Below are 72,089 nucleotides of genomic sequence, written 5' to 3' on the forward strand. Positions count from 1 at the left end.
TAGTGGATGGAACCCTAAAATTATTACCTTATTATTATTATTATTTATTAAAAAATAACATATAAAAAACCCACCAATCAAAGCCACCCCCCCTCCCGGCGCTGTGTGGGAGCGCCCCCCTCTCCATGGTGCCCATAACGTCCTGAAGGGCGGTGTTCCTGGTGCTATGAGGCACTATAGCCTATGGGGATGGAATGCGTCCCACTACATATGGTCTAAACGGTGTGTATGATACCGTACTTCATACACATTAAAGCAAATCACTAAAAAGTTATTATATTATTAAATTAAATAAAATATTAAATAATTATTTTACATGATTCTTGTAAAAATATATTTCTTCTTAAATGATTGGTTAGAAGTTCTAGTTATATGATGAAAATAGTACATAGACATAGATATGTGCTTAAAAATGCTTGATTTACTATAGTGATATTTTAAAATTCGTTTTATAAATTGTGACTTTATATTATTATCTTTATAAAATTAATAGTTTCATGACTACTTTACCAAGTGTTCATACTATATATCAAGACATGTGTCTTAACAAGTTAATTCCAACATCATATAAACATGTGGTTTAAAGTAACATTAAATTAGGATAGGAATGTTGACTATGATACCGGTTACCACCCTACAAGGCTATAACTTAAATAAGGCTAAACTAACAAATTTCTTCACTTTTAATAAATTGATTGGTTTTGTTGTGTGTGTGTGTTTTTTTTCTCTCTTTTATGAGCTTGGTTTGATTAATAACAGTGTTTGATTTTACATTCGGGCTTTAAATGTTGTCTTAAAATTAGACAACAAAAAAGAAAAGCGAGTTTGTATCTAATCCGACCCATAAGTCACCATACTACAAAGTGTAATGTTACCATGTTAACACACAACCTCAACTCTGTTATTTATTTTTACCAATTTATAGATTATAAAAACCAATAGAAACTGATAAATGAGAAGGTTAGAATGAGATAATGAGAAGGGTAGAAAGTAAGGTGTGCAAACCGAGTTGAAAACGAGCTCGTTAAGGCTCAAGAACAACTCATTCTAACTTAAATAGGGTTGGAGCTCGATATCAACTAGTTTAAAGATTTATCTCTAATGCTTGAACTTGGCTCATAAGTATTTTTCCAAGCTTTGCTCGTTTATTATTTCTTAATTGTTTAGTTTATATATATATACATATATATATATATATATATATATATATATATATATTTACACACATATTTACAATTATATTTTATTTATATCTAAAACTTCAGTTAATAGTAATACCATTAATTTCTAACTATTCAGACGATTACAATAAAGTGTCAGATAATCAAGCAAAAGATCAATCGCAATCCCCTTTTGAACAACAAAACAAATCCTACTAAACTTTTTATATATAATATAATGCAGCTTACTTTTTTTTACCATGAATTTATACATGATAATAATCGTTATTGTAAAAATATATTAAATAAAAAAATATATGTAAAAAATCCATTTAGCCTAGCGAGCCAGCTCAAGATCGATATATGACACTTGGTCTCAGACTCGCTTAATAATATTCGACCTCATTTAATCTCAGCTTAGTTTGAGTTTTTTTTACGAGTCGATATCGAATAGATCACGATCCGCTTGGCTCTTTCTGAGGTTATACATAAACAAGTAGGCCTGTAAACAAACCAAACAAGGGCATGTTCATGTTTGCATAAGTTCTAAACGAACAGCTAACGAACCTAAACGAACATATATGAGCAAATGTAAATGGACACAAAGAAATATAAATGAACACACTTACATAAACAAATACAAACAATTGAGTAGATAACTCTTTAAGATAACATTTAATTATTTTCTATTAATACATAAACAAACGTTCACGAACAAAAATGAACGAACTTCTCTCCAAACAGTTCACCAAACGTTCTATTCATTTACATACCAGTACACGAGAATAATATATGTCCTGACCCATAAACAAAACTATGCCCGTAATCCCAAACCCAATTAAAAACCCTCTGCCATTCGCAAAACCCGAATTATTCTCGTCTTAGATTTAACGCTAACATATGCGACTCTTTACTCAGCGTTTGATTCCGGTAATAATTTAATTAAGTTCTAATTCATATAATTTATAGTTTAATTTTGCTTATAATTTGTTAGTAGTATAACTGTTAATATATATTCAGTTCAAATGTAAAAACTTATTTAGATTTAGGTTTAATATTATAGCCGATTAAACTTCAATTTAATCAGTTAATTACTCAATTGAAATATTATTATGATATTTTTAAAGGCGCTGATGACGTCATCTCATATCTTAGGTTGTTAACCGCTCGTTTAACTTACACAGAGCTCGTCATCTCAATTTTTTCTGATTCCGCTTTCAACGCAACCTTTTTAACAACAAACCCGGTATCCCAAGCCCAACACGGGATACTCCATTAAGGCCCATATGCAAAACGATGTCCGTAGCCCACAGAATCCCAAATTACCCAATAAAAAACCCTCAGCCACTCACAAAACCCGAATTATTATTATTCTCAATGTATCGTCTCAGATTTAACGCTAACACCGGCGACTCAGCGTTTGATTCCAAATGTTGTCCAAACCCATATGAAACCCGAGAATCTTGTCAGAAGCAAGGAACCGGATATTATTCTTTACCTTGATTTCAGCCTCGTGGAAGGCCTTGGGCAAGTTTATAACGCCCTTTTTTATTGTTCACACATAGGTGTTGGTTTGACGAACAACCCATGACCGAACTCCACTCTGCGGATTCGAATCAGAACATTAAGATGGAAAACTCAAAAGGAGGAGGGTTAGCTTTTTCTATGTAGGGGCAACACTTTAAAGTCGCTTGTCTCAGACTCAAATCCAACACTGATAAGAAACTTTTCTTCACCAAGAAAATCCCGATGGCATCGGGATTTCGGCCAAGAATTTTGTAGTCATGTTGAAGACGAAAATTCGATCACCACCACCCCCACCATCGCCAATGACGCCTATGGAAACCAAACGATGGCAAGATCCACCAAGAGAAATTCTTCTTGGGGTGACCGTTACTGAGTCGAATGTAATGGAACATTTTATAATATTTGAAATTAAACACATTACATTGCATTTTATGATTGGTCCTTGTGGTTTTACACGATTGCTTCTCAATATTTGGTAATTACATACATACATTATTGATCCTGATAGTTGCATTTTCATAACATGGGTTGTCCTTAATTAGCATTCAGTTAGTTTGTTAAATCAAAATGAAATTACAGTCGGATGCCTATCTCATCTCCGGTAACCTCTCAAGCAGCGGCGACAGACGATTGTGAAGTTACAATTAGGGTCGTGGCTAGGGTTAGTGGTAAGGACCACTCTAGTTACAAAACTCATATATCAGGACCGCTTTAGTATTAAGTTTATAATAATTAGGATCAAGTTTGTAATAAATTAAATTTGAGGATCAAATGCGCAATATCTGCAAACCACAGAACCAACCATGTAGTTAACTCGAACAATAAAATCAACAAAGAAACAAATTTACCAATTAACATAAAAGTCAGTGAATGCCATGAAATTGGGTGATATGGGGCTACAAAACACCGCCCCCGTTCTACAAAGATGAACGAAGCCACCCCTCGATCTTGTTTTCATGTTCACTCCGGAACTGCCATGAAACAAAGGAAAAGTGGGGGGGGGGGGGGTTATCGCATTAGTTTTCCCCTGTTCATAGGCACCAAAAATATAGTGGAGGCTCATTACGAGAACATGCCTTAAATGAGAGGTGAATACCCCTTATATAGGGAGTTCATTGGCCACCGTCATGAAACCTTAACCTTAGTGGGCCAAGCCCGGTTACCGTCACCTCCACAAAACCCCACAGCCCAATAAACGTTAGATTACTTTGGGCCTTGATATTAAGTTAGTAGACAATAATAATATAATAAATATAACTCGTAATATAATAAATAAAAGTCGTAATCGAGGTCTAGTACCCTACCTTTCATTAAACTTTATAAAATTTAAACAGTTCTTTGTTGTAGATATAAAATTTTATAATATTGTATTGTCAATACATTTTTTGTCCGTATTATTTTAGTTAAATGATATATTTTTTTGCTAATTTATTGCATTTACCCTTCTAAGTATTGCATAGTAGTCTGTTTTTAGTTCAGTAACCATTACTTCTTAACTATATACATAGTAGTGTATAGAAAGTTCTTTCTTTACTAATGCAATGTAACTAAAGCTGTTATTTACTCAAAAGTAAACGAAGAAGACGTGAGGCAGACTTTAATCCCATGTGGCGAGGTTTTATCGATCAAAATACCCGTATGAAAAGGGTGCGGTTTTGTCAGAGTCGCAAACAGGTAATTATACATTATAGTATAGACTATAACTAAAATTATACAAAAAAAAATGATATTATATATATATATATATATATATTGTTTTAAAATTTTTTGTCATATAGAAGGTGTGTCGAGGATGCAATTTAAAACATGCAGGGTATGGTAATAGGCAAACAAACCGTTCGTATATCGTGGGGTAAAACGCCAGCCAACAGATAGGTATGTATTCTATGTTGTTACATAGTTTGTTATGTATAAGAGCATTATTGTCCTTTGTATTTAGTTTGTTAGAAATGTTGTTACAGATGTATACTATTTTTTTACATACCTCATCTCATTTAGTTTGTTATGTCTAAGGACATTATTGTCCTTTTGTATCTAGTTTGTTAGAAATGTTGTTAAAGATCTACACTATTTTTTTACATACCTTATTTCATTCTCTCAACATATGTTTTCCTTGTTTACTTTTTATATTTGTTTTTAAGAGAAAATGCACAATTAGTCCATGTGGTTCGATTAAACTCCTTACGTCGATTTCAACACCTTTGGTTTTTAAATTAAAAATTTGATGTCGTCTTTGCGGTTTAATCATTTTGCAAGGTTTGGTCCCCAATTCTTTCGTAATCAAATTACAATTTTTAAAAGCTTGGGGACCAAACTTTAAATATTGTCAATTATAGGGACCGCTTGTGTAATATTCTCTATTTTTAATATAAAACAAGACAAACTATAATTTCTTTTTAAACTTTTTTAATGTATGGCAATGAATGGATTCCAATTGAAACTATCATAGGAAGCAAGGGTACGGGGACGTAGGGTACGTTGTACATGTATGGATACGCGTATGGTATAGGGCAGTATCAGGATTCAGGCGTTTACAGTGATGAAGTTGGATCAAGGGGTCAACAGGTATGGAAATCATCAGTAACCCATAAACTAATACTGTTTTCTTTTAGACTATTAGGTGTGGATATCATTTTGCTTCCTAATTTATAGTGACATGTCAGCGCAACATCATACCACACTCCACTTCAATATCTTTCACAATTCAATGGAAATGGTCACCATTTCACCACTTCCCATACTTTTCAAATAAAATATAATATTTATATTACAATAATTCAATATAACTATAATTAAAACATAAATAAAAATAAAGTTATATCCATTGAGAAAATTTGCAAGAAGTAAAAATTACTTAATTTAAAACTTAAAATAAGAAAAAGAAAAAAACAACTAAACATATTTGTTGGCGATTTGAGTTGGCGAACACATCTAACTTGTTTGACAACGATTCCAATCTATCCGCCGTGAAATTTGATGACGAGCTTCCGGCCGCTCGTTTGCTTTTGTCCCACCTGAGAGGGCGGATAGGCTTGACTTATCGTGTGAATAAAAAACGGAACGACCGAACTCGGCTCATCATCGGATGAAAAATCCATCTTAGTTTAAAGAGATTTGTAAGTTTTTGATATGTAAAAAGAGAGAAAGAAAAGGTTTATTTATATGGTTTAGTAAATTTTGTAATTATACTTATTAAATAAACAAAAAAAAAAACTAAAAAAAATTAACCTTTTAACGGTTATATTATGACATAAAAAAACATATTTTCCTTTTGGAAATGGTCAACAGCTGTGATATGGAATAAATTATTAATATTTGCTTTGGAATTTCTCAAATATAAACAACAATTTCAGCGACAATTTCAACTCCAAAACTTCACCGCCATCGGTGCTTATTTGAGTGGTGTGGTGCTCACCGCCGGCACCACTTGACACATCATCATTCTCAAAAGCATAATGGCTTCCATACCTTACAACCTTAAAGTTTTGAGATAGTTTGTGATTTTGTTTTTGCATTATTATTCGTTGCTTGTTTGTTTACATGTATGTTTGTGGTAATTACTAATTCTCATGTGGAGGACTAGACTTTATACCGTCTTATAACTGTTTTGATCCAAAACTATATAATTAACCAAAGTCGAACGTCTAGCTCCTGCTAGTCGAGATCATGAAGTGTTTTTTTTATTCGACGCCTCTTTATCTTATTTTTGAATTGTAACTTGATTTATATGGTATTGTTTTGATTTTGTGATATCTACTACTCTAATAAAAGAATACTACTTGGTGCCACTTGTCACTCTCTCAGTCATCCTCACACCTTTTAAACCCATTTTGTTATTTGGATCTAGTGTAGGTTAACCCAATCCAAAATAACCTTATTCTTATGTATATATTAAGTAAATGTGTTAATGTTTATTTATTTCTTCTTTATTTTCTTTATATATTGTAACGTCATGTTTATCCTTAAGTAATAAAATAAAACTCATGTGATCGAAGGCCCACTGGTGGAAAAACTCGGACACCCTCATGATCGAACTGGAGACCACAAAGATCACAGTCTTTCTTTATTGAGCCACCCATTTCCCTCAAAGTATTGTAAGTGGGGATTGAACTTGGATATCAATTAAAAAAACCCACGTTTTCTATTTTGTGTTTTTTTTTTCTTTTCTTTCATTTCTTTTTATGAGTCTGGTTTGATTATAAATAGTGTTCAATTTTACATTCGGGCTTTATATGTTTTTGCTTAAAATTAAACTAACATAAAAAAAACGAGTTTGTACCGAATCTGAGCCCATATGTCACCACTCTACAAAGTGAAATGTTACCATGTTATAATAACTTAATACATCACCTCAACTTTGTTATTTATTTTAAACAATTCATAAAAACTAATAGAAAATGAGAAATTAGAAGGTCGAATGCATAGAATGATAAAATGAGATGGGTAGAAAGTAAGGTGTAAACAAGCCGAGTCGATAACGAGCTTGTCAAGAACAACTCATTCTATTTAAAGCTCGAGATCAAATAGTTTAAAGCTTTATCTCTAATGCTTGAGTTTGGCACATGAGTATTTTTTCAAGCTTGGCTTGTTTATTATTTTTTAATTATTTAGTTTATATATTTACACACATATTTACAATTATAATTTTTATTTATATACCTCAGTTAATAGCCATATTATTAATTTATAACTATTCAAACGATTACAATAAAGTGTCATATAATCAAGCAAAAGATCCATCAATATCCTCTTTTGAACAGCAAAATAAATCCTACCAAACCTTTTCATATATGGTATAATATAGCTTACTTTTTTTATAATAGTTATTGCAAAAATACATTAAATAAAAACATACAAGTAAAAAGCTCGTTTAGCCTATTGAGCCAGCTTAAGATCGATATATGACGCTCGGTCTCGGGCTCGCTTAATAAACGAGCCTCAATAAAATTTTGACCTCATCTACTCTCAGCTTAGTTTGTGTTTTTTACGAGCCAAGCTGGAATAGCTCACAATCCGCTCGGCTCTTTCTCAGGTTATAAATAAACAAGCAGGCCTTTAAATGAACCAAACATAAACGAACATATGTAAATGAACACACACAAACATAAATTGACATATTTAAAATGAACAAATACAAACCATTGAGTAGATAACTTTTAAGATAACATTTAATTATATTCTATTAATACATAAACGAAAATAAATGAGCGAACATAGACAAACGTTCACGAACATTAATGAACGAACTTATCTCCGAGCAGTTCATGAAACTTCTGTTCATTTACAGACATGTAAACTAGAGGTGCACAAATCGGGTTTTCTAAATATCCGATTTCGGGTATGACCGAGTATTGGAAAATCGGGTATTGACAATACCCTGGTCGGGTTCGGGTCTGGGTATTGTCTCTAAAAAACCATACCCTATGCATTGGGTTCGGGTCAGGTATAGAAACGAATATTCTAAAACAGAGTATTTGAATACCCCATTTATAGGTATTGAAAAAACCCTATTTTCGGGTTTTTTTCAGGCTATTTTACATGTATTTTCGAGTATAGATTTGATTTTTTAAGGGGTTGCACTTTTTAGGGGGATTTCGGGTATAAACTAGGTATTTGAAAAACCCGGTTCCAGGTATGAAACCAATTCCGGTTTTCGGGTATTACTTGGTATAAATCGGCTCCGGTTCCGGATACTAGTTTTGGTACTAAAATATATGCCATATCCGTATCGTACTGGTAGGGTCAGGCATGGGTTCTGGTAGGCATGTTCAAAACGGTTTGGGACTAGGAACCGGAACCGGTTCCTAACCGGTTCCTATATTCAAAACCCCCTTTTAAACCGGTTCAAGGCTCGAACCGGTTAGGGAACCGAACCGGTTCTCCCACCCTCGGACCCCTAACCTATCTAACCGGTTCTTACCGGTTCCTAACCCGGTTCCTGTACCGTAACCGGTTCCAACCGGTTACAGTGTAAAATTTTTTTTTTTTCGTTTTTCGTTTGCGATTTGGATTCTAAACTACGATTCGTATTTGTATAACATGAAAAATAAAAAAAACAATTAACATAAAAATAAACAATTAACTGATGAAGAAAAGACAACTACTGAAGATGTTTGCCACTGAAGACAACTACTGAAGGTTGCCACTGATGACAAGTTGACAACTACTGAAGGTTGCCACTGATGATAACTACTGAAGGTTGCCACTGATGACAACTACTGAATGTTGCCACTGATCACAACTACTGAAGACTGCCACTGATGAGGAATACTCATCAGTGGGAAAGCTGCCACTGATGAGGAATACTCATCAGTGGGAACAGTCATCAGTTGAATCAGTGGGAAAGCTGCCACTGATGACAACTACTGAAGGTTGCCACTGATGAGAAATATTCATCAGTGGGAACATTCATCAGTTGCAGAGTTTGTTGTCACTGATGCAAAATATGAATCAGTGACATATCAGTTGCAGAGTTTCATCAGTTGGAACATCATCAGTTAAATATGTAACCATTGTACAATGTAAACTTGTTCATTGGATTTGCAATACAAGTGCATTTAGTTTTTTTTTTCGTTTGCGATTTGGATTCTAAACTACGATTCGTATTTGTATAGCATGAAAAATAAACAAAACAATTAACATAAAATTCATTCTATTTACTTTAAGAAGTTCAAAAAATAAAAGGTTACATGTTTTAAAATATTCAAAAACAAACTAACAAAACATTAAACTTATAAATATAAAGTTGTGACATATTATTTCTAGAAAAGCCTTCTTGTTCGTCGTAATTATTGAGCGGCGACTTCTTCCTCGGAATTACTTGTAGAAATGTCTTCTTGTTCGTCGTGCACTCGAACATCAAGTGGTGTTTCATCTTCGAGAGTGGTTACGTGTTGAATACGATCGATTGAGTCCAAGTGATCCTTTAAGCAAATGCACATCTCCACCGACTCCGAATTTAGTCTTGTTCTTCTCACCGATATTACCCTGCCACTAAGAGAAAAAGCGGATTCCGAAGCTACCGTAGAAGCTTGGACGGTTAGTAAATCACGGGCCATGGTGGCAAGAATCGGAAACTCGGTTTCCTTTACCTTCCACCAAGCCAAAACATCAAAAGTGCCATATTCCTCTTCGGATAAACCGGTAGAGTAATCATGTGACAATCGTCAATTTCAGGTTAACTCCGTTAACTCAACTCCGTCAATTCAAACTTAAGATCATTGAATCTATAACGCACACTTCATTACATTTAAACTAGGGTTTAAATGACGCTTAACACTTACTACATGTGTAGTCTTTCGGGATTTGCACCGAAACGCAAACGAGTTGACGCAAACGGTTGATGAATAAACGAAAAACGTCAACATAATAATTATGTGATAATTATGTGTTAACATATGTGTTACTTGATTATATTGTGTGTAATGCTAGACAAGAAACAAGAACTAAGTTAGTTAAGTTAGAAAAACAACAATTGAAAGTGGAGGGACTTGAGTGTAACTTGTTATGTTTATAAATATATCCTTAATAACTTAACCCTAACTATTATTATTATTCTCCCAAGTCCCGATCGGAACCTCTAACCCCAAACCCTTTGCTGCCGTCGATCTTACACACACATACAAGCAAGAAATCAAGTGTTTGATTGAAGAATTAGGTGCTAGGAAGGTATAATTGATTATCCTATACATTCTTATTACTTGATTTTGATGTTTGTTGGGTTAATTGTAAACCCTAAGCTGCCGATTTCATGTATACATGTAATCAATATGGTGGTTGTTGATTGAGTAATGATTTGATAAGTAGAATTGATATTGTAACATGTTGATTGTTGTGTCTTTGATTTGAGTTCAAACAAAAACCCTAATCTTGTATGTAATGTGTAATTGATGTGCATGGATGGTGTTTATGGAGTCTAGAGGGTTATATGAATGCATGATAGTTCATAGTTTGTTATTATGTTGAGTTTGGATGCAAACAGTTTCTGGACAGAATGTATTATTTATGTTTAAGTGACTGTAACGAAGTGTAAAGATGAAAATTGGTTGAGATTATTGGTACTACAGTAAACTAGGTTGAGTCTAGTTTCTAAAGAATATAAACTTGTAATTTTTGGACAAGTAGAAGTTAACTTTTATGATTTTACGAAAACGTTGTGCAAAGCTGAGCTGTTAGACCTGCTGTTAGGTTGTGTTGTAAATGTTATATCTCATGAACTACGAGACCAATTGGGTTGGTTCCACTTCTGGAAGTTGACTTATTGAGTTAGGAACCTAACCCAAGTGGTCTTGCATTTATTGGATTTTTCGTTTAACGGGAATTGCAAATAACATTCTGTTGCGCATGAATTTGACTGTTATGAGTTTGCTGTAATGATTTGATGATTGTGAGAAAACTATGTGGAATAAAAATATAATAAAATATGTTCTGGAAACCTAAGACATATATTCTTCTGTGATGATTTTTGGTAAATTAATTGAGATGCTATGATCGGTGGAATAGTACAATCTTTTAAGTAGAATTTCTGTCTCGGTGAAACTAGCTGCTGAGTTTTGTGAAAATGCATGAAATATGATACTTGCTAATTTATTATCGTGTTTTGACCAAATTGCCCTTATGGGGAATAATGGCTAGTTAATTGTCATGATTTGACCAAAATGCCCTTACGGGGAATAATTGCTAGTAATGTACGTTATGAATACATGACACGTATATGATTGCTTACACATGTAATGTGTCACAAAAACACTTGTTAAAGTCACACACGATTCACAAACGAAACACGAAACATGTTATGTGCATAGGTATTATGTGCCGGGTCTAGAGACTCGATAATATTCCGACACTTAGAAAAATCTCTTTATTGTTTTAGAACGCTAGAGAGAGTTTTTCGGTGACGCGCATCTTGGTGATTTAATTTGGGAAATTCTTCGCAAACAGTGAGTTTCACTTTCCCCTCTTTTAAACTGTTTTAAACGCTTTTCACTTGGGGGAGATAACATACTCCGATAAACGCATTTAAGATTTTGTTAGTAAATTATATATCACTTGTAAATGCTAAGTGGCAAACGAAACAATTGAAGTCCTACACATCGAACAGGTTAATATTTGGAATAGCGAGTCACTGTTGAGTAGTACTACTGGGTTTGACAAACCCCACCCAACGCAAAACTCGACTGGAGGTCGAGCGGGTGTAATTTTGGCTAACACGTACCATGGTCTGGATGACCTGGTGACAAGGCACTTAATAAACGAGTCAGCTTCGGTGTCGAACACTTAGTAATACTTGTTTTATAGGCTAGCTACCTATAGATATATAATTGACATAACACTATCTGGTAACGCAAAACGCTGTAACGCAAAACGCTGTAACGCAACACGCTGAACGCAAACGCTAATCACTTTGTTTTTATATAACTTGTGAACTCACCAACCTTGTGTTGACACTTTTAGTATGTTATTCTCAGGTAGCCGAGGCGGACGCGCGGTTTAGGAACATGCATTGCTTGAAAAACTTTTAACCATGCAAACTTACTTTTAACTGTTATCATTGGTTTTAAATCGTCCTGCGTGACGTAACATTGTTTTTATGGTTTTACGCTTCCGCACTTATTTTCATTTAAACGTTTTTATGGTTTGATTATAACTGATGATTCCGATCCTGTTAGTTCACACCCTCTGACGGTAAAACTCCGTTAGTGGATTTTGAGGGTGTGACAAATCATTTGCACTATACCTTCCTAGTTCGCTTGAAGGGGTGTTACCCCTTTGTTTTTTAGCCGTTACGTTGCGAACGGTGTTCATAAGGCTAATCATGGGATCTCGTACTCTAGTAGCACTTGAACTTGATGAAGACCCCCCTGGCATAGGCATGTGTATGTTTGACCCATATTTATTTAAATAAATGTAGGTTCCCTGGACGGATCACACGAGATATCCCGGTCTACTCAGGTGCGGAATCCCTGCGTAGATCGTTACGAGCGTAGAAAGCAAACCAAACAAACACACACGAATAAACCGAAACACGTTATATATTTATAACCGAACTTACGTGATATGAATCACTGATACAGACTCTCGATTAACTCAAACGACTTAACGATTATCTATCTCTAAACAGCCCGTAACCTAGGACTTTATATACACGACAACTTCGCCTGATATGTTCAGGCGAAGTTGTCCATAACTTCGCTTGTTCAACAAGTTCGCCTAGGCGAACTTGTTAACAACTTCGCTTAAACAAAAACATAAATAACATTACAGACTCGATTACAGACACTAGACTATGAACTACTGACATTTATGCACCAACAGACTCCCCCTTGGCAGTAGCTTCATATCTTGATCTTTAAGCTCTTGTCTTATAATCTTCACGCATGCACTCCTTCTCTAACACATACCGTGACTACTCGCTGATACTTCCTCGCTTCGTCTTTCCAAGCAGGAATATAGAATATATTCTTTTCATTCAACACTTGCAGATCAGTTTTCGATAAGTTAACAAGATGCATCGGATCATACACCCTCAGCACTTCTTGTTCGTCTTCGTCTTCCATCACGGCTTCAGTAGTCTGGCAATCAACATAACACCATTTAAGATTCTTCAACACATCTTGAGGCATAATCTTCATTGGAACCTCCTTAATGCATCGAATCGGTTTGTACTTCATTACCATCCATGGCTTGCCATCTGCTCTCATTCCCCTTTCTTTATCTTCCACTAGCTTTCCCTTCTGTGGCTTTAATAACTCAAACTTCTTCTCTTTTATGCTTTCTTTCCACACGATCTTCCCAATAACCCTTGCCATGTTGTCGTCGCTTCTATTGATCAGCCCCAATCTAGCCAAATCCTTCACCTCACATTCCGGCAATGTATTGAGAGATCTCAACGTTCTTTTAAAATACTGAATCCCATCAAAACGTTTCACCACAAACAACTTTATCTTTTCATCATATAGCCAACAAATAATTCCTTTCTTCGACTCAGCATAGCCTTTGATATTATAACTCTTCTTGAACATGGTTGGAACAGTAGGCTTCTTAGTTTTAATAAACCAATGAGCACAGCCTTCCTTCCACCTAGGCTGCTCCTCCTACTCAGTCTCATCATTTTCCATCTCAGTACCCATATCGGCTTTCTCAACATCTGGGATCTCGTGTTCAACATTTTCTTCAATTATTTCACCTTCTTCAATCTCATCTTCAATCACAATCTGTGCTCCAATCTTCTCAATCTCCTCAATAGGCAGCACATCATCATCAAACATCACATCATCCTCTAGCATATCATCATCCAATTCTTTCAACGCATCTATCACATCATCATCATCATCAACCATCACCACCTCATCACCACCAACTGCACCCGCAGACTCCCCCTGAGCTGTGGAAGTCCCAAGAGCTTGAGTAGTTCTTGGCAACTCACCACCTACACCTTTCGGTGCATTGGATCATCGTCTCTATCAAAACGCTTCTTCGTCCTTAACTCGTCGCCTCTACAGCCTGTCTCCCCCTGAGATGCCAAGAACTCCTTCATAGCATCTATAATTCGCCCATGTTCAACCAGGAGGGACGACTGTAGTTGATTCTCTGCTACAAGGCGTTGAATAGCCTGGGTCTGGATAAGATTCACCCTTGATTGTTCAGCCACGACCCGCTCAAGTGCAGCTATTCTCTCCGAGTCTGAGAGGGTTGCATCGAAATCAAACCTCATGTTAGATGTGTCTTGAGTATACTGAGGAGGGATCTCGAAAGTAACCGGGACATCAGAAGCAGTTGTGGACGTAACCGCAGGTGGTATCGTGACCGACAACCCTGCAGTTGCAACGACGGTAGACTCTACAAATCGTGCCACCACCTCTGAAGGAGTAAGCGTTGGAGGTGGTAACGACACAATCTCCGGAGTCGTCGTCTGTAGTGTGATGGATGGGATGCCGACAGCTGATGTAGCCATCACGGGAACATCCGCGGCGCTTGTAACCTGTACAGAAGTAGGAACAATCGACATACCTGACAGTGCGGATGGAGCAAAACGTACAACCCTTGAAGTCTCTCCAGCTCCCATACCTGCACCTGTCCTCTCCCGTCTTGAACGTCTAATCAACTTGTGGATATCTTCTTCCTCTTCTTCTGATTCACTATCATCCACCGTTCTCTTTCTCTTTCCTAACGTCCTCTCTCTAGTCACCAACATCCTCCTCGCCTCATCCATAACATTGTCAAGATCTGAGTCAGCCACCGTCGTAGCTGCTCTAGTAACACTCACTTCCCGAACCTGTGCAGCAGAAACCTGCACTTCTTCTTGTGGATCAAAACGATCCATGTCGAAGAATCCTTGGCCGCCAAATGCAGCATCAAGGTCTACATCCTCCTCAGCCGACACCACAGGCACAGTAGGTACATCTCGAGTTGCTCCTGCCTGTTGTGGTTGAGGGTCTCTGAACTCATCCCCCCGAGCTGGCACATACCCTGGGTTTATTAAGAACCCAAAGAGTGGAGTATGCCTTGTACGATGTTCAGGCTTGCTCCTCGCACTCGAAGTACGGCATTGAGCAAAGATACGTTTGCTCACACTTTCCACGTATCTTATTGGGCGTCGTTGTGGCAAATTTGGAGCCACATGGTTCAAGATCATCTGGATGAATCTTGGATACATTATGAACCGCTCACGAGCCATCGCCCTCCTCTGTCTATCGATCTCGTAAAAGACCATCTGACTGAAGCTATAACGTTTGTTATAGGTTAGAGCAGTCATTGCGGACTGCATGGTCGCACCCATACCGTCAGTACCCGCCTTCCTCCCAGACATACACACAATCATGACGTGCATGAGGAAGCGCCACTGATCGAGCAGGAACCCCTTCCGTCTCTGGGTATCGCCCAATGGACCAGAATAGCCCATTCTTAGAAATGCTCCATCACGGAACGGAGCCACAAACTCCGTAGGGTCATCCCTAGTCTCCTCACCGAAACGTAACGCCACCCGTATTTGTTCAGACGAGAACTGAACTTCTTGGTTGTTGACGGTTGCTCGCATAACCGGGGGCTCAACGCGGCAATCGTACTCCACAGTCTGCCAGAAATCCTCGATATTGGGTAAGGATATCGGCAGAGTCGTCGTGATAGCGTGGAATATCCTCGAGCGAATGAGGAATGTGATGATCTCACGGTAGTCTTCAACTCCGCTCGTTTCCGGGTCTAAGGTGATGAACATGTTGTGACCCGGAAAGAATTGTCTCTGATTATCTCCGTCATCGCCTCCAGCACCTCCGGCACCTGCTACTGCAGCCATATCTGCAACAAACGAACTAAGTTAGATATACGTTAAGGTTTAACACAAGTTCGCCTATTACCATGAGCGAAGTTGTGATAACTTCTGTATAGGCGAAGTTAAAGTTGGGGCGAAGTTGGGAACAACTTCGCTTCATCTTTAAGTTCGTCTAATAATTAAAAATTAAAAGGTCCAGGCGAAGTTAATGATAACTTCGCCTCACCACAACATCGCCTCAGGCGAAGTTTAGACTCAGGCGAAGTTACGGATAACTTCGCCTAAACCTTAAGTTCGCCTGAATCTGAATCGGCGACAGAAAGGATTTCGAACGACGTGCCGTTGGCGAATTTAACGATTGTGGAGATTAAGGACTCTGAAACACAAGTTTTTAAGGATAACTAGACGACCAGTTTGTACATGACCACGTGAAAACAATGTTTGAAATCGGGTTTAAGGATCGATCGGCCGAGATTATCAACCGGTTATCGAAACAACCTTAGATTAACGTCAAAGAACAGATAACACGATGTAATGACCCAACCAACCTTTAAATCGGTTTGAAATCGAAGAAAGAAAATCAGATAATAATGAAATAAGTTCGTTGTGATAATCGAGATAAGTTCGCTGATATTGAAAGTTATGAACAGATGACCTTTGAAAATCCTTATATAGGGGCGAAGTTATACAGGCGAAGTTACGGTTAACTTCGCCTAGGCGAAGTTATTCACAAGTTCGCCTGTTTAACAACATCGCCTATATTTACAAAATCAACCCTTATAATTTGAACATTTGGCAATTAACTTTTAAAACTTCCCTTTAAGAATTAAATAACACGATCAAGTCCAAGTAACCAGTTATAAAATCATAAACTACCTAAGTACGAAAAAACTTTTAAAAAATTAAAGAACAAGGGATCAAATTTCAGTCTCGATAGGGACTACCACGTTTTAGAAAAGATCCGAACAGGAATCATACTAATTACGTGACTGTCACATAGATTCGTGTTTAGCTGTATTATGACATAAAGAAACAGGGTGTAAGCAGGTAATATACTTAAGATGGTTTTCATCGTTTCTGTGATACGAGTTAGGTTCAATTAAGCCTCAAAATTTAAGTGGGCAACAACTCAGAGATTATGATGCCTCCTACCTATTCTCAAAGCGTATTTGGCTTTCCCCAAGTCACCCCGAATTGACTTCGACCCTTAGTGTCTGATTAAGTTTGTAATTACTCTTCATCTGCTTCCCGTTCTCTTTCTTACTCCATGATTAAGAAGTCTTGATATGTTGAACTCTAAAATGTTTCAATAACTCATAAGTTTTTTTTTTTTTTTTTTTTTTTTTTTTTTTTTATGATAAACATTTACATAGACTTCAGAGTAGTAACCAACTGCAAGTCCCGAATCTGGATCACTGCAGTTTCTTGAAACGCTATCTTCACGGGAATCATAACACTTACGGGCTCGTGTATGACTGGGTAATCGCTTTTCTGCTTATCATTCGGAAAGATATATATGAAGACATGCAAAACTCGTAAGGAGTTTCCACGTAAAATCAAGTAGTTTTAGTTTGTATCACATCTACTTTTACGCACCATAAAAAGTTACCATGACATACAATGACTGTCCTAAAGCCTTTTAAGCCTAATAACTTCACTAGTTAAGCACACAGAATCAGTATATCTATCATTTTCCAAGGTTGGATCAATTTTCTGTTAAACATAGCTAACGAACTTCTTACGAAGTAGTAGACTTGAAAAATAATTTCATTTCCCTTTTAAAAAAATTTAACATTAATCGCCCCGACCAAAACAAAGTCTTCAGGTAAACGGCTATCCCGAAGATCCAATGGATCAGCTGGACCGACTACATACAAGTATGTGTCCTTCTAACAAAGTATGATCGACTAATTTTAAGCGAAAGAATGAAAACTCATCATAAACCATCCCGGTCACTTTCAGTCATCTGGTTAATGGCTATCCTCAAATTCTACAAGTAGAAAATGAGGACCAAAACATATCCGAAGACAAGTCCTTCAAACTAAGGCAACCGACATACTTTTAAGCGATAGTTTTTTTTTTTTTTAATATAACTTGAAAAGCATGGTTACTCGGGATTGATCATCCCATTCAACTCAATAAGGTTTTGAAATCTCGTTTTGTCAAACGCTTTAGTATATAAATCAGCGAAATTATCAAGCGTATCCACCTTTTCATGCACAATCAGTTTCTTCTCAGCACAATCCCGTATAAAATGATGACGTATGTCAATATGTTTAGTTTTACTATGCTTCACGGGATTGTTAGTTACTGAGATAGCAGCTGTGTTATCAATGCAAATAGGTGTAAGTAAGAAATTCAGACCATAGTCGCGCAACTGTTGTTGAATCCAAAGAACCTGGGAGCAGCAGTTGGATGCTGCCATGTATTCTGCTTCACAGGTTGAAATTGCGACTGAAGTCTGCTTCTTGCATTGCCACGACACCAATCTGCCACCAAAAAACTGACATCCTCCAGTTGTTGACTTCCGACTCTGATTGCACCCACCATAATCAGAATCTGTGTAAGCGACTAGCTCCAAGTCTCCTCCTCTCGGGTACCACAACCCCAGCTTCGGTTTGCCCTTGAGATACCTCAGTATCCTCTTCACACCCTTCAGATGAGATTCTTTTGGGTTTGCCTGAAAACGAGCACAAAGACAAACAGCAAACATTATATCAGGCCTAGAAGCAGTTAAGTACATTAAAGAACCTATAATAGCCCGATACTGAGTTGGGTCCACATCTGCATCACCGTCGGACTCAGCACCCAATTTGTGATTGACGCAGATAGGAGTGTCGAATGGAGTGCTGTCCTCCATCTTGAAGCGTTTGAGCACATCATGGACATACTTGGTCTGATGAATGAACATCCCATCCTTCTTCTGATCAACCTGCAATCCTAAAAAGAAAGTTAGTTCACCCATAGCACTCATTTCAAACCTTTTCTACATGACGTCCTCAAACTCCTGACACATGGAGACTTTAGATGCAGCAAAGATAATGTCATCCACGTAGACTTGCACAAGCAGGAAGTCGCTTCCTTCTCTCTTAACGAACAACGTGCTATCAATCTTCCCTCTTTCAAACCCATTTTCAAGCAAGTAATCTGATAAAGTTGAATACCAGGCACGAGGTGCCTGATGTAGTCCATACAATGCCTTGCTTAACTTGTACACGTGATCAGGAAAGTCTGGGTCAGGAAAACCCGGAGGTTGCTCAACATACACTACCTCATCAACTTTCCCATTCAGAAACGCACTCTTCACATCCAACTGAAATACCTTCATCTTCTTATAAGCAGCGAACGCCAAAAACAATCTAATGGCTTCCAACCTTGCGACAGGAGCGAACACTTCATTATAATCAATACCCTCTTATTGATTAAATCCTTTCACAACTAGCCTCGCCTTGTTTCTTATGATAATCCCTTTCTCATCTCTCTTGCACTTAAACACCCATTTTGTGCCTATCACATGCACATTCTTCGGTTTTTCAACCAAATCCCATACTTCCATTTTCTTGAACTGAGCCAACTCTTCTTGCATGGCTTCGACCCACGAGCTGTCCTTTAAAGCCATTTGATAATTCTTCGGCTCAATCTGGCTAATAAAGCAGGTGTACAAGCATTCGTTGATTATCCCTGTCTCCTTGATGCTTGTGCAAACACAGGTGTGCTCATTCAAGCTACGTCTTGTTCGTACACCGGAGGACACATCACCAATCACATTCTCCAAAGGGTGATCTTTATGAATTCTCGTGGTCGGAACAGAACCGACATGTAAGTTGTCTTCCAAGTTAGAAGAGAGCTCGTCAATGGTTGTTTCATGCTGAGAGTGAAATGGATTGAAAAATTCTTCTTCAGTCGAGGTAGCAGGGGTATCGACAACATTTGATGAGGATGGTTGACATTTATCGATCAGCTGTCTTTGCAATAGGTTCTCTTCCTCATCAAGGATCATCTTCGTAGCAACTCTCTCTTCTTCTTCAGCAATATCCAAATACGGTATGTTAAAAGACTTAAAAAGTTTAACATAGTCGAAAAACTCAGCAGGTCCGTTGCTTGGTTTTGGCGGTTGGTAACTTGTGATATCGGTGTTACACACCACCTCAACCTTGCTGGTCGATGTATTGAAGACACGTCTGTTGGGAGTCCCAACAACATAACCGACTAAGATTCCGTCATCGGCTACTTCACCAAATTTAGAATTTGTCTTCAAAATCGAACAAGGGGACCCGAATGGTTCAAGACCACTCAAGTTGGGCTTTCTCCCATGCATAAGCTCATAACAAGTTTTACCAAGTCTTTTAACAGTTAAGACTCTATTCAGAACATAACAGGCTGTAGCAACAGCTTCAGCCCAAAACACCACAGGAAGCTTCGAATCAGCCAGCATTGTTCTGGCTCCTTCAATTAATGTTCTATTCTTCCTTTCAGCCACTCCATTCTGTTGCGGTGTATACGGAGCGCTGTATTGGTGTTCAATCCCTCTCTGAAGGCAGAAGATCTCCATCTCAAAATTCTTGAACTCCGTTCCATTGTCACTCCTGATGAACTTAACCCTTTTATCCATAACGTTCTCAACTTTGGTAATCAAATTCTTCACCATCTGAGCCGTTTCGTCTTTTGATTTCAGGAAATACACCCACGAATATCGTGAGTAGTCATCAGTGATCACCAAGCAATAAGAAGTTCCTCCTAGACTTTTTGCATTCACGGGACCGAAGAGATCCATGTGAAGCAACTCCAGAGTACTGGCAATTGAATTGACTTTCTTGGTGAGATGGGATTTCTTGTGCTGCTTTCCCTTCTTGCACGCTATACATTTATCTTCAAAATTGAAATTCTTCAAGGGAACGCCCAGCACAAGTCCATTCCTGACAATGTGGTTCATCTTCCGAAGATGAATGTGGCCCATTCTCCTATGCCACAATTCGGACTCTGATTCACTCGCTTTTGTCATAAGGCATGATTCTGCCGTGGCCATTTCAGTTGATCTCATATCCATTATATATGTATTTCTTTCACGTGGAGCCTTCATCACAATCCACTCCTCTGGTATCTGAAAACCAGGTTTCAACACAATCGCCTCATTTTTCGTAAAGTGAACAGTGTACTCCTTATCACAGATCTGCGACACACTCAGCAGATTGTGCTTCAATTCTTCTACAAAGTTAACCTTCTCCAAAGTCATCTTTCCGTTTGACACCGTTCCCATTCCAGTAATCTTGCCACCACTTTCACCGGCAAAGCTAACTCTCCCTCCTTGAACAGGTTTCAAATCGTGTAACAAGTATTTGTTACCCGTCATGTGCCGGGAACAGCCGCTATCTACAACCCAAAGATTGTTGGCAGCCCTGTTCAACTGTTCCTGCACAATAAAGCAAAAGATTAGAATTTAGGGATCCAAGACCAATTGGTCTTGGATCTATACATCCCAAACTTTGGCTTTCCAAAGTTAGTATCTCGATAATTCCTGTAAGTTCCATTAGGATATCTCATTGAAGATTGATTGTGAGGCCTACCAAACCTCTGTGAATTGAAAGAATTATAGCTTGTGGTTTGGTTATTAGCAGTGTAAAACTGAGATTTGTTTCTATGAAAACCTGAATTAATCACATTTTTGAATTTTAAATGGTTTTCATTTTTAGGAGCATGCTAATTACTATAAGGTCTATTCTTAGCTTTAGTAGGCCTTACACCTCTGAATCGCTGCTTCAGAGGGCAATTTGCAACAAGATGTCCTAATTGATTACATCTAAAACAACACCTATGCTCAACTTTTTTATCAACCGGTGTTTTAGATGTCGAGGCTATATTACCGGCCGTTCGTCTCACATATGGTGGGACGTACGGGTTTAGTGGAGTACTCTTTTTATTCATTTTATCTTTTTCTCCACTCTTGGGTAACACAACCTCCTCTTTTACCTTACCAGACTCGGATGACTTATCCGAATCTGACGAGACAGGACTCTGATCAGAAATTTCAACACTTGAAACAGGCGAACTTGTCTCGCCTCTACTAACATTTGGTTCTTTAACAGTTACTTTAATTGGCACTGTCTGAGCAACCTCAAAATCAACAGATTTCTGAACACTAGGGTTAAAAGTGTAATTGTGATTGTACGGTGGTGGAACTTCATGATAACCGATTCCTCCTCTCTTAGCAAAGGAACCTTGATCACTAACAAGGTGATCAAGAATAGCAGAAGAATTTCTGAACTGCTCCAGTTTTCGATTCAGTTCCACCACTTTCACCTGGTGGTCAGCAATCTGTTTTTCTCTCTCAGCAATTAGTTTGGTCTTTTCTTCCAAAACTTCATAACTTAAATCAATCACTTCAATTTTTTCAGCAAGTTTTGTTTTTAGACTTTTAACATCTTTTTCACAAGCTTTTATTTTAATTTTATAATTATTTTCTCTTGATTTAATAAAGTGATGATCTTCTTTTAAGGTTTTAAATTCAGCATCCAACCTAACGTACTGATCGGTTATGGTTGCTAGTTGCTCAGACAAGTTCTCACATTTTGAACAAGTTGGTTTAGAACATACCTCGGAGAGCTGGTCATTAACGTCTGCCATTAGAGCTTTTTCCTCTCCGGTAACCTTCTCACTTTCTTCAGTTTCTACCTTTGCCAAATTTGCCTGCTCAAAAGTTTCTTTAGAAAGCAGGTTCCAGTTGTATTCACCATCTTCTCTGGACATCATGGCACTATAATCTTTTCTACCCTCACTTTGCTGTGGAGACCTACCCTGACTTCGTTCCACACGCTCATTCCTGCATTCTTTTGCAAAGTGACCGTTTTGTTGACAATTGTAGCATCTCACCTTTGTCTTGTCAAACCCCGGCTTTCCACCGACAAACTTCCTTCCCGTCTTTCTCATAAACCTCTTTACTCTTCTCACGATCATGGCCATTTGCCATTGTAAATCCATTTCTTCCATATCGTCAGCATCAATCTGATCGTATTCTTCATCCAACATAGCTGGATCAACAATCTTCCCTTGAATGTAGTTCTCATAGGAAGCAATGAAAGAAGCATAGAGACCAAACTGCTCTTCAGCAGACTTGACACTCATAGGCATCTTGGAGTAGTTGTTGCTGGGAGAACTTGGAGAGCAACTACTCTTGCTTACCTGGGGTTGAGAACCACTCGATCCAGCTGCTACATAGCAAGCATCCCCATTTGTGTTAACTGACACATGCCCCTCATGTGATGAGTTGGGGCCCGACTCTCCCTTTGTGTAGTAGGCAGCAGATTCAGTCTTCGATCCTGAGCTAGTGTTGACTTTAGCTCCATACATACCTGGATCTTGGACCTGATCCATAGGTGTCTCTTTTCTGACCATGTTAAGCTCAAAGGTTCTGAGCTTGTTGACTGCCGTTTCAAGATCATATGTGGGAAAGTCCTTGTCTTCCCTCATCAGCACAGTGTACATCTCCCATTTTGGTGGGAGAGCATCCAGAAGCTTCTCAACTATTTCTTCTTCTCGGTAGGAAATGGAATAGTTGCTCAATTCAGTCATCAGATGGTAATATCGAGTGATAATATCATCTAAGGATTCATTCTTCAAATACTTGAAGACTGAGAACTGGGTTTTGAGCAATTTTATCTTTGAAGCACGGATTCCTACATTCCCTTCAAATCTGTTCTCAAGAGCTTCCTAAAGCTCCCTTGCTGATGTATACTTTCTGAACGTATGAAGGATCTCTTGAGGAAGAGCCATAGTAATAGCAGCATGAGCCTTGCTCTCGGCCTCATACATCTTTTTCTCTTCTTCTTCCATTTTACTATACTTTTTAATTTGATCACGACCTTCATACTCCATAACTGGTGGAATATAACCATCCTGGATGCATACCCACATCTTCGCATCCTGGTATTTGACGTATTGTATGAACCGATCCTTCCATGCAACGAAATCGGTTCCCTTCAGCAATCTTGGGGCCTTGGTAGCTGACCCTGCTTCAACTTCCATCTTCACTAACTCAGAGATGTTGATCGACGACATCTTTCCCGAAAAGTAAGAAACCTGTAAAATAAGAATTTTTTTTTTTATATTAAAGTACTGTAGGCGAAGTTACTGATAACTTCACTTGAAGTAGGCGAAGTTGTAGAGAACTTCGCTGAAGAACTTCGCTGATAACACTGCAGACTAACTTCGCGGATTCTTAACTTCGCTTGAGGTAAGCGAACTTAAGAGGTAGGCGAAGTTGTAGAGAACTTCGCTTGAACTAGGCGAACTTGAGAAGGTAGGCGAAGTTGTGGATAACTTCGCTTAACCTTATATCTTCGCCGAAACCCTACGAACAGTGACGGCAACTTCGCCTGATGAACACGAAGTTTCTGCAGATCTGTAAATCGGATTTTAACGAGGTTTTTGACGGTGTAAAGGCTTGAACACGATGGTAGGAGGTAAGAATGATCAATAACACAGAAAACACGTCCCGCGAATCGTCGAAACGGGACGATTTCTACACCCGCGTGAATATCCCGAACCTCACAATCGAGCAAATGCTCTGATACCAATTGTAGGTTCCCTGGACGGATTACACGAGATATCCCGGTCTACTCAGGTGCGGAATCCCTGCGTAGATCGTTACGAGCGTAGAAAGCAAACCAAACAAACACACACGAATAAACCGAAACACGTTATATATTTATAACCGAACTCACGTGATATGAATCACTGATACAGACTCTCGATTAACTCAAACGACTAACTTAACGACTTAACGATTATCTATCTCTAAACAGCCCGTAACCTAGGACTTTATATACACGACAACTTCGCCTGATATGTTCAGGCGAAGTTGTCCATAACTTCGCTTGTTCAACAAGTTCGCCTAGGCGAACTTGTTAACAACTTCGCTTAAACAAAAACATAAATAACATTACAGACTCGATTACAGACACTAGACTATGAACTACTGACATTTATGCACCAACAATAAAAGTCATACATAAATTTAAAATTCAAGTTAAAATCATTTTTTGCCTCTATTGAAAAGTCTGGGTCAACTTCATGCATATCCAAGGCTGAAAAAATTTCGTCTATCACACATTCAACCCCCGTAACATTTAACATTGGGTTTAAAGCGGCGGCGCAAGTAAAAACCGGTGGCAATTCAAGAAAGTATTTTTTTAATTTAAACTTCATTGGTAATATGATGTTTGAAAACATTGGACTTTTATTTTCAAATTCTTTAAGATTGTTAATGATTAAAAATAACTCCGAAAGAACCAAGGGACTTGTCGGATAATACGTTCCCGATAGTTTCGTAGTTGATGTTTTAAAAACTTCAAGAAAAGTCGACAAGTCATTGATAATTTCCCATTTCTCATTTGAAAAGGGGATTGCCAAATCATTCTCGGCAAGACTAGAATGAAACATTTGTAAAGTTTCTCTTTGTTTCAAAGCACTTTGAAACATTATGCAAGTGGAATTCTATCGATGAGGTACATCCCAATTAGCTCCCAAAGCTTTTCTTCCCGTATCTTTACAAAATTTTCTATATTCCATTTGTCTTTTTTTTACTTTTCTTAAAAACTTCATGTATCATTAGTCTAAAATCGTTTATAACCGATGTAACCTCATCCGAAGCAAGTCCGTCTTGCACGATTAAATTAATGATATGTGCAACACACCTTGAGTGAAAAAATACACCATTGCAAATCGGCGTATATTTTAATTTTAATTTATCAACCGCCGATGTATTATTCGACGCGTTATCAAATGCCATTGAAAATATTTTATTTTCTAGTTTATAAGTTTTTATAACATAATCTAAAATTTCAAACAAATTATCTCCCGTATGTGGATACTCAAAGAGTTCGAAAGCAATGGTGCGTTTCATCATTTCCCACGATGACGGGTCTACCCAATGAGCGGTGACACAAAGATAAGATTCGGGTAGACCATGTGGAGCCGACCAAACATCACTAGTTAAGTTTATTCCCGTATTTATATTTTCAAAATATGCAATTAGTACCTCTTTGGCCTTCTTCCACAATTTTAAACAATAACGTTTAAGAGTATGACGACTTACGTGAGTGTATTGTGGTTGAAGCGTATCTCGAAACATGGCGGTTAAGCGAGGGTTGTCGAAGTGGCTAAACGACAAAGCTTCTTGAATCACAAACTTCGCCATACGATCTTGAACTCGATCAATTTGGTATGTAAATATTCCGCCTTCACTATCCATTTGCGTTTGTTGCGAATCGACGTTCTTTTTCAACGCCTTGCAATACGGTTTTTCGATGTGTTTCTTCAAATTTGAATTCGAAAGTGGGTTTAAATAAATCCCACAAAACTTGCACCGAGCCTTCAATGAATGGTCACTCAATTCAACCAAATCCCAATTGCACCAAATCTCTTGATTACGATTATGAGGTACAATACGAACGAAACTTGGTTCGGCGTTGGAACCTTGACCAACCGATGATTGTGAGGCAGCCATAACAACAAATATGAATATAGAAGAAGAGAAAACAAGAGATTAGAGAACTCAAAACGTTGTAATAGCGTTTTTTTGTATTTTTTTGCGTTCGGGTTTGCGTTTTGAGTGTTGTGATGAACCCATGACACCAAATACCTATTTATACTAGTAGTGGGGTGCTTGGGGGAGCCAAAAAACGGCTATTTTTGACCCCAACGGTCAAAAAACGGCCAAAAAACGATTTCCAACGGCTATATTCGATCCAACGGCTAGAAACGGTTAGGAACCGGTTCCGGATGGTTCGGTTCCAGAACCGGTTCCGGTTCGGTTCCGGTTCCTACCCGCCCCCACTCAGAAATGCAAGAACCGGTCACGGATTATCGGGTTGAATCAGATAGGGTCCGGTTCCTACAAAAAACGGGTAGGAACCGGTTCGGGTCCGGTTCGGGTCCACCGGTTCGGTTCCAGGAACCGGTTTCGTTGAACATCTCTAGGTTCTGGTATTAAAAATCGGTTCCGGATTCGGGTTTTTTTTAGTCTCTACCTTAAACGAAAATATATGGGTTGGCCCATGGACAAAACGATGTACGTAAGCCCACAGAATCCCAAACCCAAATAAAAACCCCCATTCACAAAACCCGAATTATTCTCTCAACGCATCAGCGGACTCAGCGTTAGATTCCGGTAATTTATAGCTTAATCTTGCTAATAATTTGTTAGTAGTAGTATCACTGTTAAATGTATAAACTTATTTAAGTTTAATATTATAGCCCTTCAATTCAATCAGTTAATTACTCAATTGAAATGTTATTATGATATTTTTTTGAGGCGTTGATGACGTCATCTATTATCCGCTCGTTTAAATTACACAGAGCTCGAGTTATTATTTGTTGATTTAGTTATATATATATATATGTATATGTATGCATGTATTTTTAATTTAATATAGAACATGATATATATTATTTAGTTATATTTTTCATACATTTGTTAGTTTATGTATATAACAGTAGTGATTGAATAACTATATATTTTGTGTTAAAACTATATAAATAATTGATTGAATTACAGAGAGCTCGACCTCGGCTCGTTTTACTCACAGAGAGCTCGATCTCGAGTTCGATTCATATATTATTTGTTGATTAAGTTATATATATATGTGTGTGTGTGTGTGTGTGTGTGTGTTTAGTAATAGTTTAATAATATAGAACATGATATATATTATTTAGTTACATTTTTCATACTTTTGTTAGTTTATGTATATAACAATAGTGATTGAATAACTATATATTAGATAATTTGAATTAAAACTATATGAATAATTGATTGAATTACAGAGAGCTCGACCTCGGCTCGTTTCGAGCTTTATCTCTATATTTCGAGTCCGCTCCTATATTATTTGTTGATTAAATTATATCTATTCAAAATTATGCAAATATATTTTTAATAATAATTTAATATAAAACATAATATATATTATTTAGTTACATTTTTCATACTTTTATTAGTTTATATATAACAATAGTGATTGAATAAATATATATTATATATAATTAATATAAGTATAATCTATATAAATAATAGGCTCGTTTAGGCTTGAGCTTGATAATTAAAGCTCAGGCTTGGGTTTGTTTGTTAAACAAGCTTATAGTCAGGCTCGAGCTCGTTTAAGCTTGATTCGATTCGAGCTTTTTGCGAGTTGATCTCGAGTAGCTTGCGAGCGGCTTGGCTTGTTTACACTGCGAGTGTTATTGTGCATATAATTTTGTTACTGGCACATTGATGTTATTTGATTATGGAATTTTACGATCAAACTAAATCGGATTGTACAGATTTTGGAGTAATTTTGGTGTGAAAAGATGGTGGAAGCTCTAGATTTGTTTTTGAAGATCGGGTTGGATAAACGCACGGCGGAAAACACTATTGCCAATAATAAAGTCACTTCCAATCTTATTGCAGTGATTAAGGAGGTATATTTCATGCTAGTACTAATATGACTGCATGCAGTTGATTCTGAACTCTAGTTCATCATTGCGTATGTGTGAGTAGGGCGATAAACGAGCCGAACTGGTCCGGATGAGACCTTGTTCATGTTCGTCCGTTAAGCCTTTGCTTACTGAATGGAGTTTTGTGTTCGTGTTTGTACTTTTTTCGTTACGCAATTGAGCTTGTTCGTGTTTGTCCGTGTCCGTTCATTAATTTTGTAAACTGATGCAAACGAACACTAAAGGACACTAACGAACACAAAACATAAACAAACACAAACGAACATATATTAATTTGAGAATAATAATGATTACTAAATGAACACAAAATCACCAAAAGTCCAGAAGTACACCACCTATTATTCAAAAAAGCGTAACATAGTAATCATAAGCATAATTCAAAATAAAAATAAAAATAACAATAGTAAAATTCTAATAAATGAACATATATATGTAAACGAAAGTAACTTACGAACCTAAACGAACAGATAACCGAACATTCACAAACACAATTGAACGGACATGGCCTGTATTCGTGTTTGTTTGTTAAGCTTACGGCTTGCCAAACGGAATACTTTGTTCATGTTCGTTCAATTATCAAACAGACGAACATAAACGAGCTTCCCGCTGAATGGTTCATGAATGGTTCGGTTTGTTTACAGCCCTGTGTGTGAAAATAATGTTTAGGAATCAGTGAATCTGGAATAGTTAAAAGTAGTGTCATTGGATTACATGTACCTTGGTATTGATATACAAATGGCACAACACCTAGAATAATCTGTTTTAATATATAAAAGTATCTTCTTTTCCTATATTTGATAAACTTAGCGTAGAATCAAGAACCCTAATTTCTATGAAACAGAACTTAAGTTTATAACCAGTATAACTATCATAGTGCAACATCATTTAATTTTTCATTTCTTGACAATCGATATGTAATATAACACAAACAAGTGAACAACTACGACCCTTGGAATACAAATATATTGTTATAGTTAACTAGTTTATTGAAAGCAGTTAAGGGGACATTGAATGAGTAAGCATAATTCTTTATAAGAGGACACACTCATCTTTATGTAATTAATAACACATATGCAGGCAAATGTCACTGATGGATGTGAACGGTTTATTGGCAATCTTCTTTACACGGTTGCTACAAAGTTCCCTTCTAATGCTCTTGTACATCGTCCCAAGTTGCTGGAATACATTGTTTCTTCTAAGGTTTCACTTCATTTGATTCTTTTAAGTAGTATGTGTTTAATGTTAAAATCTATTCGCATAATTAAAATACTTATACTCTTGTTTATTGCAGATAAAAACTCCAGCTCAGGTAGAAGCTGCATTTGCATTTCTTACTGTCACCAGCTCAGATGGTCTTGATATTAGTAAATTTGAAGAAGCTTGTGGCGTTGGTATATTTGAACTTTATTATTGACTTTATATATCTTTGTTGTTAATTGTTATTATAAATTTAGAATACAATCCTTTATCTGAACAGGGGTTGAGGTTTCCCCTGAAGACATAGAACGCACTGTTGATGAAATGTTTGAAGAAAAAAAGAGTGCTATTTTGGAGCAACGATACCGAACAAATGGTGAGTTCTAATTTCATAATGACTATGACGCTAATTATACGGTTCTATGTGGAAATGCGAATCTGACGTGTCACTTGATCATTGGCTTAAGTTGGTGATTTGTTTGCTCATGTACGAAAGAAGCAGCCGTGGGCCGACCCAAAGATTGTTAAGGTAAATCACTAACTTTTCTTTAGGCTTGTAAACGAACCTGAACGTTCAGTGAACCGTTCGGCGGGAAGTTTGTTTATTTTCGATTATTTAGTAAACTAACGAAGACAAACAAAGCTTTTTGTTCATTTAGTTTGACGGACGAACATGAACATGTCTCGCGTGTTCATTTGTGTTCATTAGTTTACGTTTGTTTTTGTTCGTTAATATATTCATTCAAAATTTTTAGGCGCATTACATTATAGTCTAGTTCGTATAACTTTTTAAGCTCAACATGCTGTTCACATTTACTTTTAATTGGCTATAGCTCAGTTACATTCGTTCATCAATGTTTAGTTATGCTAGTTCGTGAATTGTTTGTTTATACTGTTAACGAATGAACGTACACAACGTTCATTTTTTAACGAACGAACACGGACAAAAAAACCTTGTTCGTTTAATTGTTAGTGTTCGATCGTTTGTTCTGTTAACGTTAATCGAATGAGGGGGCATTGTGTTTTCAAAGTTTGTGCAAAAAAGCCTTTTGTTGACATATATTTGATTGCATAATGATTAATGAATATTTAAATTTCATGTGTCTTTTCAACAGAAACTGATAGATTCAAAACTATATGAACTACTTGGTGAAAAAACCGAAGCTGATAACGAGAAGCCTGTGAAAAAGAAGAAAGAAAAAGTTGTTAAAGAGAAAGTTGAAGAAGAAAAAACTACCATTGAAGAAGAAATCAACCCTTATTTAATATTCCCTGCACCAGAGGAGAATTATAAGGTTGTATTAACATTATTTACTCTCGCCTTTTTAAATATTTGTATTATGTTTTGACTTTTTTATTGTTGCTTTACAGGTTCATACAGAAGTATATTTCAGTGATAGACCTGTGCTTAGAGCTTGTAATACAAAAGAAATATTGGAAAAGCATCTGAAGGAAACAGGTGGACAAGTTTTGACCCGTTTTCCACCAGAACCGAATGGATATCTGCATATAGGTCATGCAAAGGTAAATTTCTATTATTTCATAATTTAATTATGTACATGTTATTATTATGTTGTCATTTATTAAATGGATACTGTTTTTCATATTAATAGGCTATGTTTGTTGACTTTGGTCTTGCAAAAGAAAGAGGCGGTGGCTGTTATTTGAGGTAAGACTGTTTTTCAATTTTTATGAAATAGGGTGAGGATCCTAAGAGAACTTTTTGAAATTGAGAACTTTGATAACCATTTTGGGCCACAAAAAAACCCATTAAAAATTTTATAAAACAAAAAAACGCAAAATTTAACAAAGTACAAAAAATAAATTTTTTTATTTTTCATCCCGGTTTCATTAAAAAAAAAACCTAATTATACACATATGTATATTTTTATTTAATCTCGAGTTACATATTGTACACATATGTACATTATTATGTATCTTAATTGTACATATATAAAGAATAACTTGTATAAAATTAAAAAATACGTATTATACATATATGTATAATTTTGCTAAAACCGATTTTTTGTTTTTATTATTTTTTAATTTTTTTATGAAACCGGGCTGAAATTTTTTTTTTGTTTTTGTACTTTTTTTATTTTCACGTTTTTTTGGTTATATATATATTTTTTATTTTTGTAAAAACAATTTTTTTTGTGGTCTAAAATGGTTCTCAAAGTTCTCAGTTTCAAAATGGTTCTCACATGATCCTAATCCTATATATTTGTTTTTAAAATTTAGTTTAGCTTATACAGTTGAGATCTAATAACTTGTAGGTATGATGATACTAACCCTGAAGCAGAGAAAAAAGAATATACTGATCATATTGAAGAAATCGTGAGTTGGATGGGATGGAAACCTTTTAAGGTATAAAAAATTATTAATTGACAAAATCAAGAAAAACATTTAATCTAATTAAGTTATAAATCTGCAGATCACATACACCAGTGACTATTTTCAAGAACTATATGATTTAGCAGTCGAGCTTATACGCAGGGGTCATGCTTATGTTGATCACCAGGTTTTCTAGTTACCATATTTTGTCTTCGTGTGCAACAAACTCATGATCTGATAATTTATTTGTTTATTTATATTTTTTTGTTGGTGTAGACTGGTGATGAAATAAAAGAATATAGAGAGAAAAAGATGAACAGTCCATGGAGAGATCGGCCAATTTCGGAATCACTTAAATTGTTCAATGATATGAAAAATGGCTTGATTGAAGAAGGAAAAGCTACACTTAGAATGAAACAAGATATGCAAAGCGATAATTTCAATATGTACGACCTCATTGCATATCGAATCAAGGTACAATAGTATTATTTGAAAAACACAAAGTTTAAGGTGGATTGAATGATTACTTTTTTTTCTTACTAAATGACAATAATGCCCTTGGAAATTGGGTTCATCAATATTGTTTATTAATGTTAGTTGTGTGTGTTTAAGGGTAAATTTGGAAATTGGCTAATAAATTTTAAAAGTGGACATTTGTAATGGGACAAACAAAAAAGAAAATATGGACACTTTTAATGGGACGGAGGGAGTATTATCATTCCGACAAAATATATATTATTTTAGTTTGACTTGAAAATATTAATAATATTTTGACTGACCTATATTTGTTCAGTTCACTCCTCATCCACATGCTGGAGACAAGTGGTGTATCTACCCGAGTTACGATTATGCACATTGCATTGTTGATTCTCTTGAAAACATCACACATTCGGTTAGTTAACTGGGACCCACTTTTCACTTGTTTTTTATTCACTATTATATTTTAATGTGTTTTTGACTTTTTTGTAGCTTTGCACACTTGAATTTGAAACAAGACGCGCTTCATATTACTGGTTACTGGATGCACTAAGTCTTTACCAGCCTTACGTGTGGGAATACTCTCGCTTAAATATCACCAATACCGTGATGTCAAAGCGTAAGGTAAGTTTATATTTTATAAATTTTAAAACTGTTGTATAAACAGTCAAATTTCATTAAAAAATATATAAATAATTACTTTGTAGTTGAATCGGCTTGTGACCGAGAATTATGTGGACGGATGGGATGATCCGCGTTTGATGACATTAGCAGGATTGAGGCGTAGGGGTGTTACATCAACCGCAATAAATGCTTTCGTTAGAGGAATCGGAATTACTAGAAGGTAATTTTAAATTCAATTTTTAATTCATGACTTTTAATTTATTTGTAGTTATTAATTGTGTTTTACTTTGGTCCGCAGTGATGGTAGTATGATCCGTTTGGAACGCCTCGAATATCATGTGCGTGAAGAACTCAATAAAACCGCTTCTCGTGCAATGGTTGTGCTACATCCGTTAAAGGTATGCATATTTTAATATAATAAATTTAATAATTTATGCAGTTAGTTCTAATCTTTAGGTTTTATTGTGGTTGTTGTAGGTTGTTATAACTAATCTTGAACCGAATTCAGTAATAGACCTTGATGCTAAGAAATGGCCCGATGCTCCAAACGATGATGCATCTTCTTATTACAAGGTAAATTTTCTTCCCATTATTTGTATTCTGATGTAAAACTATAATTATAATTTTAATAAATTCTTATCTTTCATTTTCAGGTTCCGTTTTCGAATGTTGTTTATATAGAGCAATCCGACTTTAGGATGAAAGATTCAAAAGACTACTATGGACTTGCTCCTGGAAAGACGGTCCTGCTCAGGTGCAATATCAATTCCTATATAATTAACTTTTTTAATTATTAATTTATTATATATATATATATATAGAGAGAGAGAGAAAAGATAGAATACAATAATACCTTAACGTACAATAGGTACGCGAATACCCTATATTCACGAAATCGATCCATGAAATCACATCCCAACATCGCGGAATCGTCAATACATATCCAATAAATCATTGGTTCACCGAAAAAACAGTTTCGGATCGTTAATCGATCAATTGTTTACTTTTTTTCACGAAAACCGTTTTTGAGCGTTTTAGGTTTTTGGCCGAGCGTTTTAGAATTTTTTTGCCTTTGAGCGTCTCGCGTACCTATTGTACGTTAAGCAATTATTGTACAGTAACCTCACCCTATATATATATATATATTATTAATGATAATAATTTCAATGCAGATACGCGTTTCCTATCAAGTGTACTGAAGTGGTGCTTTTTGATGACCAAAAGACGGTTGTCGAGATCCACGCCGAGTATGATCCTTTCAAGAAAACAAAACCAAAGGCATATTTTTTGACCATTATTAACATTTAGTTGGTTTATATATATTATTATTAAATAAATATAAAAATAATAATACTCTGGGTGTGCAGGGGGTTCTTCATTGGGTTGCCGAGCCGTCACCGGGGGTTGACCCGTTGAAGGTGGAAGTCAGGCTGTTTGATAAACTGTTTCTTTCAGAGGTTAGCGATTTATATTATTGATCGGGCATATCATTTTAAAACAACAGCATTAGTTAAAGTAATAAAGTAATGATTATGTTTATACTTGAATTAGAATCCTGGAGAACTTGATAACTGGCTTGATGATTTAAATCCCGGGTCGAAAGAGATAATACCGTGTGCGTATGCTGTACCGCCACTCAAGTTTGCTGAAGTAGACGATAAGTTCCAGTTTGAAAGGCTTGGTAAGTTTTAGAGCCTTCTTGTTGTTGCATAAATCACTAATTATTATTTCAGAATTTTGTTTTTGAAATATGGGTTTGTTTATGGCAGGATATTTTGTGGCTGATAAGGATTCGACACCCGAAAAGCTCATCTTCAACAGGACGGTTATGTTACGAGACAACTATGGGAAAACGGGGAAGTAGATGAATCGTATGACTTTGTTTGTCTTCTTACGTTATTCGTACTTTTTTTTGTCTGGAAATGAAAGTAAAAATTATAAAATTGGTTGTTTTTTTAAATTATTTGATAGGGAATTAATGTCTTGTGTGTTAATGGTTAAAAGAGTAAGTTTGTTATTTAAAAGGGTAAATTTTTTGTTGCCAATATTTTAAAAGGCTCTAAAATATTTTTTTTAAACTTTTATTTTCTCTTGAAATGAAATGAATTACCTAATTATGGTTCGGCAAAATTTGGACGGTTTCTGATTGCGGTTCAACTATCGATGAACTCAAATCGTCGTTCGTTCAATAGGTAATTGATTATAATTAATTAGTGCCAGCGTTTATTTGTATGTAAATAACTACCCTTTACTTTTAACTGTTCATTCATGGAATGCACTTAACCATGCCAGTTTTACATTACTATTTCATCAATCTTCCTTCTTAGACCATGCGGAGCGGGCCATGTGAAAACACGGAATATAAAGGAAGCTCCATCCCTCTGGTTCTTCACGATGAATTTTCCATGGAATTATTGATGTACATGTTGGTTTATCTCGGTTTCTTATTGAGTGATCTTTGGTCACATTGACAGAACCAAAACTTTTCAATCAAGGGGTCACAATATAATTTCTTTTTACTTCCGAATGATTATTTGTTTGGCTTCATTTGTGCCTTTGGCTAGTATTTCTTTGTTTGGTTTCCATTTGTGTCTTTTATGCTCTCTTTGTTTCCTTTTGGGCTCTATTTGTGTCTTTTAGCTTCCATTTTGTATTCCATTTGTGCGTTTTGGCTTCCATTTGTGCCTTTCAGCTTCCATTTCTTTGTTTGGTTTCAATTTGTGCGCTTTGTCTTCTATTGTACCTTTTAGGCTCTTTTTGTGCTTTTTAGCTTCCATTTGTGCGTTTTGTCTTCCATTTGTGCCTTTAAGCTTCCATTTTGTAATTTGGTTTCCATTTGTGCCTTTTAGCTTCCACTTGTGCCTTTTAGGCTCTATGTGTTTATAAATTAAATATGGTGAGTTTGAAGGTGGTGGTGGAATCGTAGAAGAGAGTGGGAGAAAGAGTGTTTTTATGTATTTTTAGATTTTTAATTAATTATTAATATTTATGGGTAAAATGATCAATTTGCCCTCAAGTGCAAGTCACATGTCCTGACTTAACGAAAAAAATTAACTGGGTTATGGTTAAAGGACAAACGTTGTTGGATTTGTAAACGTAAAGGATAAAACATATCACTTTTGAATATAAGGGACAATGAATGAAATTTGGTACAAACATAAAACACTATTTCTGTAATTATGTCTTTTTTTAACCATTGATTCTTAATTATAAATAATATCTTTATACCAAAAATATGATATTAATTTTTAGTATATCCCTGCTTTATAAGATTTATATTTAATATTTCGTGAGATTAATTTTTTAATTCAATGAGATATTATAACTCGTTTAAGGGCTATCTGAGTTTGATGAGACTCATACCCGCGAATTCGGGTCAAATGCATGAAAAGCCTCCACTTACAAATAAAGCAATACGATGGCTAGAGAGATTTTAGAGACTTTTCGTTTATATATATATTTAAGATTAAGATTATATAAAATAAAACTTAATATATTCATGCAAAAATATGCTTATTTAAGATTCGGTAACTTAATGCCTTGGTCAAGCCTCGTATATTTAAGTTGCTCACAACTTCACAAGGAATCAACCAAAAGACATAACCAAAGTACTGAAATAACATCTTTATTTGAAAAGTTCCATAAAAGTTGTATCAGATTCTTTTGACACATGTTTGGTGCTAAGAAAATTCAAAAAAAAAAAAAAAGGTCAAATGCATCAAAGTAAACTAATTAAAAGTTGGAAAAAATAATTTCATAGTACAAGTTATAAAGTCATACTACATGAATTATATAGACTTATAAAATATTATAAAACATATCTACCAAAACAAAGTTAAATAACCCTATTACACCTTTTATATCTCAAAATCCTCATAAAAATAATGATACATCACAAATTAAGTTGTGAAAACAAAGAAGGAACAAGGTCAACTACAGACCAAGCAAGACCAGCATATTGTAACAACCGAATGCCCGTATCAACATCGAACGATTCCTGCCTGCTAAAAAACATTTTTTGCAGATACCCACCTGACTGTTTGACTTCATTTGACTTTTTGACCGCCAAAGGACCAGTCAAAGCTGGGACATAGCCCGACGATCTGACTGGGATGCCCAGTGCACTAGCTGTAATTGGTAGAATCCATTTTGCTAAAGCTTTGCTGCAGAATTTAACAAGCAGGATGGTGGGGATGCCGACTAGGCTTCTGCCAGCAAAGGCGGTGATCCCGAGGTCCGGTGTGAATACACGTGGCACGTTTTCGTGGTGGAATTGGTGGTAAGTTTGTTGGACACCTGTCACCTGGAGTATACCAAAATTAGGGTTGTTTAGATGTGCAATTTAGATGATGATTATAGGTACGCCTGTAAACTAACCGAACGTTTAGTAGCGTTCTGTTCGTGAACTTAAAAGAAAGAACATAAACACATCTCTCGTTTGTCCATGAACATTCTATGTTCATTGATATATTCATTTAAATTTTTTAGGCCCATTACAAGTTTACAACTTAAGGGCCAGAATAACGTACAATAATCCTTAACGTACGCGAATCACGCTCAAAGGCAAAATCAAAACGCTAGGCAAAAATACTAAAATGCTCAGCCAAAAATATTGAAACGCTCAGCCAAAAATATTAAAACGCTCAAAACGGTTTTCGTGAAGAAAAGTAAAAAATTGATCGATTAACGATCCAAAGCTGTTTATTTCGGTGAACCAATGATTAATTGGATATGTATTGACGATTTCAGATCTTGTGATGTGATTTCATGGATCGATTTCATGAATATAAGTATTCTTGTACCTAATGTACGTTAAGCAATTATTGTATTCTATCTTTTCTCTACAACTTAGCCTAGTTTTAATAACATTTTGGCCAACACATTGTTGTTCACATTTACTTTTAATTGGTTTAATCTCGGTTATGTTTGATAATCTATAGTCAGTTATATTCTTTTGTTTACATTCGTGAACTGTCCTTTCATACTGTTAATAACCGAAGACGAACATGATCATGTTCTTAACGCACGAACACAAACAAGAAAACCTCGTTTGTTTAGTTGTTTGTGTTCGATCGTTTACATATTACTTTTATTTTTTAAGCATTTATTTTTAAAACTTCTAAATTTTGGTATAAAAAATAACCAATTAGTTAAAAAAAACACATTCAAAATTGAATTTTATTTAGATTAGGTATCTCAATAAGAAATAATTGCCATTTTCACGCAATGGATATACATAAAATAAATATGTATTCTTACAATTCCCAATGTGACGCCAGTAAAAGCCGTATGAAACTCGAAACTCGGAGTTGGATGTTCAGGTGTCGGGTAGGCGAAGAGTGACAAGAAGCTAAGTGCAATCCAAAAGGATGTAACTGCAATAAAAAATTAAAGCTTTACTAGTTTTTTTAATAAATTTAATTTGTTAAGCTAAAAATAAAGTAAATTTGGTCAAAACTCTCATCATTGCTCATCCCATCATTAAAACAACAGCTTCCTTGAGATGTTTCTTACCTACCTATTTATCCACTAATAACCATTGTAACATTATAATTACACTGATTATGGTGTACAAGATTCCTTTATTATGTTTGACTGTGTGTAACACGCATGTGCGTGTCATTAAATATCCAAAATATCTTTCAAGAATGAAAATAAGTCAAATGTTACGGGTCAGATGGGTCGTTTTAAAGAAAGCGTATCTTTCAAAAATGAAAATAAGTCAAATGTTACGGGTCAGATGGGTCGTTTTATAAATAAGCGTACCATTTTTTCCTAAAATTACAAAATTGTCGACGTATTCATGAACTTGAAGCCAAAACGCAAGAATCGTCAATCCAAGAATAAGACCACCCAATATGTCAATCAAACTATGCATACCAAGATACATTCTTCCTATTAAAAAAGAACAGAAAAAGATATTAATAGAGAATTGTTAATAAACATTACAAAAAAAAGGTTGAAACTTTGTCAACTTACCGAGGCCAATAAGGCATACAAACAAGCAAGTAAATGCAAATGCGGCTACTTGATATGATGCATCAATGTTTTCATGGCATGAAAAGATATAGTGCAAGAGGTACCTGTAATTACCGGAAAAAAAATATTTGAAAAAAAATGAGATACCAGTATTCATGAATTATAGGCATGTAAACGGACACAAACGGGGCATGTTCTTGTTCGTTCGTTTAACTTTAGCCGACAAACGATCAAACACGAACAGGGTTTTCTTGTTCATGTTCGTTTGTTACGAAAATGAACGTGTCCGTGTTTGTTTGTTACAAAAACGAACGTGTTCGTGTTCGTTTTTTACAAAAACGAAATGTGTTCAAGTTCGTTTATGTTCGTTCGTTAGTAGTTTATAACTAACGCTTCACGAACTTAAACAAACAAATCTAAAAGAACATAAATGGATGAACATAAACAAACACATCTTAGCCTTTCCCAATAAAAAGTAACATGAATATCATCTGTTACTACCGTCAGGCCGAAAAAAAATAAAAAAAAAATGGGTGATATTTTATTCTTTATAAGACTAGACAAAATGAGCCTGACAATTTAAATGAATACATAACGAACACTTAAGACTGTTAAACAAAGGTAAACGAACTAACATAACAGAGCGTCAATAAATGAACGGACATAAATAAGTGTTCACAAACATAACTGAACACTCAAAACATGTGTTCATATTCATTCGTGTATTAAATAAATGAACACTAAAAAAACTTCCTGCCAAACAGTTTACTGAAGTTTGGTTCGTTTACATGCCTAATATAAAACATCAAGATTTGAAAATTGTTGCATACCCAGATAAACAAATAGTATTAAGAGTGTGAGAAGACGGCAATCCATATTCCAATGCATTTTCTTTCTCGTCTTTAGTGGCTGTTAATATTCTAACGGGTGGTGATTTAGGTCTAGGAGCAGACACCACGTCCTACACAACACATGCAAATTTGACCATAAATAACATAGTTAGTAGCTAAAATAGAATTATACACTTATACCTTTAAACAATTCCCTAAATAATCACAAAACGCCATCAAAAGCGTCATTTGCCTCGCCAGTTTCCCGTGCCCACTCTACAACATAAAACTAACGCCATTCAATACATGCTAGAAACAAAAGGAATATTTAAGAACAAACATATATATATATATATATATGATGAAGATAAGGCTGAATTTTTAAGCTTTTTATATCAGGAAAATATGTTTCTTCTAGAAGATGAAATATTTAAGGTTACAAATAGAATGTGAGTTTACCCAAAATAGCAAGGGAAGAAAGCCCGTATAAAAAGGCACAGATACAACACAAGATAACACAGAGAAGAATGCATCCCAAAAACCATGCTGGTTTTTCTGCATAAATTGGAAAAAAATAAAAATTAGGTCAAAATCAATCATTCAAGAACAAAAACAAGCAAGTTGGTGTAAACGATCCAAGCCAAGCCAAACCCGAGCTCGGCTCGTTTCGACTTACGAGAACTCGAGGTCGAGCTCGGCTCATTTCAAGCTATTTCTCTAAAGCTCGAAGTTGGCTAATTTCAAGCTATTTATTTAAAGGTCGAACTAGGCTCATTTCAAGCTATTTCCCTAAAGCTCGAACTCGGTTGGTGAGTCGTATTCTCAAGTTAGTGCTCGGCTCGGTCTCAAGCTTCATCCGTTTTTAATTTATTAATAATTAACTTATATTTAAAAAATTAAGAATTTTTATAGTATTTTTTTTGAAAATCCTTAACAAGCCTAAGCTCAGCTCTAGGTCGGGCTCGATAACTAAATGAGTTTTATTTGACACTCGGGTTCAGCTTGGACTATATAAAGCTCAACTCGTTTGGAGCTTTTTATCGAGTGGCTCGCAAGCAGCTCGGCCTGTTCGCACCCCAAGGTGTAACTAGTAACACCCATGAAAAACCAAAAGCAAGAAATCAATAACCCATCTTAACAATATGCAAATTGACAAGATTAACAACATGAATTCGTCCAAATTGTTTCAATAACAACCCAATTTATGCAATTAAACACAGATCCATACAATGCTGCTGGAATCATAAACAAACCCACAAAATCCCCAATCCAAAATTGAACATAATCAAGCATTCAATTACGGAAACAATAATAATAATAATAATAATAATAATAATAATAATAACCTGGATGTTGAGGATAAAGGGAGTGCCGGAGATAACACGACGAGAGACCCAGGGTTGAAGAAAGGATCTAACTATGTGGGTGACATTAAACACCGAAGATCCAACGACCCACGTCAATACACCTACCAGAAACGTCACATGCCATGCGGGTATTATTATGCTGCTCTCCATTTGATTTGATTGTTTCTCCTCTGGTTATGTTTTCTTTCGCCCAAATGAAACGATCAAATCATGATGAAATTCGATAATATAATAAGAGCCTGGGAATGACCGTAGATTGACTATGACTTGTTTGGGGAAGAATTTGAAACCAGTCGGCAGCAAATCAGGAAGAGTACAAAAGTAAACCCTTTTTTATGTGGATTTTGGAGGCCAATGTTTTTGCAACTTGAGGGATTATTGTTTTTGCATTAATAAATAAATTGGGGATATTTTGTTTGTTAATTAATTAAACCTGGTTTAATTGACAATGTGACGATGATTTATATTGGACGCTACGAACTCCGAAAGGAGGCACGGCCCATGGATATGGAGAATTTTTTATATCTAATTCGGTGCAGAGATGCACAAATCGGGTTTTTTAAATACCCGGGTTCGGGTATAGAACCGGATATTGGAAAATCGGGTATTGGTAATAACCGGGTAGGGTTTGGGTCCGGCAACTGCCTCTAAAACCATACCCTATGCATCGGGTTCGGGTCGGGTATAGAACCGAGTATTCTAAAATCGGGTATTTGAATACCTTATTTTCGGGTATTGAAAAAACCCTAATTGTGGGGTTTTTCTGGTTTTTTTCCGGGTATTTATCATGTATAAATTGGATTTTTTAAAAGGTTGCACTATTTAGTGATCTTTTTCGGTTATTTTTAAGGTATTTTTCGGGTATATATCGGGTATTTGAAATACCCGGTTTCGGGTATTGGAAAAACCCGGTTCCGGGTATGAACCAGTTCGGGTATTCGGGTATTACTGGGTACAAATCGGGTCAAGTTTGGGTTTGGGTTTTAGTACCGAAATGCATACCCTATCCGTACCCTACGGGTAGGGTCGGGTACGGGTTCGGGTATTAAAAAAACCGGTTCCGGGTTCGGGTTTTTTGTGCACCTCTAATTCGGTATTTGTCAATTGAAAGGGTTAAATGTATTTTTTTTATTTCCAGACCGAGAGTAGGGGTTTAACGCCCAAGGTAAATGGGTATTATGGGCGGATTCGTGAGTGGGGTAACAAGCGTTATGGACAAAGGCGTGAATATGTGTAATACTTGGATGATTTATACATATATGATTGATGTTAAATAAAAATGTTATATGTTATTTATATACACACAGGTAATTTCGTTAATTGTGTTTGGGCCCTAGGTGAAACAAAATTTAGGACCCTCATCAAACATGTTCTTATAAACTGACCGACAACACTAAACATAAAATTGTATAGTTGGTGACTTGGTAAGGTTGAAGAAATTGTATGTTTTGTATATTTTTTTGTATGTGTAAAAGTACGTAATCAATTTTTTCCAACACTTCTTTTTTCCATTTGACGAATTAGCTATTTCGTTTTATATGTCTTGTGATGTTCTAGATGTTAAATATTTATCTTAATTTGAAAAGAACTTCTTTCTATAGATAAAGAAAACCATTACAAGAATGGTTAACATAATTACATGGACAATTATGCATTTGAAAAAAATAATAATTTTTTTTGATATAATTATCACAATCTAAATATATTATATGTTAAAGGGTTTTTCACAATTATTACAGTGTTCTTTTAAACTATAATTGTTATGTTTTTCGGACGACAACTTTTCATTAAACAAGTCAAACTAGGAAGAAACTATCGTCAATAACACAACAAACATAACATTTATATGCCAAGGATTTAACATCTTTAATCACCTTAGAGACTCAGCTCTCCTCATTTTTAAGATTGTTTGATTTTTCCTATACAAATGCACCAACATAATGTCATTTTTTTTAAAGGTAAATTTCTTAATCCCTTGTTGGAAGTGGGTTTTGAACCCACAACCTCCTCAAACTTTAGTGTATTAGAAGCTTTGTCTCTATCATTGGACCACTACACCAGTAACATACTAATATCTTGAAGCACCTTTTACTATTTGTTTCCAAACTATAATTATTGATTTAACTATTAAATAGAAGAAAAATCCAGTTGTTAGACTCTTAAATTGAACAAATATGCTTTTGATAGAAGAAATTGTTTAATCCATTATATAAACAAGTAATCAGTTTTATATAAGTTAACAAGGTTACTATAGCTTCATTGTCAATATTTTATTATGTTGTTTATTCTATGAATGATACATTTTTCACAAAAAAAATTGTTATACATTCATCTCTATATTCACTTGTTCGTTGTCTTCTATAATCTTTTCAAATAAGTTTTGTCATATCTTTAAAAAAAACATAATCACATTGAGTCAGGGCCGGCCTTGGGGGTGGCGGGGTGGTCGATGACTACAGGCCCCGACACCCTGTTAGGCCTGAAATTTAATTCTTTTTAAAAAGAATATATGTATTTTTATTAAATACAATATGTATATTTAATATTTAAACTCAATTACATCCACTAGTTTGGTCTAGTGGCAAATGAATTTCTCCCAACCAAAAGGTTATGCGTTCTAATATCATTTGAGACATTTTAATTCTATTTTTATACAACCCAAATTATAAACAAGTAAACCCATATAAAAATTAAATTTTTTAAACCCGGCAAAATACTCCTTTTACTTAAGGCCCAAATTTTTTTTTGTTTTCTCGAAGCCGGCCCTACATTGAGTTCATCTATAACATCTTCGATACACAAATCTTTTATATGTTAGTTGTTACAAGGGACGCATATCAATTCATACCTGAATTGACCCAAGAACCGTTAATGTTCAAATTAGAAGCAAGAAACATACTATATGCGAGGGGCTTGGTTTTAGATTTCACGGGGTATCAATGTATCGGCTCCATAATAGGAGTTTAGTGTGGAGTGTGAACCATTTCTTTTGAGTTGGGCTGCAAACTCTTTTCAAAATGGGTTGCAATGCAATATGGTGCTAAAGCTTAAATATAGTGCTAAAGCCTAAAGTTAAATTTGGAGTGCAAACTCTTTCCAAAGTGCCTAACTTGTTTTTTCGCTGCAAACAAATATTTAAATAATAATTTTTAAACGTTTTTCTAGTTTGGAGTTAAGTGTCATTTTCATCCATGTGGTTTGTTCAATTACGCAACTTTAGTACCATTTTTGAATTTTTTTGCAAATGATTACTTCAGTTTTCTAAAACTTGCAATTTTAATACTTTTCTCTAATCCCGTTTATTTTTGTTCGTAAAGTCAAGGGTAATTTGGTAATTTCTGTATTTATTTATTTATTTTTTCTTTTTATTCACATACCCCTTTTATATCCATACAAACATAAATCCCCAAATCAAGTGTTTTCTATCCAAGGCCTAAATCCTCAAATCAAGCGGGTTTTTTCTCTTTTGATCCTCGCCGGAATAAGGCAACCAACCACTACACACCCACCTTTTGTTTGCCGGAAAAACGCCCCCAGCCATCACCACACCCTCGCCGGAAAAACGCAGCCTTCGGCTCGCCGGAAAACGCACCCAACCACCACCGCGTCCAACTTTTGCTCGCCGCACCAACTACTTACATCCACCATCGTCACCACAACTCCGTCATCTTTATCGTCGCTGCACCGTCTTTGTCATATCTATTGCTGGAAAAAATGAGATTACCAAAATTCACTTTAAAACCCAATAATAGTAATTGAGCTTACTAATTGGTTAGGTTAGAAGCTGTGTTGGATCGGAGGTAACATCGAATCAGTGGTGAAAATATATATGAAACCATTGAAGATTAAGAGTGTGTAAATAAAGAATGACTTGCCTTTGATATCCATTGATGATGAAGGAGTGAGTTTGATTCCATTGGTGATGCCAGAGTTACTGTGATTGATTATGCAAGTTATTATTATTGGGTTTTTAAGTGAATTAAGGAATTTAGAGAATTAGGGCATAAATCATATTGTTTAGGGGATAATGGAAAAGAGGAGAAGAGCCAGGGTATTTTTTTTAGAGTTTTAATGTTTTATTTTATGGATATAAAAGGGGTATGTGATTAAAAGAAAAAATAAATAAAGAAAATAATGAAATTACCAAAGTACCCTTGAATTAACGAACAAAAATAAACGGAGTTAGAGAAAAGTATTAAAATTGCAAGTTTTAGAAAACTGAAGTAGTCATCTGCAATTCAAAAATGGTATTAAAGTTGCTTAGTTTAACAAACCACTTGTATGAAAATTGAAAATGACACTTAACTCTTCTAATTTGCCTCAGCCTCAATAACCATGAGTCACACACATGTATTTATTTAAGATTTGTAAAATAAAATACTTTATTTCAATTACAACTATGTTTTCATTAAATTGTAATATTAAAATAAACTAAATATAATTCAAATAAGACAGAATTACAAATTTTGTTATTTAAAAAAGTCAAACTGTTCGTGTTTTTTTAGTTTCTTTGCAGGCGGTGTACTTTAAACATTTTTTTTCTACAAGTTATGTCCTTTACGCTAACTGGGTTAGAAAAACTCAGTTAAATGCCCTCACGTGAGACGCACGTGAGGGCATTTTTGTCTTTTCATATGTACATGCAAACAAAACCCAACCCACCCCCGTCCCCCCCTTCGTCCTTTCCTCCCTTGCCTGCCACCGGGTTCCCTTTCCGGCAAGCCACCGCCGCCGTCTTCGACGACGAAAACCATCTCCACTCCCATCATAAACCACCGCCAACAATACCTAATCTGAGATCAAAACACATAACATAGACTTTTTCTCTTTCAACTCTCCTTCTCTCTCTCTCTCTCATCTTTCTCTCACTGAAGACAACCACAGTCCAGCCGTCGTCATCACCGGAACACCGCTACGCCTCCACCATCATTCAATCGCCATCATCACCGTCCATCGGAACAATACTACGCCTCCACCATCGTAATCCTTGCAGATCTGAAAGTCGAAATCGCAGATCTGAAAAATCAAAATCGCAGATCTGAATCCTACGATGGTGGTCACAGTCGCCGTCACCGACATAAAAATCACTCATGGCTATTGAGTGGTTGTGGTCACGGAATTATAGTAGTCACGGTAACGGGAAGAATTACCGTCCAAAACCAAGAATTACCAGGTCACGGGAACGGGAAGAAGAGACAAAGGAGGGGGAACTCAAAAGCACGGCTTACAAGGTTGAGACCAAAGCTTACAAGATGCTGGATAGTAATTATAGTGTGCTGCAATTGGAAATTAATTGTAGTTAGAATAGAGTAACATTAACAGAACATCAACAGACCACAATAGGTGATGGTGTGCTGATGGTGGTGGCGTAGAGAGAGAAAGAAGAGAGAAAGGAGGGCGAATTTGTTATAAATTTGCAGGTATAGATGAAAAGACAAAAATGCTTTCACATGCGCCTCACGTGAGGGTATTTAACTGAGTTTTTCTAACCCAGTTAGCGTAAAGGACATAACGTGTAGGAAAAAAATGTTTAAAGGACACCGCTTGCAAAGAAACTAAAAAAATGACACGAACTATAATTTGACTTTTCTTGAAGGACAAAATTTGTAATTCTGTCTTCAAATAATAACAAACAGTAAAATCAGACAAAGTATACAACCTTAATTAACTATAAACTTTAGTGAAGAATATATGTAAAGTAAAAAATAAAAACTTATTAATAACATTATAATTTAATATGTTTTAACTTTAGAATTTGCTCTAGGCTTCGGCTATGTAGAGTGGTTTTGATATCCTTCTTCAAAATGAAGGGTTCTCATTGGCTGATCAATGAGGTCTACATGCACTTCACTCTCGCACCTGCTAACGCTTTCACAGGGGTGCCCTAGGTGTTCACGACATGGTGTAACACCCTTTTTTGCTGATGTAGCCGGTGGCTTGAGTCCCACTACGCATATCTGAAATCATGTTAATAAAACAAATATGGTAGAAACATTAATTTCAAATGTTATAAAATGGGAAATTAAAGGGAAGTTGGAATGCTACTTTCGTTATTTCCTATCGAATGCAACTTGTACTTTATTTCCATTTTCGAAAATGTAATATTTTTAAAATTCTTAACAAATTAGTACGCAATCATAAGAAATACCAAGGGCTATTGTTCATAGCCCCGTATTGGAATAGAATTTGATTCAAAGGTTGATGCTCATTTTATAAGCACTATCCAAATATTAGATTTGACACTATCTTAAATTCTAGATCAAGAATATTTATAAACTTAAAATTCATGCGTGCGATAAACGCAGTATGCTCAAAAACATGTTACTTGGTCATCTATTCGAGACATATTAACTTTCTTTTTATAGAATGTAGAGAATACAATGCATACGAAGACCTTTCTTCAAACAAATCTTTGTTTAATCTCATCCGAGAATCATTTTCATGTTATAAACACTAACAAGAAGTCGTGGATATTAGTTGGTAACAAACCGTGAACTTTCCATTCCATGAATAGGTAATATATACACAAGGATACACCAAACTATCCTCAAAGTTAGGAAAGATAATTACAATTCAAATATACAAAATAATTACATTAATAATACCAAATACATTTGGTTAAATATATTGGTCTAATACTCCCCCGCAGTCGAAGCCGGAGATGGTCGGAGGCAAAGGCTGGATCGGAAGCGATTGAACAGCTGTCGTGGTAGACCCTTTGTAAAAATATCGGCGTATTGAAAATCAGCTGGAATGTGAAGAACACGAATCACTCCAATACAAACTTTTTCCCTTACAAAATGGATATCGAGTTCTACGTGTTTTGTCCTTTGATGTTGCACCGGGTTTTCCGATAAGTAGACCGCTGATACGTTATCACAATATATGAGAGTTGCCTTACGAGTCGGAATGTGTAGTTCTAGTAATAAGTTACGTATCCAACTTGTTTCGGCTACGGCGTTTGCAACTCCTCTATATTCAGCCTCGGCACTTGATTGAGATATGGTCGGTTGACGTTTTGACGACCAAGAAATAATGTTATCTCCCAAATATACACAGTAACCGGACGTGGAACGCCACGAGTCCGGGCATCCCCCCCAATCCGCATCCGAGTATGCGATAAGCTGTTGTGATCGTGATGGGGTAATGGATAAACCGTGATTGAGGGTGCCTTTAACGTATCGAAGAACACGTTTTAAAAAAATGGAGGTGTGGATCACGAGGCGCATGCATGAACAAACAAATTTGTTGAACTGCGTATGTTAAATCGGGTCGGGTAAATGTTAGGTATTGTAACGCCCCAGCTAATTGTCTGTATTGTGTTCCATCTGGTAGTAAGTTTCCACTTGTTGCACTTAATTTTGAGGACGTGTCAACGGGAGTATGTGCGGGTTTACAATCTGACATGTTTGCTCGGTCAAGAATTTCGGAGGCGTATTTGCTTTGTGAGAGAAATAGACCACCGTCACGGCGTGTAACATTTATCCCGAGAAAATGATGAAGTTGGCCAAGATCGGACATACGAAATTCTCTTGACAAAAGATTAATAACATGTCGAAGAAGAGTGTTGGGTCAAAATTATATCGTCTACATAGAGAAGCATATAGGCAGTTTGAGTTCCCTTTTTATAGACAAATAGTGAGGTATCACTAATGGTGCTTTTGAACCCGCAGTTGGTGACATATGTGGCAAACCGATCGTACCACGCCCGTGGTGCTTGTTTCAACCCGTAAAGAGATTTGATTAGTCGGCATACATGGTTCGGGTGTGTTTGATCTCGGAAGCCCGGGGGTTGAAACATATATACAGTCTCGTTAAGGTTTCCGTGAAGGAAGGCGTTTTTAACATCTAGCTGGTGGATAGGCCAACCACGTGAGACAGCTAGGCTAAGGACGGTGCGTATCGTTGTAGGTTTGACCACAGGGCTGAACGTCTCGTCACAATCTATACCGACTTGTTGACTTTTACCATTGACGACTAGACGTGCTTTATGACGTTGAAGGGTACCGTCCGCATGAAATTTATGGCGAAAAAGCCACATGCACCTGATTATGTTGGTGTCCGGGGGTCTTGGTACTAATTCCCATGTGTCATTATCCAATAAAGCTCGATATTCCTCATTCATAGCTGCATGCCAGTTTGGATCATTAAGGGCTTGGATTGGCGTTTTGGGTATAGGAGAGAGAGGTGGTTCAGTTTGGATGTTAAGGTTTAGTGGCAGGCGTGGTTTTGTGATTCTAGATTTTGATCTAGTGGTCATGGTGTGAGTATGGATAGGTTGTGCAGTGTTTGTTGTATTTGGTTGAGATATGGAACGGGTAGCAGCGGAAGAAGTTTGAGTGGTAGGTGCAGTTTGAATTTGTGATGAGTTGAGTTGGTGGGTTGGGGTTTGGTTGGGATGGTGGATTGTTTGTGAATGATTTTGTTGTGGGACCGTAGGAGGGCTGGTGGATTGGTTATGGGTTGAAGAGTGGGTGGGGGCTGGTGGAATGTTGGATGGTGAACTGGTGAATGGTTGATCTGGTGGTATATTTAGGCTTGGTGTGGGTTGTATATTAATGTGATTGGGTTGGAAAATTAATGGAGATGGATCTGGTTGAAGGAATGTATAGTTGTGAGTTTGTTTGGAATTTTGATCAGCATACGGAAATGTTGATTCATCGAAAGTGACATGGCGAGAAAACAATACTTTACCCGAGGAGATGTCAAGGCATCGGTATCCCGAAACTCGGAGGGGTATCCCAAAAAAATACATCGGGTTGAACGAGTGGAAAGTTTGTGTGACCGAGTTGATGACATGTTCGGATAACATGCGCAACCAAATACCCTTAGATGTTCATAATATGGGTTTTTGAGATATAGTGCAGCTGTGGGAGTTTGAAATTTTAGAACTTTTGTGGGTAAAATATTGTGTAAGTAGCAAGCGGTATGAAGCGCCTCGACCCAAAATGTCGGTGGTAGGGAGGCATGGGTTAAGAGAGTGAGCATGATCGCGTTAAGGCGTTGAATCATGCGTTCCGATTTTCCGTTTTGTTGGGATGTTTGTGGACACGAAAACCGAAATTGTAACCCGTTAGAATTTGCAAAAGATTTAAATGAGTGATTGTCAAATTCTCCATCTAGATCGCATTGGAAAGATTTTATGACAATGCTAAATTGAGTTTTATATAGGTATGAAAATTTGCAAACTTGACGAATGTTTCAGATTTAAATTTGAGAGGATATACCCATGTGTATTGTGTGAAATCATCGACAAGAACCATATAGTATTTATAACCAGTTTTGCTCAAAATGGGTGAGGTCCACAAATCACAATGAACAATGTCAAAAGGTAAAACAGTACTAGAATTGGAATTAGAAAATGGCAAAGGTTTGTGCTTTGACAATTGGCAAGAATTGCAAACAGTAGTCTTTGCACGTTTATTACACGCAATAATTTTATTGGAAACTAAAAAATCAAAAACTGAAAGACCGGGGTGGCCCAAACGATCATGCCACGGGTCTTGTGAAATGGAAGCAAATGCAACTGGTTCTTCAGGTGGTGTGACCAGGTAGGTGAGCGGGTAAAGACGACTTGAACTATTGTGACGAGATATTATCTTCCCACTCGGGTACTCCTTCACAGAAAAACCATAAGGGTCAAAATCAACAGATATATAATTATCAATAGTAAACTTACGAACCGAGATAAGGTTTTTGATTATATTGGGTGTATAAAGGACATTTTTTAGGTGAAGGGGTCGGTTTTGGTATGGTAGGGTGGTGTGTCCTGATCCAAGGACTGGCATGCGTGCACCATTACCTACAAAAATCGAGCCAATAGGACAAGAAGACATAGGATTAGTAATTTTACCTTGGTCACTTGTGAGATGGTCTGATGCACCCGAATCCATGAACCACGGTGCTTCGTCATTGTTAATGTTCATGGCTTGTAATGCTTCACCAATCTGTGTGGGTTGAAGTGGATCAAATTCACCAATGTGGGCCTGAGCAGCTGATGTGGCAGGTGGATTGGTTTCTTGTTTACTGCCACTTGATCCAGGGGATTGGAAATGATTCCAATTGAGTGGTGAGTTTATCCAAGGTTGAACCCAGCCTTGTTGAGTAGGAAACGGGCAGGATGGTGGGGCCCAACGAGCCCAGTTTGGTGGTGTATTGTTCCTAGCAGGAGGTGCAGCCCATTGTGGGAACTGATTTGAACCAGATGGGTTGGTATTAGTACGTGGATTCCGGCCTCGGTTCGAATTGGTAGTTGGTTGATGTGGCCTGCGGATGTTGGTAGGCCGGTTTGAACCCCTTCGGCGGTGGACTGACTGATCATTTCTCTGTGGTTCGTTAGACATAGCAGCAAGGGCCGTCGGAGCGGAGTGATTTTCCCGGGCAGTTTGCCTTTGGTGCTCTAGTTGAAGCATACTGCAGGTTGTCTCCCATGAGGGAAGACTTTGATTGATGAATGCTCCGACCGTATCATATTCGATCGGCAAGCCTCTAACAAGTTGTAACACGAGACGTTGATCACCCACCGGATGATCCACATCATTGAGTTGGTCTCCAAGAGATTTTAATTTTTGACAATTGGATTCAAGAGACGGCATGCCTTTGAGCGTGAGATTATTTAACTCATGCTCAAGTGCAGCGGCTCTCGCCCCTTTATTATTGAGAAATATCTCTCGAATACGAGACCAAGCATCAAGAGCGGTATGGTTCGTATCTAAAACACGTACCAATAGATCGTTCGACAACGTTCCGTAGATCCATTGAAGGACGATTGCATCAATTTCGGACCATGATACGTAAGCGGGATCTTCTTTAGCCGGTGCCCTTGTGCCATCAATGTGATTCATGACCTTTTACCCTCGAGCGTGTAGCTAGAACAACTTGACCCATGATGAGTATGATACCTTCACTCCGTCTAGAACCCTTACTTTGCGAGTGATATCAGTAACGGTGTAGACGGGGTGTAGGGATTTGTTTGCTTGGTCAGTTTGGTCTCCCATCGTAACAGGACGAGTTTGGTCTCCCATCGTAACAGGAGGCAGGAGGTGAGTTGTGATGGTGAAGAAAGGGAAAGGCTTGCGGCAGCAGGGGGTGGCCGGAAAAATTGAATAGGGCGGTAGGGTGTTGAGAAAAGTTAGGATCTGATTACCATATTAGTTGGTAACAAACCATGAACTTTCCATTCCATGAATAGGTAATAATGTAATACATACACAAGGATACAATAAACTATCCTCAAAGTTAGGAAAGATAATTACAATTCAAATATACAAAATAATTACATTAGTAATACCAAATATATTTGGTTAAATATATTGGTCTAATAGTGGATACTTATCGATCTATATTCGGTGGTCCTCTCGTGATAGCGACATGGACATAGTTTGATAAAACCATATGCTATATAGACACTTATGTAGGATGCACGTCATGTTAGATATCTGAAGAAACACTAATCGACCCTGGGCAGATTACGGATAATCTGGGGGTTAAATAGATGTTTCCCACGAGGGGTTAGGTCCGGTAAAGATGGTTCTTCTGATGACCTGCAAAACAGACACCGTGAGCTCGTCACTGAGAAGGGGGGGGGGGGTACCTCCTTGTGACCACCCTCCGGCGTGAGAATCAGACTAGATTGCTCTTGAATATAAGTGTATATTAAGAGAGATTGCTAGAGAAGATAAGATCATAATACCATTCCAAGGTGTTGGAGTATTTATAGCCGAAGGTAGGTTTCCAAGAAGGTACAGCCGGCTGAATAGTATTCCTGTTCTGCCAACTGTGGGCTACGCACATGCCATGCTGGTGGTTGGTGGGTAGGCAGCGGCTGATAGTGACCAGGCCGGCTGTGTACTATTCTTTTTCCACCAACTGCAGGCTATGCACGTGCTACGACAGGTTGGTGAGTAGGCAGCGGCTGATAGTGACATTAAGTAATAGAGCATGCTGCTCGTTGTACTGTTGTCAGTGAGCTGTCGCAGCTTTGGTCAGATCTTTTGTCCATACCTCGTCAGGTACAGTACAATAGATCCTCCAGTAGCGTACGGACTGGCTCATTTGGGCGGGAGTTTTCCCGGCTTTGGGCGGGAATATTCCCGGCTTGCTCACTCCTTCAGGTGACATTACTGAATTATTTAAGAGTTAAGTGCCTTGTGCGTGTAGCCTTACTGCGCGGGTAGCCTTCCCTGATGGCTAGTATCCGTTGCTGTGGGAACAGGCGAAGTACGTCGACCATTGGGAGGCTTTTCCTGCGGGAACAGCTTGCGTACTGCGCGTAAGGACGTCAAGTCTCTGAGCATGGTGGGTCCTGCGGATCCAGTTGGTTTCTGCGCAGACGTCTCTCTTCAAGGTGAGTCTTGCGAGTTTAGCCTTTGCGCAGACGTCCCTTGTAACACCCCAACCCGGGGCAGGCTGACGTGTCACTATTACAGATATCATAGACCAAACAAAAACCATTTAAATGAAATGAAAAGAATCCCATGGCAACCAAAAGAGTTAAAAACACTGAAAGAAATTCTAAGTCAAATTTATTAAATGCTTAAATAAAAGAAAATTAAATCAAGTCCTTATTCTTGAGCTTCATTTTACTCTCATCACTGATCTCCCCGATTTCCCGAATTACCTGTTAGCAAATAAGACAGACACAAACAAGAAAATACGGCTGAACCAAAAATTGCCCAGTAACGGAGAGAACAATAGTACTGGTAAAGGCATACATAAGACAAAACACATACTGAAATAAAACTGAAACTATTGCGGATATAAAACCACGTTTTAGACCGAATTATAATTAGATGCGAAACATAATCCGATACACGATCGGGACGTAATCTGAATATACTCAAATTTAACCAAATGCATATACACATATCAAAACGGACCAGAAATATAGCGAAACAAAATATAATTACTAATATACACGACGATGATGTTAAAATAAATAGGTCGTGTAATACGGAAGCACCCAGAGCCTAAACAGAGGGGTACACAGCTAGCTAGTCCATGCACCAAGGAGATGGTGTGGGTGGCGTGCACACATTGTTCCATCTCAAACAGAAGTCAGGAGTCAGGAGTCAGGAGTCAGAGCTAAGATCGATCTATTCGCCTCTAAGTGGCCAAGGTACTACATGAGTACTTTCAGAGACGCCGTGAACTTTGATTACGCACTGTCACGATAAGTGCCATGTCGTTGACGCCCCAACGACAAGTCAGAAATGCTCGGGTAACAGAGTACTGAACTAAAGTCGTATAACTAAAAGATATTTAAACAGGAACATGCAATAATGAATTCAAAATATATATAACCTATTGCATGCTATAAAATTAATATAACCATATCATACGAATAAACCGAACTAGATAACAAAAATCCGCACTACGAAGTGACGGACATCGAATATAAAATGGACTAGAACCAATAATATGAGTGAAGAAAAACAGAATCCGTACCTTAGTCAACAAGCAAAGCACGGGCAATAGAATCTAAGTGTGAGCACGTCTTACGATGACCTCTATTTAAGAACAAAGTTTGCAACGCACGGAAACGAGACGGTTCTTCGAACAGAACAAATAGAAGGTGAAACTCGAACTCGAACGGTCGATGCTTACGGAAAACTGAAATGAGGGGCGATGCATGACGTATGTCACCGAAACTAGGTGCGATCTAGCGAAGACGCTGGTGGCGTCTGACTTGTGGCGGTCGGTGGCACACGGTACATGACGGTTCGTCGGCAAGTGGCGTAACTCAAGAACGCGTCTGGCTGGTAATAGTCGTCTCCGGCAGCAACCGTTAGCGGTGGTGGTGGTTTAATTCGGAAAAGAAACGAGGAGCGGCAGGGTGATCGATGGTGATATGAAGGGTTATTTAGGTTTCTGGATGAAGGGATTTGTTGTAGTATTTAAACGATTTCTAAACCCCTAAATTTCGGTTTATTTAAAATATGAGCTTCAGATTATGAGTGTTAAGGATAAGATCGAGATCGAAGCTTCGTTTTTGGCGGAGAAGAATACTAAGCTTACTGGTTTCAAATTGGGTTTGAGACAAATTGGGTTTGAGAAAATGACAACTTTAGTCCTTTATCATATCTTTTTTTTCTAATTTATTTTGATGTTTTTCAAATAAAACACTCTAATTTTATTTATTTAAATAACCAAGATTTTCAAGTATATTATGCTAAACGTAAATTATTATTATTATTATTATCTTATATATTATACATATATATATTTATTCATTTGTTATCTAATACAAAAGTTTGGTTATTATAATTATACTCCCCTAAAAAAAAATTTCGTCCTCGAAATTGTAAGGCAGGGACACATACTTTCGGATATAACGGAAACGAAACAAACTTAAACGTTCATAAATTCAAACATGACAATTGCGAAGTCTTGGAAACAAAAATTAGGACATATAAAACAGAATTCATATGAAATCAAAACCATCCAAACTGAAATCACCAAGTGCTAAAACGGAAATAAATACGGATATTGGGAACGAATTGTATCCTCCATTTCCCATGTAGCTTCTCGTTCAGAGTGGTTCTTCCAAAGAATCTTAACGAACGGAATAGTTTTCTTGCGCATAATGCGTTCTTGACGATCAAGAATAGCTTCCGGTTCTTCTTCAACAGATAAATCTTCGCGAATCTGATGGAGCGGATAGGTAACAACATGTAACGGGTGATAACTATACCCCCTAAGAAGGGATACGTGAAAGACCCTATGCACATGAGATAACTGAGGTGGTAAAGCCAAACGACAAGAGACTTCGCCAACTCTTTCAAGAATTTCAAACGGTCCGATGAATCTTGGGCTAAGTTTTCCCTTGATTCCAAAACGTTTAACGCCTCTACAAGGTGAAACTCGCAAGAATACCCGATCACCGACATTAAATTCCAAAGCTCGACGATGTCGGTCTGCATAACTCTTCTGTCGACTCTGAGCCTCTTTTAGCTTCTCACGAGCAATGGTAACTTTCTCATTTGTAATCTGTACCAACTCGGGCCCTTCAATAATTTTCTCACCAACCTCATCCCAACAGTTAGGGGCTCTACACTTACGACCATATAAAAGCTCGAATGGCGCCATACCGATGCTAGCTTGCCAACTATTATTGTAGGCAAACTCAACCAGACTTAAATACTCGTCCCAGTTTCCACTCCACTCTAAAGCACATGCTCGAAGCATATCTTCGAGTGTCTGAATGGTACGTTATGACTGACCGTCAGTCTGAGGATGAAACGCGGTACTGAATCTCAATCTAGTACCCCATGCGGCCTGCAACCCCTTCCAAAAACGCGAAGTGAAACGTGGGTCTCGATCACAAACAATAGAGACGGGGGTTAAACTCAGTCGCGAACGGAGGCTGGCGGTGCAACGGAGCTGAAGAAGAATAGCGGCAGTTTATTAACGGGGCGGCGATGTCAAAAGGTGGCGTTGGGTCCTTAAAACAAAGACAGAAGCGGCAGCGGTGGTTGTCTCCGGTGATAACAAATTGCGGTGATTATGGTGGGTCACGGCGGGTCGTCAGGGAGTATGAAATTCGTGATGGGTTTTGAATTGATTTACGTGGCTTAAGGGTTATATAAGTCGAGTGATAGGGTTCCCGTCGTGATGCTCATACTTCGGATATTTAGTTTGTAGCAGATAAGAGATAAATGAGGTTCTTGGTCAAAATATCAACACATGATGGAAGGGAAAATAATTTTACGTAGGCTTGTTTTACAATGATTCAAATCATTAAATAGATTTCTTTTAGTTTATCTAGTTTTGTATATAATTCCCTTTTAGCCAAATCTATTTTCAATATTTATTATCATATAAACATTAATATATCATATTTTATAAAACTTATATTTACGGGCATTACAACTCAACCCTTCTTAGAAACAAATTTCGTCCTCGAAATTGCTAAATACTCAAAAGAAATTTTTACTTACAGAAAATTATTTCAAAATATAAATGTGAAACATTAAACGCAATAAAACGCTAGAGTTTTGACACAAGGCTTAACTAGAGACATAACATATATATAAGGAAGTATCACTTTTCACAAAAACTTTAACGCATTCAAATTAAAATTACTGAGCGATAAAATGTAATTGAAAAAGATAAGTTATCGCCATAATGATACTGAACCGGAACTTGTAACGTATTTGGTAAACTAAAACATGTAACCGATAAAACTTTGTCTTTTTACCGAAAACGAAAATACCTATAACTAACGGATAATAATAATAGATAAAGAAAATTGTTAATCCAAGACATCTCACATGAGCATTTAATGATCGAAGCGAAAAACAACTAACTAACGCATGTGACTTATAACTTGAACTAAAAAGTAGTAGCCAATTAGACACTTCGAAAACCCAAGACTTGAATATAAAAACTTGAACACACATTTTGAATGTTAAATATACATTTCTTAACTCGTGTATTATTAATTTAAATAAATAACAAAAGACACATAACAATAGTATAGAATAGTGAAATCTTGCGTTGTCGTATCAGAAAATTAAAGAAACCTTAATATGCACGGTGGATTTTTACTAGCACACATACGTACCTGTAAATTCAGGATTATGTTCGCGACCATAATCGTCAATTTACCTTACGATTGTGTCCTAACAGTCCTTCCATTATGCACCTTAAAGACATGACTTAGCTTAAAACAAAAAAAAAAAAAAAAGTGACGTGATGACAGACTAATTAAGAAATGATGTTTATTCAAATGCATAATTATTGCGGAAAACGCCGAGAGGCATGCGTGGTAGCAAAGTCTAAATCGAGCATAGAGGCTAAGTCAAAGTCGTGATCCTTTTAGTTGTGTCAAATGTTGTCTTCAAAAGTCATTTCCATATTTATACAGTGTAAGCATGAACAATTTATTCAACTAAATGAAATCCGGAAAGTCAGAGATTGACATAGATGCCTAGAAGGGACTCTAAAAAAAAATAGACCAAAAATCACAAAGTGATCGTCACGAAGATTGATATAAAATATTAATCCTAACCCAACGTCTACCCATTATCTCACAAGTCTGATTTTAAGGTTTAAGTTTTCTACAGGAAAGAGCCTTAGCTCTGATACCATAACTCTTACACCCCAACCCGGAGCAGGCTGACGTGTCACTATTACAGATATCATAGACCAAACAAAAACCATTTAAATGAAATGAAAAGAATCCCATGGCAACCAAAAGAGTTAAAAACACTGAAAGAAATTCTAAGTCAAATTTATTAAATGCTTAAATAAAAGAAAATTAAATCAAGCCCTTATTCTTGAGCTTCATTTTACTCTCATCACTGATCTCCCCGATTTCCCGAATTACCTGTTAGCAAATAAGACAGACACAAACAAGAAAATACGGCTGAGCCAAAAATTGCCCAGTAACGGAGAGAACAATAGTACAGGTAAAGGCATACATAAGACAAAACACATACTGAAATAAAACTGAAACTATTGCGGATATAAAACCACGTTTTAGACTGAACTATAATTAGATGCGAAACATAATCCGATACACGATCGGGACGTAATCTGAATATACTCAAATTTAACCAAATGCATATACACATATCAAAACGGACCAGAAATATAGCGAAACAAAATATAATTACTAATATACACGACGATGATGTTAAAATAAATAGGTCGTGTAATACGGAAGCACCCAGAGCCTAAACAGAGGGGTACACAGCTAGCTAGTCCATGCACCAAGGAGACGGTGTGGGTGGCGTGCACACATTGTTCCATCTCAAACAGAAGTCAGGAGTCAGGAGTCAGGAGTCGGAGCTAAGATCGATCTATTCGCCTCTAAGTGGCCAAGGTACTACATGAGTACTTTCAGAGACGCCGTGAACTTTGATTACGCACTGTCACGATAAGTGCCATGTCGTTGACGCCCCAACGACAAGTCAGAAATGCTCGGGTAACAGAGTACTGAACTAAAGTCGTATAACTAAAAGATATTTAAACAGGAACATGCAATAATGAATTCAAAATATATATAACCTATTGCATGCTATAAAATTAATATAACCATATCATACGAATAAACTGAACTAGATAACAAAAATCCGCACTACGAAGTGACGGACATCGAATATAAAATGGACTAGAACCAATACTATGAGTGAAGAAAAACAGAATCCGTACCTTAGTCAACAAGCAAAGCACGGGCAATAGAATCTAAGTGTGAGCACGTCTTACGATTACATCTATTTAAGAACAAAGTTGGCAACACACGGAAATGAGACGGTTCTTCGAACAGAACAAATGGAAGGTGAAACTCGAACTCGAACGGTCGATGCTTACGGAAAACTGAAACGAGGGGCGATGCACGACGTATGTCACCGAAACTAGGTGCGATCTAGCGAAGACGCTGGTGGCGTCTGACTTGTGGCGGTCGGTGGCACACGGTACATGAAGGTTCGTCGGCAAGTGGCGTAACTCAAGAACGCGTCTGGCTGGTAATAGTCGTCTCCGGCAGCAACCGTTAGCGGTGGTGGTGGTTTAATTCGGAAAAGAAACGAGGAGCGGCAGGGTGATCGATGGTGATATGAAGGGTTATTTAGGTTTCTGGATGAAGGGATTTGTTGTAGTATTTAAACGAGTTCTAAACCCTAAATTTCGGTTTATTTAAAATTTGAGCTTCAGATTATGAGTGTTAAGGATAAGATCGAGATCGAAGCTTCGTTTTTGGCGGAGAAGAATACTAAGCTTACTGGTTTCAAATTGGGTTTGAGACAAATTGGGTTTGAGAAAATGACAACTTTAGTCCTTTATCATATCTTTTTTTCTAATTTATTTTGATGTTTTTCAAATAAAACACTCTAATTTTATTTATTTATTTAACCAAGATTTTCAAGTATATTATGCTAAACGTAAATTATTATTATTATTATTATCTTATATATTATACATATATATATTTGTTCATTTGTTATCTAATACAAAAGTTTGGTTATTATATCCCTGTTGAAGGTGAGTCTTGCGGGTTCAACTGCGCAGACGTTCCTCTTTGAGGTGAGTCTTGCGGGTCTAACTGGGCTCTGGTGGGACCTACCTCTTCAAGTCCCCCCAGTCCAATGTTCTTCTCATGAATTGTTAATAAGTGAGGTGAACTTTTGGACTTAAGCAAAGGGTTTTGAAAAGGGTTTAGTTTTAAGGTTTTCCATGGGGATTCTTCCCGCGGAAGTCCTAATGTCACGTGCAGAAATTCCCGACTTTTCTGCTTGATCTTTGGGTATGATGCGGGTAGGTCTGTAATCTCCTCGCAAGTCAGGAGCGTTGAGTTCCACTTGTGTAGATTCTCCATGAGGTTTTGGTAGTTTTAAACATAGTGATCAATTATGTTAAACAACCAATACCATCTTGGAGCTTCAAACAATCTAGTTCTCAACGTTCCCGCTATGCGGGGTTGTTATTTCCGTTTCCGCAAGCATGGCCCAGAAGATCCTTCTTGGTTTCAATTCCCTGCGGAGTGCTAAGTATGTGAAGGGTTTTGCCTTGACACTGTACCCGCACTCGTCTTATAGTTAATTTAATTCCAAGGTATTCCTGGCGTCAATTCCCTGCAGGTGCTAAGTATGTGAAGGGTTTTGCCTTGACACTGTACCCGCACCCGTCTTATAGTTACTTGGTTGCCGAGGTATTCTTGGTTTCAATTCCCTGCAGGTGCTAAGTATGTGAAGGGTTTTGCCTTGACACTGTACCCGCACCTGTCTTATTAGTTACTTGGTTGCCAAGGTAAGGGGGTAAAGTCCCGCTTACTTTTGAATCTTTTTGAAATTCGAAGAGTTGGTGAAAGGATAAGAACAGTCCACACTGTTGAAGGGACGGTTGCGTAGTCCGACGGTTTCTTCTGACAGTTTCGGGACGTGCAGGAAGATATGGCGACAGACAGTATATGGTCAATCCAGACGCTTTTTCAGGCGCGTGGGCACGAGTTTTCGGGCGCGTGGCCACGAAGTTTACGGCGCGCGTCCTGTCAACAGCTGTTTCCAGCTTGCTTTTTCCACGTGTCATAGTTTCATTGCACCAGCGTTTTCCTCTCTCTTCCGCATTAAATTCATCGCATTCATTGCAATGAGTATATAAAGGGGGAGAGGGTGCATCTTAATCCACACCTTCACTTTACTCTTCTTCTTCTAGACGATTTCCGGCGAATACTCTAACCTTTCCGTCGAGCATTCTCCTGAAATCGTTCTTCACATCCAAAACATGTCTTCCGTTCATGATCTTAAGGCTACCGCCGAGGAGTCTGACGTGTATGCCGAGAATCCGTCGTCTACTTCTGATAAGGACGATAAGAGTACTTATGGTGAGTGCCAGTGTGCTCTTACCGTCGACCTGTACCAGTACATTGTTAGGAAGTTCATGCTCGAGCCTTTCGAGCCTGAGTTTCCTAAGCCTCATAAGACGGTGTACGATGCCCCCAAGGGCAAGATAGGGGTGTATGCCGCATTCTTCGTCTATGGGAATCTCAGGTTCCCATTGACGAAGTTTGTGTACCGTGTTTTGGAGAGACACGGTGTACATCTGACGGAGGGACACCCAATGGTGATCGCCAAGATTCGCCATTTTGAATGGGTGTGCCTCATTCTGGGCGTGGAGCCCCATGTCGACCGCCTGATGACCTTCTATTCCTGGAGGTGCATCCAGGGGTGGTATACCTTGGTCACTCGGATCAAGGGTTTGAAGATCTGCGCTACCGAGCGCAGTCTTCGGTCTTGGAAGCGGGAGTTCTTCTATATCTCCGCTCGCGTCGTCCCCATAGCAATGACGTTCAAGAACGGGAGAGCTCTCCCGAACCTTCACGCCTCCAACTACCAGGAGGCGGAATGGTTCTCCAAGATTTCCCGGGTCCAGTCTCCGGTTTACCGCTTTGCGGAGTCCGGGATGGTGATGCTCGGGATGAGCCAGGTGTGGAAGGATGCTGGGGCGGAGGCGCCACAGATTCCCATCGTCCTCGAATACGGTTTGAACTCTATCCCTTACGGTATGCTCCGTCTTCTTTGCTGATTTAGAGTTTTTCTTCTAACTGTTTCTCTTTTTATTTCAGAGTGGAATGACTTACAATCGCTCCTGCATCCGCGGGAGGCTGGTGGTCCCGCTCGGCTGGGTACTCGTGCTCTTGATGAGAATGAGTTGCCCATCCTTGAGCAAACGGCGGATCGGTTTGTGGAGGTCTACTCGCCGGGCCATGAGATTTTGAGTGCCACGCGGCCAGGTAAGGAACTCTAACCCCCGCCCTCTCCATGCTCAAACCTCTGCTGGAATTCCTCTAATCTTGTCATCTTCTGATGAGGAATCCGCAGATGGTCCTTTCTTCGCGAGGAGGAAGAAGGCTGCTGGCGGGAAGGGCAAGGCGAAGGTTGCCTCCACCGCCGATCAGGTTAACCGGTCTGACTCGGAGACCGAGAGCGAGAAGGTGGCGGGGAGCCTTGGTGGTGGTGAGACCATTGTTCCAGAGGTTGAGACAGCTGTCACCTCTGAGCAGCCCAGGATGACGACGGTGAGCGGCGTGAAGAGGCCGGCTCCATCGGGTTCGTCCCCACCTATCAGAACCTTCAAGCTGAAGAGAACTCGTAAGTATAATTTTCATTTACTTTAACTGCATATCCTTCCGCCATTATATTTAACTATCTTGTCTTCATGCAGGCGTGGAGGAGCACCTCTGGACCCATGACGGTAGGTTTGGTCAACCTACCCGAGGCGATGACCCAGGGGACTGCGCCTGTTTCAAGTGTTGGTTCAGTTGCTCATCCCGTTGAGGCAACTGTTCCAACTGTAACATCATCCCCGCCGGCTGTTAGTGCGATCTTCACGGAATCCTTCACTGAGCCGGCGGTGATATTTTCTGCGGGTTCTTCCGCAGCGGCGGCCACGGTTGTGAGTTCACCTCCAGTGAGTTCACCTCCGATGGTCTCTACCGCAGCGGCTTCGACCGTGCCTCCGGCGCCGGCGACTACCTCGTCCCCGGCCGGTTCAGCAGGTATGTTTGGGGTTGGGGCGTCTAGCCAATCTCTGCCTCCTTCCCATCTGCCTGACCTCTTGGATGGATATCCGTTAGGTTCAGGTGATGGGTTTGGTGGCTATCGGCCTGTTGTCGACCCTACAGGTGCGTAGGATTATTTTGGCCTCTTTTTTTTTTTTATATATATCATCTTTTCCTAACTGTTTTTTGTTTTTACAGTGTCGGATTCCAATGAAGTGTATGTTCCACGTTGGAACATCCGCCGAGGAACAGCCCTTCGGACGGCTGTGGACTGCGTCGAGTGGGCGCGCCACGCCGCCCCAAGTGGGGCGCTGGGGGAAGCTATGTCAAGCTACCAGGAGGGTAGGCTGACAAACGAGCTCCGGATTCTCCTTGCCCGGATGCAGCCGCGCGTCGAGTTGCTTTGTCGTGAAAACGACAAGTTAAAGGCGGCTCGTATCCAAGAAGTAGCTCAGGCGCGGGCTATCCGGGAGGAGAACAGGAGACTCTCCGCCGTTGCTGCGGAGAAGAAGAAGGCCTTCAAGGCCCTTGAGGTTGAAGTTCAGGCCCGTCTCGAGGCCCGTTCCAAGGCTACCCAAGCTGTTAACGAACAGCTTCGGTTGGCTAAGGAAACTGCGCGGAACGCAACCAAGAGGGCCACCAAGGCTGAAGCTGTTGCGGAGCCTCTGCGCGCCGAGAATGAGGAGCTCAAAGCCAAACTAGAGAGGCTCCAGCAGGCTCATGACGCCTTGGCCATGGAAGACGCCAAGAAGCTTCAAGAGATCTTGGACCAGAGGGGTATGCTTGACCATACTGAGCGTAAGCTAAAGGGCGTTGAAGAGGCTGCTGCTAAGGAAGTGTTGCTTACCAACCTTAACAAAAGTGAAGCCGAACGCGCCCGTAACCAAGCTCAAGCTGCCCTACAGGAGGCTCTGGTTACCAAGGAATGGCTTCTACGAGAAGCGTTGTCGCAGGTAAGCTTAGTTTCATAACGTCTTTACGCTTTTCTTTATACTTAGAAAAGTTGATAATTTTGTAGGTTGTGCATCGGATCTTCACGGACACATCTTACGACGATGCCATGAGCGCAGCCCTCAACGCTTCTCATGAGGATGGGGAAAAGGCTGGCTTCTTGCTTGGTCTGGGGTTTGTTGAGAAGGGCATCCCGCCTTCCAACTTCCCTCTATATGATGTAGATACTGAAGCTGCGTATGACCAAGCAGTGAACCAGTATGCTGCCTTCCCGCATCCGGTGGTGGAGAAGGTGAACGAAGTTGCTGCTGCTGATGATGGGCTAACCATTCTCAAGACCTTCCTTGAACCGCCACAGCCAACTGATGGTGCGGGTACAAGTGGGTTTGGAGGGAGTGGTCCTGAAGCTTGAACCTTTAGATCCCTTCCCACTGTTAGGATAGGTTTATGTTTTTGTATAGATTTACACTCTTGTAGGCGGGTAGATACCCGGCCATTCTTGTAATACTTGAATTTTTATGGAATGTATAAATCTTTGTGCGGGTAGGACCGCAACTTTCACTGGATGACTTGCTTTATAGACGTTATATGACTTGCTCATGCATATTATAGCTTAATTTGGCACTTGTTTTGCCGCATAAACCATATATGATTCGCTCGTGCATACTTTAACTTAGCAATTTTCCAAGTGTTTTGAACAAGTTAACCGTTCGACGCGCGGTTGTCAATAGGTTAGTGTTCAGTTTCCTCTATCATGATTGTGCGGGTAGGACCGTCATTTTCATTTAGTGGGATGACCGATCTTCTCCCATAACTGACCTGCGTGAAGGTTTGCCGTTTTTTGTGTTTATGCGGGTTTTGCCGCCGTCCACACGCAACGACTTTTCACACTTATTTATGCGGTGAATACCGGCATATCAGTGTTTTGAATAACTGTTCGATGCGCAGTTGTCAATAGGTTAGTGTTCAGTTTCCTCTATCATGATTGTGCGGGTAGGACCGTCACTTTCATTTAGTGGGATGACCGATCTTCACCTATAACTGACCTGCGTGAAGGTTTGCCGTTTTTTGTGTTTATGCGGGTTTTGCCGTCGTCCACACGCAACGACTTTTCACACTTATTTATGCGGTGAATACCGGCATATCAGTGTTTTGAATAAGTTAACCGTTCGACGCGCGGTTGTCAATAGGTTAGTTCGGTTTCCTCTATCATGATTTGTGCGGTTAGGACCGGCACTTTCATTTAGTGGGATGACTGAACTTCACCTATAACTGACCTACGTGAAGGTTGTCCTCATCTGGTTTTTGTGCTTACGCGGGTTTTGCCGCCGTCCACATGCAACGATTTCTTCACACTTATTTATGCGGTGAAAACCGGCATATCAGTGTTTTGAATAAATTAACCGTTCGACGTGCGGTTGTCAATAGGTTAGTTCGGTTTCCTCTATCATGATTTGTGCGGGTAGGAACGGCACTTTCATTTAGTGGGATGACCCAACTTTACCTATAACTGACCTGCGTGAAGGTTGGCCGTTTTTTGTGTTTATGCGGGTTTTGCCGCCTTCCACACGCAACGACTTACTTCCCCACTTATGTATGCGGTGAAGACCGGCATATCAGTGTGGAAAGTTCATAAGTATAAATGTAAGATTATCAGCGTCAATGTGATAAGGAGAATCATTTCCATTAGAAGTGGCTCTGGGCCTTTTCTTTTACAAGTTTGGAATTGATCTACATGCAGACTGTGTAATTGAGCTCCCTTCCATGTTGTTTGGATGGGAGTGCCATCGAGCCGATATGCACTTGGTTCGGAATCTCGTTGTTTACACAGTATGTAGTCTCCAACATTGTAGCTGCAGTTTCGTCCGTCTTTTCTCCAACTGGGGTTCTACACGCATTAGCCTGCTCAGCATTCATTACGCCACGAGGTGCGTGAGCGTCCCATCTCTGACAAATGCTTCGACGATGTCCTTCAAGTCTAAGCATTCCTCGGTGGTGTGGCCTCTTGTCATGTGGAAGTCACAGAATTTGCTCTGATCAGCGTTGTGACGCTCTCGGATTATTGGAGCCTTTGGCCATGGGAGCCTCTCGGTGTCAAATATTTCGGTGACGCTTTTGGTGAGTGGCGTCCATCTGGAGTTCCGGTTCGACGACTGCATGTTGTCCTTTCCACCTAACCGAGGGTGCGAGCCGGATGAGGTGTCGAAGTTTACCCTTGACTGCCAAATACCTAGCTTCCTCTTTTTGTTTAGTCGGGCGGTAAGGACGTTGTTTTCTCTTGTTTTCTGGGTGTAGAGGTTTGTGCTTTGGGGAAGATCTCTACCCAGTTGCTTTTCCGTTTCCGCGAAGCGTTTAGCTGCTGTCATGATGGCATCCCATGTGGATGGCATGCCGTCTTTACCCGTTAAGGTGCGGATGAGCTCTGTATCTTTCGCGCCCTGGATGAAAGCAGCGCGAACAAGATCTTCGCTAATAGCGCCCAGACTCAGCTTCTTTGAGTTGAAGCGAGTGATGAAGTCTAGCAAAGATTCATCTTCCTCTCGGATGCAGTTGAGGATCGTCCATTGCTCATCAGTGTACTTTCTTTGTTGACTGAAGTGTTGGCTGAACTTCTGTTGGAAGTCTGGCCAATCGTAGATGTGGTGGACCGGTAGACGGCCAAACCACGCTCTAGCCGCTCCAACCAGCGTCATCTGGAACATATAACATCACGTGGGTTCCGTCCAATTGCTGACGATTGCCCCCGCTATGAATCTGTTCAAATGATCGTCTGGGTCGGATATACCATCATAAGTGCCGATGTTGGGCATCTGCTTGGCACTCTTCGGGGCGATTGCTTCCGCAATGTCCCTTGCAAACTTGGACGTTCCCGCATTTGCAACAGTTGGTCTAAAAGTTTTGGAGAAGTCACGTGGGTTTCTACCCGCGTTTTTTGGTTTGAAAGTTTCTCCAAAATTCCTTCTCGGTTGGAAGTCTGTTTCCTTACGCTTCCCTTTCGCCCTATGGCGAGGGTTTGCGTCGGTGTCGGTTTCCTCCCGATCATCGTCTGAATACTCGCACTCACTGCTCATGTTGAACTGTTGTCGAGTGCTTCCGAATTCGTCAGCCTGTTGGAGTGAACGTAAGCGTTCATCCAACTCAGCTTGGAATTCCCTCTGACGTGCTTCCGCCCACGCTTTAACTTGTTCAAGTGTTTGGCGGGGGAGCCTCGTCTGTTGTCTTTCCGCCTGGGTATTAATGAATCCCAGGGGATGATTGTTTACTGCACTTGCCCCGGCTTGGGTAGCCGGGGTAGTGTTCGTAAAATTTACTGCACTTGCCCCTGCTTGAGTAACCGGGGTAGTGTTCGTAAAATTTGTGTACTCGCCGGTGTTCCTCCCAGTAGCTGGGGTTGTGATTACCGGGGTTTCTTGGTCACTCGCTGGCCTTGGGACCGGAGTAACGTTAACCATCTTTCCAGAAGTTTTGAAAAAACTGAAAAAATAAGTTCTAGCTTTTATGCACGGATGGCGCCAATAAAGAAACACTAATCGACCTCGGGCAGATTACGGATAATCTGGGGGTTAAATAGATGTTTCCCACGAGGGGTTAGGTCCGGCAAAGATGGTTCTTCTGATGACCTGCAAAACAGACACCGTGAGCTCGTCACTGAGAAGGGAGGGGTACCTCCTTGTGACCACCATCCGGCGTGAGAATCAGACTAGATTGCTCTTGAATATAAGTGTATATTAAGATAGATTGCTAGAGAAGATAAGATCATAATACCATTCCAAGGTGTTGGAGTATTTATAGCCGAATGTAGGTTTCCAAGAAGGTACAGCCGGCTTAATAGTATTCCTGTTCTGCCAACTGTGGGCTACGCACATGCCATGCTGGTGGTTGGTGGGTAGGTAGCGGCTGATAGTGACCAGGCCGGCTGTGTACTATTCATTTTCCACCAACTGCAGGCTATGCACGTGCTACGACAGGTTGGTGAGTAGGCAGCGGCTGATAGTGACATTAAGTAATAGAGCATGCTGCTCGTTGTACTGTTGTCAGTGAGCTGTCGCAGCTTTGGTCAGATCTTTTGTCCATACCTCGTCAGGTACAGTACAAAAGATCCTCCAGTAGCGTACGGACTGGCTCATTCGGGCGGGAGTTTTCCCGGCTTTGGGCGGGAATATTCCCGGCTTGCTCACTCCTTCAGGTGACATTACTGAATTATTTAAGAGTTAAGTGCCTTGTGCGTGTAGCCTTGCTGCGCGGGTAGCCTTCCCTGATGGCTAGTATCCGTTGCTGCGGGAACAGGCGGAGTACGTCGACCATTGGGAGGCTTTTCCTGCGGGAACAGCTTGCGTACTGCGCGTAAGGACGTCACGTCTCTGAGCATGGTGGGTCCTGCGGATCCAGTTGGTTTCTGCGCAGACGTCTCTCTTCAAGGTGAGTCTTGCGAGTTTAGCCTTTGCGCAGACGTCCCTGTTGAAGGTGAGTCTTGCGGGTTCAACTGCGCAGACGTCCCTCTTTGAGGTGAGTCTTGCGGGTCCAACTGGGCTCTGCTGGGACCTACCTCTTCAATATCATATATATATTTTGCATAGATTATCTTTTATTGGTCATTTCAAGTTGTATTTTATCAACAAAAATGGTATATGCATCTTAAACGAAAGGTTATTAGGTTATTTCTGTGGGCTTTTGAGGATTCTTTTTAAGGGTCAGATTCTTACATTTACTTGGTTTAATAGGTTTAATAGGATAATATTGTTTATTATTCATAATTAATAAATTGACAATATAATTGGAAACATAAACTATAATCCTTTGTAATTTTGTAATTGTTTACAAGTTTTATGTAACATATGTTAGATACTTCAACTAAATATATTAAACTATACGTAACACTACATTTTTTTTTAAATTTTAGGGGATAGGACTTACAAATAAGACCCTTGTGAACCATCACCACCAATTATAGAGTGTCACTTCATCCCAACTCGTGTGAACTCGAACAAACCTATATATAACACTTGTGGCGGTGTTCTAGCTCCGTCACTTGATCCCTCATGCTTTCCAAGAAAACCAACACCGACTTCCTCTTTCCTTTCCTATTATCTAGTGTGGGTTCACGAACCCGAAAATGATCCCATTTTCCTACATCAAGGCATTTATAGTGAGTTCCCACACAACCCCTTCAATCTGGGTTCCCATCTGGCGAACGTCCTCTTATGTAATTATTTGAACTTAATAAAACAAAACTTAATTGAGTTTGAAAACACCTTATTGACTTATTGGCTTTTTCAAAGAGCCAATAAGTTAAATGGTGTTTGACAATTACAAAAAACCTTTTATTTTAGTTTTTTGAAATGGTTAAAAAACAGTTTTTCAAAAGCCTCAAATTCTGGCTTTTCAACTTGGCTTTTTGAAAAGTCATAAGCAATTTTCAAACTCAATCCCAAACATGCTCTTAAAGGGTTGTATGAGCATATAGACGTATTCCATGTGCTTTTTTTTATGATAGTGGTGGGTCGAATGTGACCTGAAATAAGATGTCTTTTTTTATGTGCCATTTTGTCCGGCTCACCATCCACCCTAGCCCAATTTCTTTCCCGAGTGTATGTTCTGATTTGGGTACTCATTATAGAAAATCGTTTCTTGTTACACTTGTTCATCAACTAGATGGAAACTTCATCTTTAAGTTGCTTCGACTTTTCATAGTTATTATTTAGTTTATGTTTTGTATGCATGTGTTTAGTTTTTATGTAGTTAGCATCAGTTCTTAGTTAGCCGTATATTTTATGGAACAAATGTAGTAGTATTAAATTTGTTTTGTAATAAATTTTATGGTTTTACAATTTTGTATTGTTTTTTAGCATGTGTTATAAATCTTTGATTTTCATTAGTTATTCCTTGTTTTGTGTTTCATGAATTTGGTTTATGCTAATATGGTCGAATCTAAAATGGTTACATAATAACGCGGTTATAAGCAATTTATCATGCAACCTTCTTTAAAAGATAAACTTCCTTAAAATATTGAGTTCAAAGTTTTATTTCAAATATCTACTTTGAAAATCGATTTACACGTTAACCTATCTCCACGCTGAAAATCGATTTACATGTTAACCTATCTCCACGCTGAGTAAACTTAGCTAGTTGCAAAGTTCTTGCAATACGCCGATACCTAGGCCGGCTCAACGAATGTAGAAGCCTAAATCAAAATAAGATTTTTGGGGCCTTTTTATGACAATTGTTTAGAAATTTTTTTACTTACTACAAGTTTTGAACTCACGATCTATACTTGAGTAACCACCACGCTGATACATTACTTTGAATTTACTTTACCCATTATAATATATTTATATCTATATATAATATATTTTTTTTTGACTTAGAGGCCTTAATTAAGTGTGTGCATAATGCCCTAACTTATTTTCGTTGGCCCACAGGCCGGCTCTGCCAATACCTCTAGGTTACGAATTATACATCTTATTAGAGTCTCGGTTTCAAAGTGAAATTAGAATATGTTCTTGCAAACATGATTTTCCATAAGTGTATGAATGACTTTTATCGTGAGAAGTATACAAACAACTAGAGTAGTTATTATCAAATTATGTTTTCTTTTATAACATATAGTTCAAAATTGTAATTACACCGGTTATTGTATGTTTAGTAGGTTAATTTTATATTTACCGGATTCCACCTTTACCAGAAAACAGTTTTCAAGGGAGGGATATGTTATCCGTAGGGCCGTCCAAACCGCTCGACGCTCGAACTCGCTCGCCGCTCATTCGAAAATTGCTCGGAAAATGCTCGCTTGTTTTTTCGCTCGATTGAAAACGAGCCGCTCTGCTCGGTTCGGTTTGTAAACGAGCCAAGCAACGAGCAAGGGTATGCTCGGTTCGGCTCGGCTCGAATATTTTTTATTTATGTTATATATAATTATATATGAACAAATATATAAATATATACACAAAACACATAAATATAAGCTTACAATTATTTTTACCCTTTAAAATTTTTCATATTCCGTTAATTTTATAGTTTTATTTGTTTAATTCGAGTTTTTAGAAAACTAAAAGTTTGTTTACATGATCATTATATCTCACTCTAAACTTATTTATAATAAAAAGTTATAATATATTACATGTTTGTCTAAGACTACTAATTTATTTATAAAATATATTATTTACAACATTTAAATTTGTTTATTATTGAACTTTTTAAAGTGAAAAATAAATAAATTATGCTCGAAATCGCTCGATGTTCGATCGAAAAATGCTCGATTCGATTTTGGCTCGTTTCGGTTTTCGCTCGGTTTGAATTTCAGCCGCTCGGTTCGGTTCGGTTGTAAGCGAGCCAAGCAACGAGCAACCCTTTCGCTCGGTTCGGCTCGGCTCGTGAACAGTCCTAGTTATCCGCTTCACTTTTCTGTTGGGCTAAAGCCTAGTAACAAAGCCCATCAACCAAACTACCAAACTCCAAAGTAATTAAGTTTTTCTCAGCCGATGGTCATAATTAAGCCAATTCTTTTTTACTATAATGCTTATGCTCTCATGAACCAAGTATTATGATTACAAGTCTAAAACTTCGTATTAAATTTCAGGAACCATTTAAATACATTTTTTTATTATGCCAAATGTTAATGACCACTTTTTAGAGTATCAAATTTGGAGATATGAATAGTTTGGGAATATTGTGACCTTTTAGCTTCAAATAAACTATAAGGGTTTTACGTAACAAGTTATAAAATTGGATCAAATCAAGCAGCTTCTCACCCATGATCTCACCTTATGGCTTCTTTTTTTATGTTTGTCTACTTTACACCAATGGTTGTTCTTTGTTCGTTGTTAAGAGTTATTTGATATTTTTCTAACTGTTTATATTGATACTTCCTTAGGTTTTTATTTAATTGTTATA

At 38.1% G+C, this 72,089-nt stretch overlaps 2 protein-coding genes across 3 annotated transcripts; one reads left to right on the forward strand and one right to left on the reverse strand.

Moving 5' to 3' along the window:
- Positions 1 to 2,037: 2,037 nt before the first annotated feature.
- LOC143554072 (glutamine--tRNA ligase-like) lies at positions 2,038 to 35,103 on the forward strand. Of its 2 annotated transcripts, none has more exons than XM_077043928.1 (22): positions 2,038 to 2,090; positions 28,276 to 28,404; positions 29,518 to 29,640; positions 29,732 to 29,831; positions 29,918 to 30,013; positions 30,105 to 30,166; positions 30,753 to 30,932; positions 31,009 to 31,161; positions 31,251 to 31,306; positions 31,914 to 32,004; positions 32,072 to 32,158; positions 32,248 to 32,445; positions 32,765 to 32,863; positions 32,941 to 33,072; positions 33,156 to 33,292; positions 33,371 to 33,470; positions 33,550 to 33,645; positions 33,726 to 33,826; positions 34,245 to 34,350; positions 34,440 to 34,529; positions 34,624 to 34,753; positions 34,842 to 35,103. In XM_077043928.1, exons 2-22 carry the CDS (start codon positions 28,294 to 28,296, stop codon positions 34,934 to 34,936), a joined length of 2,343 nt encoding a protein of 780 aa, XP_076900043.1. In that variant the 5' UTR covers positions 2,038 to 2,090; positions 28,276 to 28,293; the 3' UTR covers positions 34,937 to 35,103. The 2 variants fall into 2 exon arrangements, with proteins under 2 accessions (XP_076900043.1, XP_076900042.1); XM_077043927.1 differs by having other exon boundaries at positions 2,066 to 2,090; positions 28,267 to 28,404.
- Positions 35,104 to 36,928: 1,825 nt separating this feature from the next.
- Positions 36,929 to 41,442, reverse strand: LOC143554050 (lipid phosphate phosphatase delta-like). The gene is made up of 8 exons (XM_077043909.1): positions 41,228 to 41,442; positions 40,341 to 40,436; positions 40,083 to 40,157; positions 39,882 to 40,012; positions 39,052 to 39,155; positions 38,839 to 38,967; positions 38,332 to 38,447; positions 36,929 to 37,375 (listed from the first exon to the last, which is right to left on the reverse strand). The coding sequence occupies exons 1-8, from the start codon at positions 41,396 to 41,398 to the stop codon at positions 36,965 to 36,967; spliced, it is 1,233 nt and encodes a 410-aa protein (XP_076900024.1). The 5' UTR covers positions 41,399 to 41,442; the 3' UTR covers positions 36,929 to 36,964.
- Positions 41,443 to 72,089: the final 30,647 nt, after the last annotated feature.

This window comes from Bidens hawaiensis, unplaced genomic scaffold, assembly GCF_021521415.1.
Source record: "Bidens hawaiensis isolate Kalapana, Puna unplaced genomic scaffold, B.hawaiensis_p1.1 tig00017490_1, whole genome shotgun sequence".
Lineage (NCBI taxonomy): Eukaryota > Viridiplantae > Streptophyta > Magnoliopsida > Asterales > Asteraceae > Bidens > Bidens hawaiensis.

Coding starts and splice junctions, on each gene's coding strand:
- LOC143554050 (XM_077043909.1), bottom strand. CDS start 41,398: ATGGAGAGCAGCATAATAATACCCGCATGGCATGTGACGTTTCTGGTA. Junction 40,158..40,340: donor TTCTTCCCTTGCTATTTTGG/GTAAACTCACAT, acceptor TTTATGTTGTAG/AGTGGGCACGGGAAACTGGC. Junction 39,156..39,881: donor AATACTATTTGTTTATCTGG/GTATGCAACAAT, acceptor CGGTAATTACAG/GTACCTCTTGCACTATATCT.
- LOC143554072 (XM_077043928.1), top strand. CDS start 28,294: ATGGTGGAAGCTCTAGATTTGTTTTTGAAGATCGGGTTGGATAAACGC. Junction 31,162..31,250: donor TGCATATAGGTCATGCAAAG/GTAAATTTCTAT, acceptor TCATATTAATAG/GCTATGTTTGTTGACTTTGG. Junction 33,646..33,725: donor ATGCATCTTCTTATTACAAG/GTAAATTTTCTT, acceptor TTTCATTTTCAG/GTTCCGTTTTCGAATGTTGT.